The following is a 60,948-nucleotide window of genomic DNA, read 5'->3' as shown; positions in this document are numbered from 1 at the left end:
ATGTAAAAGGCAAATTCTGAAATGATTACTTTGACATTAATTAATGTAGCACATTTTCTGGAAGAAACTACATGTTAAAGGTGTTATGGCCAAATTGATACAAATGTCATTTTTCCAACAAATTCAAAATAATATTTTTTGTAAATTTCCCATTTTTAATAAAGTTGTCTTAGAAAGGGAGTATTTGTGATGCAAACAATCAGGATAAGTCATTTGTCATGATGATTGATTTTGACATATGATCCAAAGAAGTGTTTAATTCAAATTCTTTTATTTCATTGTTATCTGAATTGCTACTATTGCAATAGATGTTATCTCAGAAAGACTTGGATACTCACACTGAAAGTCAAATTTGGAGTTTCCAGATTGTATTGCCTGTTAAATCGGCAAGAATATTAAAATGGGTTAAAAAGAAAGGATAATATCATTGATATGTCATGGCAAATGACTCATTAGTTTTAGCTTGATTGCATTGCATTTTAAGTTACGTGTCAGCAAGAGATGTGGTGATATTATTATGTACTATATTTGTGACATTTAGGTCTACATGCATGTGACATTTTTTACAATACAATCCCATGGATATAAAGATTTGTGGAATTTGATTCAGCCAATTGTTTTCAGGATTATCTACATGGGGAAGTTACTTAAAAGGAGGACAAAAGCTGGATATTTCATTTGTAGGAATAAGGATGGCTTACAAAAAATAGTGTAGGTATAACACTAAATGCTTCCCAGTTTGAGCTCTAGTCTTGCCTCATTGTTTTGGGAGTTCCACCTTGGCCTGAGACTAGTATTCAGGTATACAGTGCCGTATACTACTAGTCTCAGACTTGGGCAAAATCAGTGTATTACCTTCATAATCATGTAAGTCTACTTAAGAGTTAGTCTAATATCAAGACAGGGGTTGTGCAGCTTACAGAATTAAGCTACATGTAAATGTATAATATAATCATTCAATGACGTTTTAGCAATAGGCTAATTTTGTGTAGGCTTACACCAAGGATAGACCAAGTTCAGTATCCATCCCATGGAGAAGGGGGAACATCTGAACTGTCTCCATTGGCAAATTGTTAATGACTGCCATTTGACTGAACATGTGGGGTCATTAGGAGGGGCCAAGGAGGACCTATGACTGGTTACACCACTACTCCATGTATATTGTCCAAACAGATTCGCCAACACCTTGTCAACAAGGAATAGTGCAATGGTATTATAATGATGAATTAAAGCATTTTCATAGTTAAATGTATTGATGATATAAACCATTCCAGCATCTGGGAATATAAAATTGTTGTTTGTAAAAGAAGTTTCCCTATATACGTATGTATAACCTAACATAATGTACTATGCAAAAAATGTCATTTTCAAATACTTTGCAAAATCTGCTTCTTATTTTTGCACTACACATGCATGAATAAGGTAGTGTGGCTCATGGTCGATGCATATTTATTAAGTTTTAGACATTTGCTGACATATAACAGATCTGGTGCAACATGCACTGAAAAAGACTGACAAACAATTCCACATACAATACATATGTATGCTTCATCACAGAACATGTCAGCTGAATTATTCACTGCCACCTTAAAATGTTTGTAGCCTTGGAACCTATCATGTACAAAAGAATAGGCTAAATACATTATTTATGTAGCTATCAAAGCTTGAAGATGTGTTAGCTAGGGCCTGCAATTTCTTGAAATCTCAATTTGTGGGAAGTAATTTAACTTTAATATTGGAAATGTTTGAAAATGTATTACCAATATCTGAAATGGTCACTTGAACATTGTACACAACATGTAATTTATTTAAAATATTAGAACTGTTCACTATTCTGAAGGTCATGTTTCTTTCATTTCTGTATTTAAATGTAGACGGTTATGTGTTCTTAAATTTATATTGGATGATGGTGTTGGCTCATTTTCATCATTGCCTGTCATAAAGACGATGGACAGCAGGGACTGCCGTTTGAGAGGAGTGAGAGCAATCACTCCTCTACAGCTCTTCTTGAAGAGATCAGAAGAGCATTCTACAGCTCTTTTCTAATTTTCAAAAGGCAGTCCCTGGGACAGGTTGTTCTCTACTAATGCCTTGTTTCTATCTTTTTAAGTGTTACTCTTCAAGCTCATTGGATTTTTGTTTAGTGATTAACAGACCTTAAGAATAGGGAGCTATGGATGTTGTGCTGATCATATTTTTGTAATGATACATGTGGTAGCCTGTACTTAGAATTATGTTGAAATTTTGTATTATTCTATTTACAAATATAACATACTTGAAGTTGATATGCATGTATTCAATGTTGTTAATAGGGAATTTTAAATGTGTTACAGACATGGGTAGTGATTTGTAACCCCGTATCCATTCAGCCCTTTTGTGTAACACTATGGCAAATCAGCTGTATTACTATTAGAGTGTCATGTATGGGAACCAAAGTAGTGCATCTAATCATGCAGATGTCAAACAAGGATGCACTTTGTATACAACTTTCCAGCCAAATGTTGAAATAATCCAGATGTGCACTAATCTAGTTTCTCCTCCATGAGTGACACTAAAACATGAAAGAATCCAGACATTCCTTGTCTAAATTCTTAAACTTATAGTTGCAATGCAGGTTTGAACAGTAATGTAAACCCAAGTATTTGTAGATTTGAGTTGGTGTGATGAATGAAAGTACAAGTACTTAGCAAGAGTAGCATGAATTCACAAGTCAATTTAGGCCCATGCTATAAAAGGAAAGTAATTAATTTAGGCACGAATTGAGCCAATCCTCACATTATCAAAAACTAAAAAGCTTTAGGCCATGGCAATCGATAAATTTCTGTATATACTATTTAAAACATTAAACAATTGTATTATGGTCCCATGGCAGGGGCGGATTTAGAGGGGGCACACCCGGCACGCGCCCCCTCTATTTTTGCAGAACGGCGTCTGACATTATGTATTTTTGCAGAGCGGCGTCTGACTTGTGTGGGCGGTGGCTCAGCGCCCCTCTATTGAAAATTCCTGGATCCGCCCCTGCATAGCTGAATCAAAGCCAAATTTCTAATAAAATGTACCCTTTGTACAAAGTGCTATTGTATTGTCTTTCATATTAAATATTAGATGGGTTGAATTCTTAAAACCTAGCTATAGAAATCCACTTAACAGTTGTGATGCAGAACAGTTTATTAGTTTTGTAAGAGATTTTGTGAGAATCAGAAGTATTTTGTAAGTGAAATAATGTAATTATCAATCATACTAGTGGAGTGCTCACATTCACATTAAATTAATTGAAAATTTATAATACAGATTTTGACAGATTTTAATTTGTCAAAAGTATTACTTAGAAGTAAAGGATCGTGTTCATCATGTTCATTTGGGCCAGTTTCTTGAAGCATGGCTAGTAGTCAGGCTTCTTAAGCCATTAGTCCTATATAGGCCATACCAGTCAGTGCTTACAATTTCACATCATACATAATACGTAGAATTATAAATCAATAAAATGGATCCACATTGGTAGCCTGCTGGCTTAGGAAGTCTGATCACTAGCCAAGCTTCGAGAATTTGGACATTAGTGACTGGACTACCAGTGCCATATGAAAGGTCATTGAGTGTAAAACAAGCAAATACAAAAACAAATGAAAAAATTGTGTATAAGAATCTGTTTAATTTAAGATTTTTATACATATTTTACAATCATGTAACATACACAATTTCTGAGTTAATTGGGTAACAGATCTTGCGAAGTGTACATGTAAGATTTCTAAATATGTGACACAATCAGACCAAACTTGGCAATAATGAAAATCAGATAGCTCAGCAAAAATAAGGAGCAAAACAATAAACAACATAAAAAAATGACAAATAAAATTTTCTATTAAACCAATAATGCCACAGACATATGGATTTTTACACCAGTAAGCTTAGATTCTGAACAAGTTAGTAATGGTACTAATAACTCTATTCAAAATTTCAGATTTTTTTCGAGTGGATCAGATTGTGTCACATACAAATGTAGGGGTTTCTAAGAGGGGTTGACTAGACAATGGTTATTATTGAGTGGTAAAGTGCAGTGTAAATGATTGAAACAATGAGTATTGTTGAATAGACTTGTGGCAGTGATGTGCTAGGGGCATGTTGGGGGGAGTTCCAACCCTCCCTCAAATTAGTTTCACCCCCCCCCTTTCCTCACAGTAGTGAATTGGTCATTGTTAATACCTTACATGTATGTACATGAGATTTTTTACCAGTGTATTGCTTGACATTTAAAATAAGCATGATATGGTACAAAAATGACAATAAATGTTTTTGTATCTACATGTAATTGTAGTTTAAAAGTGACCACACCGTGTCTCTTGTTATGAATTTTGTTTGAATATATGTGACGTGTCATGTCAAAAGCAGACACTTTTGGGCAGGATCGTAAATGGAGAAATAGCCAAAAATCTGCCCGGGGTGATTTTTCACAATTTGGGTTTGTTGCGAATTTGTAATGTTACTAATGTTTAAAATATTGTCTGATAGTTTCAGACCGGAATATAATTGGAATCTTGTATTTTTTGAGACATTTGTCAAGGTACATGTAATTCCTACTCTCAACATTGTCAATAATGTTTTTAAAGGCCGATATCTCAATTTCCAATTTTATAATACCATAACTTATGAACTCAATATCTTCGCTTAGGAATGTCCGATTTCATTGGGGAAAACTGCGTTGTGGAGCAAAATATCTCTATATTTAAGATATGTAAAAACCTCAAAATTGATAACCTGCCCAAAAGTGGCTGCTTTTGACATGACACGTCACATATTTAGAATCTAGATATTAGTAAGGTGTTGGTTAGGGAACAGCCTAATGAATGATAACATCCTATAAACATAACTAGTATATTAGTACTCGAGAATCCTTGGTTTTGTTTAATAGCTGACATCCTCTCTCCCTGTCAGTAACAAAACCCGGAAGGGGTCAAAATAATGCCAAATGTTGTTTTTGGAGAAATGTAATTGACATTTTTAACCCCTCCCCAACGCAACTTTATTCATTATATAATAGGTCATAGATCTTTTGGGTTGTTCCCTTACACATAGGTGTAGTGGCGAAGCATGGGTCATTCGATTGGGGCATCAAGTCTGACTGGAGGCACCGGCCACTTATCAATAGAATTTAATTTTTGAAAATATCTCACTAAAATATGTGTGATTCTAGCATTTCATTGTGTCAGATGCTCTATACAGAGTATTCAAATGACAATACGTTACCCAGCAAAATCAAAATCAGTACAAATGGCCTCAATGCTGTGCAATATTTAAATGTGTACCCACAGGATGGTGAATCCTCAAAATGGTCTGCCAAAATGTGCTTGCCCGCCCCCCCCTTTTTTTTTTTTCACATGCCAAAATAATCTTTGTTTCCCTTCTCCCACTCAAATTTTCACCTCTGTACAAAAGTATAAGATATCATTTATTTTTCCTCCTTTTTGGACCATTTCCTCCTTTTTGGCAAAACTAACTCGCTCCTGTATCATGATTCATGACTGCTCAATTGAAAACCCGAAATGTGATGTGAGTGCAGCGAGCAGAAAACTTTATTGCTTAAACTTCCTAACATGTTAATTGTTTCTACACCATTTTAGGGTGTAATGGTCAAATGGTGCCCAAATATTTGTGCCACAAATTGTTTGTCCCCCCCCCCTAATTCACCACCCTGGGGTACACCATCCCCGACTTCAGCATCAATCCATGGCATAACCTGTAGATTTGAAGGTGTCACATATGTGTGGACCAATGTGACAGTAAAACTTTACACTTTGAATGGCCCTTGAAGATTTCAACTTTTCAAACACTGTTTAGATGTTGCTCAGTTCCTTCAAAAATCTAATTCTACACCTGGTGGGAAAACCAGCAAAGCATACCTTTTATCTTAAAAAGCCCCAAACAGGTTGACATAATAAAAATGCAGGAATTCTGACTTGCCAAAAAAACTCTGAATCAATCTACTTTTTTGTTTCCTTACTAGGGAGTGGAATAATTATGTGTTCCCACAATGTGGTGAATTTTCAAAATGGTCTGCCAAACTTTTGTTGCCCCCTACCTTTTTTTTTTTTTTGACATGCCAACAAATATTGATCAGAATAGGCATGTGTTGTACTTGTAAGATCAGATTTGGGTACTTAATTCGCACAGATAGCACCAGCATATGAAAATTGGCTCTTTTTAGGGACTGGTGAAAAATTAGACCTTTGCACCCGGGATATATTAGGCCTTTATACCATTCACTGGTTCACCTAAAATCCACTTTTTATGCCCTAATATAATACTAAACTTGTTTGGTTCTTTTTACATCTTATTGTGTCAGAGAACTACCAAGTTTGATGATGTCCTATAAACAAAAATGCCTTGCAGTCAATCTAAACATGCATTTTAGAGATGTCCTCTGAATATACCAAAAGTACAAATCTATGTAAATATACTTAGCGGAAAGGTAGTTTTTGGCGGGGAAAAGTCATACATGGGTCAAATTTCAAAATTGCTAGAACAATCTTTTTAAAAACTACCAAAGTATTCTTCTAGTCATAAGGATTCACAAGTTATTAGCAAAAAGGTCAAAGGTCATATTTTGGGCTTCACATGGGTCCTAAACAGTGCAAACTAATATTAATTAATTTCTTTGCAAGATGACCAATTTGAGTCCATTTTTGTTAAAATCAGACTACATGTAGTGTTGGTTTGTTCTAATATTACTAGCCTAGGGTCCCTGGATGGGTGGGGTCAATCAATTAATATTGATCAGGATATACCAAAGCATACATATCAAACTAATCAAAGAAACAAAAACAAAATTAGCTCATTTGGGGGCACCACCACTGGACTTACAATCCTCTAACAACAGGCCATACAATGTAGTAATTTGAAAACAATCACACAGCAATATTCAAAATACAGATCATATAATTTATTGATCAAAATGTTTAAAGATTCAAAACATGAAAGTACATTAAACATTAGTACCATAAATTTGAGGTAACATATTATAATTCAATTAAACATCAGCACACTTCAGCTCACAGAAAGAAGTTCAAGTCAAGGAGTAAATTCCTTTTGTTTTTGTACATGGATATTAAATAGAAAGGAAGCTGCATTTAAGTTCACATTTACATAAATAGTATACAGGATCATAAGGATGTACTGTTTTGTTGTACATTTAAGGGAATGTAGTTTTTAAACTTATTTTGAAATACCATACAGTAGCAGTACTACTGGGAACAATATAATAATTAGAATCTCTCATAAATTATTGCTATTTCAGTGTACAAACATTTGGTGTAATAATTGAATAATTGTTGAATATATAGTTGAACAACTTTAGTTGTGACTTCAAAAAAATCAATTCAAAATTTAATCCTAATTCAGACCATTTCCCTGTTCAGACTAACATTGTAAGCTCATTTTAACATTTCTCAGTTTCTAGGGTTTATTTTAATTATATTCAAACTTACATACATGCACGTTATGTGCTTTTAAAGTTCCAAGTTTTTATGTTTATACACATTTAACCTGATAAAACACACTCCAGATAACACAAGCTCAAACCATCAGCCCAGGAAACTTCGGGTTAAACAAGAGTAGGCCTAGTTTCAACTGTAGATTTTAATAGATTGGTCACTGCCTTTGTAGTGCTGCAGAACGGTGACACCAATTGTTAAAGTTTGGTGAAAAGTGTGAAATTTGGCTCAGATGTAGTATTCAGTCTGGTGAACAATTCTGGGGGGCAAAAATATTTTGTCCAATATGGTCGCTATAGAGGTCATCGAACTATATACAGGGAAAAATTCGAGTTTGAGAACAATTTGAGACCATTTTGGTAACAATCGGAGCAAGTTTTCAAATTTGAGCCCTGTAGAGATCAAACCTTGACTTTTGACCTTTTTGCTCATAACTTAAGAACCGTACATCATGATCACAGATAGGTCAAACTATACTTTTTCTGGATCCTTGTGACCAGGGGAACACGTTGGCATGGTTTATAACTCAATTTGAACAACTTTGAATTTTTTCCCTGTATAAAGTTTGATGACCTCTATGGCGGCCATATTGGACAAAATATTTTTGGCCCTCCCCCTAGAATTGTTCACCTGACTGAATACTACATCTGAGCCAAATTTCCCACTTTTCACAAAAATTTAAAAATTTTGCTATAATTCACCATTATGCAGCACTATTGATAAAAGATCCTGCTATGATTGAAAGCTCAGGCCCCTAAAAAAATGGTTTAAGATTTGTGACACAATCATGAGGAATGACGAGTTTAATCATTTACATATAATTTTCAATTTTGATTTTTGTTCATTATTTATTCACACTTTAAAGTTTGTTAAAAGTATGGTTGACCGGTTTTAACTCCACTAAAATTGGGACTTACGATTATGAAGTTTTAAAGATTGACAATCTAGTGCATCAACTGTTTTAATTCATTACCAAATGTTGTGTGCTTGCAAGGCCTCTCTTGGAAATCAGTGCTTTGACACTGAATGACTGAAAGAGCTACCCTGCCTAAATAAATTTTAAAAGATAATAACAACATTATAAATGAGTCTCATTCCTGTTGATCGTGCCATCATTATGTACAGTACAGCACAACTCATAGCAAAGTGCAAGATTTGGGCTCTCTTGCAGGCTGTTTTAATCTTCTACAATTGTCAATTGACCATTTTTGTTTTGAACTTTGGACTTCAGTCCAGTTTCTGAGGGGTGGAAAAGGGTGTCCGGAAGCTTCTGGAAACTGGTTGCAGCCTGTAGGTTGTACATTGTACATGTAGTACAACACAGTACTAGAACTAGAGTAGCATATTACAGGGCTAAAAATCTGGGCTAAAAATTAAAACACACAGGGGCTAGCCTAAAAGCAATTTGTACAGGCCACAAATTCCATTAAATCTGATATTCAAAATAGCCCACACAAATGTAACTTGTCACCCAGCAAACACAGACAATTTTTTAAAACATTATAAACATGATATAAACACGTTTTGGTTTTGGTCATCCATTTTTTGGGGTTATAATATTAAGGTCATAAAAACCATTTAAAAATATTTCATATGAACAAACACTAGAACATTTTACAATGTGTTGTCAAAATGTTTAATTGCAAAATATTTTTTGGCAAATATTTTGCCAACACTTAACAACATTATGTTGGAATGTTTTGCATTAGTTTCAGGGATTCAAATCCGAGGAGAACCCGAGAACCGGTTCTCCTGAAGGTTCTCGCTGGATTACAACTAGGAGAACCCAAATTGGTTCTCGTAAGCCTCCCAAGTCTCAGATCGCATGTTGTGTAGCCTGGTTTCGATGAGAACCAAAGGTTCTCGCAAAAGCTCTTTACGAGAACCTAAACAGGTTCCCGCAATTGATTGCAAATCTGAACCCCTGAGTTTTCAAAAATATTTTCTAATTCTGAATGTATATTATTTTTATACCTTTTTAAAATATATAACCTGGCATTTTCTGTTAGTGTTTGCTGGGAAGCTACAATGTACTTGAGTCCTGAGCGAATTAATACAACACAGTCATATAATCAAATGCAGCAAACCTTTGACGAGCGCGACTACCGTGATGTTGCAAATTCGGCGCTAACAACGCGTACGGCGCACAGTTCATTCATAAATTTCCACTCAGCAATAACATATCGTCTTAGCAGCCAATCAGAGACAAGTGCGTGCAACGCAGTAAATACGCGATGTATCCTTACAATACGCGCTCATCAAAGGTTTACTGCATTTTAGTATTACATGTAGTCATGGCAGTTAACAGTTAGTACTGTACTACAAATAATAGTAGAGGTCTGTCTGTAGATTTCTTCTCTTTAATACACCATCTGAAATCCCTGGTGATCTGTTTTAGTCACTGTATGATTGACTCCCGGATTGACTGTCTGTATCAACTGAATCCAAAATATTCTGCAAGCAGTTGTCCACAAAATCATGACATACTTTCACATATTCGTCCTCATGCTTCAACAAATGTGCACAATGTTCTGAGTCCTCCCAGCATATTTGCCTCACATCTACCCCAAGTTCTCCTCTTGCTGCAATCACATCTTCAATCATTTTCCACGGACAAAGTTTATCTGCTTTCGAGTAAAAGTACAACTGTGGAAAACGTGCACGATCTTCTTTTAGAGCTTTGATGTATCCTTTCCGAGCTTTACGCGCCTCCCAAGTAGATGGAATGAATACACTGAGTAGATTCAATATAACAAATGCTATAATTCTGGCAAGTTTTGTGAAGAACCCAGCTTTTGGGTCCATAGCAGACAATGCGCGGATACCCGACCTGACTGTAGGTTGTGTTGGGCAACTATCGTACACGCAGCCTGCAATGTTCAAGGCTGCAAATTCAGCTGCGAAAGGTCCATGGACGGTTTCTGTGATATGACGATAAAGAGCACAACCACCATTACTGAAAACATGGAAGAAAATTGGACTTTCCTCTAAACCTAAATCGAAAATCAGTTCCAAAATCTTCACTGATGTTTCTTGCAGTCTTTCTGCCTTGTAAAAGTGCTGTTCAGGTGGTGCGGTATAGCGGATTGTTGCGTGGCCTTTAGATTGGTATATTGCGCTATATTTAGCTAAATGTTTGTCTACACAGCCAACCCATCCTAAAAGAATAACCAAAGGTTCATTTCTGCCACTCCTGGCAGGATATTCTCCACCACCTTCGGTGTCTTCGGTGGAAACATTCGGAGGAAAAGTAGCATGATACTCCAGATCTTCGGCCATTTTCTCTTTCGCCGGTAAGGAATGGTGTTGCCTACTCGTTGTCCTATTGTGTGTTGCCTAACTGAAATACTTTTATACCAAAATGTAGGATTTTCAAGTTAGAGCCCTGGATATTTTTGAGAAAGATGGTGACTGACAAGAATTTTTGTTATAACTTATCAATTCCGATTTATTTTTTGAGATGGAGGGTGACAAAGACCTTAGCGGGTGGGGTGGCCACCGGTGGGAAGCCTCGCTATTTAATATCTTTAACCCATGGCACCTCACTATAATTTGGTTCATCTCAAGTTTGGTAGTGACGTATGCATGCGCGTATTTTTTTTGGGGGGGGGGCTTTGGCGGCGCGAGCCTCCTGGGGTAAAAGCAGGTGGCGGCCAAAACGAAGGGGCGGGCCGGGCGGCGGAAGAAGAAGGGGCGCCAAAAAGAGGGGCGGCGGAAGAAGGGGTGGCAAAAAGAATTAGCAAAAAAAAGGGTGAAAACAATTTTAAAAAGTATAAAAATTTGTGAAAAAATGGTACTATACATCAAAATGTGTCAGGGTCTTAGCTAGAAATTGAGGGTTGCCCGTCATTTGAATAAAATTGCCTGTCCTAATTTGACCTTTAAAACATTTACCAGACATCTATAGCCCATTGGGGGTTCAAAAAGTTCAAATGTGTGCTTATATGGCCTTGTTATACAAATTGGGTCTACTAAAAAGATCAATTAGCTTCTCAAAACATACAATTTATAATATAGCATCTGTCAAAGGCATTAATTTTGCCCGTCCCAGGAGCAAATTCCCCGTCTAAAATGACGGCCAGACGGGTAGCTAGCTAAGACCCTGAAATGTGTTGCTTTAGGGCACTAGCTCTTCACTTTTTCAAACCACCGAAAAAAAATTGGGTTAACCTTTTCGGGCTTTTGAGGAAGGGGCGGCAAAATTTAATTTTCTTCAGCCCCCGGGGTAGGAACGGCCACGGTACGCCACTGGTATGTGCGTATTTCCTGTGCCGCAGTATCAAATCGCGCACGTAAAGTTAAACGCCCGGAGTGTGCACGTACGCGTACATGAGCATTTTGTTGGCATGCTAGTGCAGCGCAACCACGAAGAAGCATTGACGTCACTACCAAACTTGAGGTGAACCAAATTATAATTGGATGTGACAGGTGACCAATGGCGTTCACATGAGTGGGGGGCACATCAAAAATTTTGAGGTGGTGGGTCTTTGGGAGCTGATGGCGTACCGGTAAAAGGGGATCTTTTGGAGTTGTGAACCCGGGTGTGAACCAGGCTGCGAACAAGTAAAATGGGGACTTTTGGAGCTGCGAACAGTCAAAATCAAGGGATAAGTTTATGGTATTGGTACAAGTGTGCGCAAAAATTTGCCATAGTGAAGCTAATCTGATGAAATATGGTGCAAAAATGGATTTGGTTGCTGACCCAGCTGCACAGTATGGCATTTTTGGTCTGGTTGACAGGACATCATAACATCATATGCAAACTTAGTATATAATATTATATATATATATATATTATAGTCTTTTAAGTTTTAATTCGGTCTTCGCAATATTATACTGGGACCGTTCACAAACACTTGTAAGGGGGGGCTGATGCAAAAGGGGGGCCCTGAAATTTTTGACCCTCCTAAGGGGGGAGGCCTGAAAAAAATGACCACAAATTTTCCTGGGAAAATTGAGTTTATATGCTTTTCTAATATGGGGTTGACCCATAATTTTCGCGATGAAATTTTTTTGCATCAGGCCCCCCCTAACAAGTGTTTGTGAACGGTCCCTAAGGTCTACAGAAGTTTAATTAGAAGCTTGAGTGTAGCAAGGAGCGGGCCATCTTCATCATGAACACTTGAGTGCCAGGCCTCCTGGGGGTTAATCCCCGGATTTAAATCCAAGAGCTTCTTCTTGTCAGAGCATTGTTCAAAAATTGAAGCCTACAATGTAACTATGGACAATATTTAGTGAAAACTTTGACTGAAATAAAATGCATGATATAAAAAGTTGAGTAGGCCAAAGCCAGGTTGAGGGCTAAACTGAAGAAGTGAAGCTAAATTTCTTGCATATTTTTATTAATTTTCGTACGAACAGCTCACAATCAGTGTTAACTATACAAATTCAAATGGCAGGAATTTGAACTTGAAGGCATTTTTTCCAAGGGATTTCTATACACTAGAAGTTAGTTTCCGATTAAATGGGATCACCCCTAATTTGAAATGGAATAACCCAACATTTCTGTATTTCATCAATAGAGGGCTCACTCATCTAGCAACATGTAAACAAAATGGGGAAATGCAGCTGATCTTGTGTACAAATTATAACGAATTTTGCTCCATACATTGTATAAGAATCAAGGTAAAGGTAATAATAAACGTGGGCTGGTTTCATTCAGGAATAAACTCAAGTCAAGACACTCAGCTCAGTCAGACTAAAATCTCAACTCCATATTTCAAGTAAGCTTCATTTACTTCAAAAAATTATGATCATGAATAAGCTTAAAAATTATTTTAATTTGTATTGTTTAACGCGGTTGTTTCTTTTGCGAAATTGAGCTTTTTTTGATATGTATGTAATTTGTAATGTTTTTTTATCAATACAAAGAAAGAAAATCCAGATTTGTAAACCCAACTGCACTATTTTATGGATTTAATTTATTTTCACTATTTTGAAATTAGTACAGGGATCTATACGGTGATTTTTTTATTTTGGGTGGATCACCGTATAGGCATTTTACATTGAAAATACATGTCACCCATGCACCACGCAATTGAGGGGGCGCAACACTAAATTAGCGTCCCATAGGATAACGTGTGATTTGGGCCTACTTCTAGTACAAGGAACTTATACGATGTCCTCATTCACAAACTGATACTATCTGTCCATCGTATAAGACTGTTACCGTACGGCAATGTGGTGAAGGAATATTACACAGTCAAGAATAGGCACCATCATTTTTTTATTATGATCCCTCCCATTCTCCCGAAACATCAAAACATCAAAAGCGTTGCACTTATACTTACTTAAGACTGTCCTTTTTCACATAACGCAGACAAAGAAGGGCCAACTTGCCTAGAAATGGTCAAATTTTGGCAAGAAATATCTCTGTGTAATCCTATGTAAGTCCCATATCACATCGTTATCGGCGATCAAGGGTTTTTTTTTTCCTGAAGTTTGGTTGGTACCCACCAGCGTCATGCATGTGACGTGACACAGCTAAAATAATCGACCGGGAATCGGGGATCGTTAAAACGTCAACAAATTTCAAAACACAGAAAGCAGTAAACTTAATGGCGAGCGGTACGAATTTTGAGCCATACAAGTTTATGTGGTGAACTAGCCTACTTCGATCGCCATTCCTGGCGTCCCTGCAATACTTGGAAAAATAAATTTGGTATCAAATTAAAGCTCTGTTTCTGTAGATTCCAAAACATTTGTCGGCATATATCGATGACCGTTGACTTTTTTCGCTATTTCACGGTGCAAAAAATATGGCCTAAAAATATACTAAATTCACCACTCACATTTCAAAATCGGAAGTTATCTTCATCCGCCACAGAGAATTTGCTTTTGAGATAAAATGTCCGGTTTTTTCTGCATGTTATCATTGAAGACACTTGTCGAATTCATATGAGCTGATATTGAGTGATTTGAAGTGAACATGTCGGTGGATATGGTCGCTACAATCTCATACTCACTATGGACTATATTAGCCGAATTTCGTTCTTACATAAAATGCGTAGTGATTTAGTGTTGCGCCCCCTTGAATAGCAGCCTGGTACTGCACAGGTTCGCTGGTTACCAGTTGCTCTCGTCTCGGGTCTGGTCTATGTAATCGGCAATCGCGGAGCCAAAAAAACATGGCGCACATATCATGACATCAGGAATTGATGCAAATTTTACGGTAAAAGCAGTCATACCTAAAAAGGATAAAATTCAAATTGAGAAAATATTCTAGGTATGACTTGTTGTACTAATTTGAAATAGTGAAATATTAAGCGGGGTACACAGGCGCAACAACACATCGCATTGCATAGGATTCGCGCATTTTGTTAACACACAAATTCGCTATGCATACGCATAACACTTATCTGCATGCGCGACGCAACATATGGAAGCACTGATTTTACAAAAACCTACTGGTCAAATGGCTCTGTTTTTGCTGAAAAAACTTTTTTTTTTCAGTTCTTGTCCGATTTAAATATTAAGTTATAAATAGATTTCGCTCAAACTGCTCAAGGTTCTAAAGTTATAACTTAAAAAGTACCGTACTGACGCGAGTATAGTCCCACCTTCGAGTAAAGTCCCACCCCCATATTCTATTAATGATATCAAAATGCATTGAATTTGAATGCATTTTGATATCATTAATAGATTATGACATGAAAACAAAGTATCAATTTTCATATTAAAACACAAAACTTTGTGCAAAATTCAATTTTTTTAATTTTTTTTTTGTTTTGAAATTCGAGTATATAGTCCCACCCCCAATTTTGAAAAATGTTCACCCAAAAACGGGGTGGGACTATACTTGAGTCAGTACGGTATTACTCGGAACAATGATGAAATACAGAAGAAGTTGAATTGGCTATTTATCTCTAAATCAAACGACTCAGTAAGCTTGATCTGATCTCATATTGTTGTGTCGTTTTAAATTGCTAACATATTTACATGTATGTATTTCATTTATTAAAATTCCATCAATAACCACTGCATTTTTGAACAGCACGATGTCCAGTACAGGCCCAGCCATTAGTTCTGTGAATAGTTTACTCAGTGAATGGGATAAAGGCTCCAAGGTAGTCAGGGCAAGAATCCTGGCAGATTTTGTCAACAGAAACCAGGCTAAGACCGGACCAGAATTGGAGTCAGAATTCGCACAAGCAGCTAGTTTATTTCTGACTAGAATAACAGCTTGGCTACGATTATCGTATCCTTTACGATTGACTGTCAATTTCTCTGTTTGTTTTGTTTTGTTTTGATTTGATTTAAAATTGCAAATTTTTTTTAAATTTGCAATTTTAAAAGATATAGCCAGTTTTACAGAATTTTGCGTAAAAGAAAATACACAGGAGTCAATTTTCATTGTTTATTTGTATTTATTCACTTTGTGTGTAGTTTATCTATAGATTCACTTGGTGTGTGTGTCTGTGACTGTGTGTTTGTTTGCATCTGTTGGTCATTCTTATTTCTGAGGGAAAATTCTGCCAAATTTAGATTCAATTATGCATCTGACTGCATACTTATAAATAGAGTTGAATGGACCAAAGTGCAACTTACTTTAAAAATGGCATCTTTTAATGAGTCATTGTGACTGAAAACAACAATATAAATTATGTGACATTATAAGTTTAATACATGTTAAATATGTTTATATGATTGTTATAACCTTAACCATAATCCTAAATAGATACATGGTAGGGACATGTTTAAATCTACAACTCCAAGCTCTGACAATATTTCTCTCAGCTTCCAGTGGGTGAGTATTATAATAAACATATCAAAAAAAGTAACTAACCCCCCTTAAATAATGACCATTATTCAAAAACGGGTGATTGTATTACAGATCTGTAAAATGCGTTGGAAGCAGAATTTATTTCTGCACATTTTGACACCTCATTTGCAGCAATTGACTAAATATTGACGTCACAGCGTACATTTAAATCAATCCCAAGACACCCAGATTTGAAAGTTGCAGTAAATTGTATTGATTTTGTATTCAGTGTAATGGAAGGAAATCTGTGTAATGATATCTGAGTGTTTTTGTTTTGTAAAAATTTGTATGTAAGTGCAACTTTTAAATCTGGACCTCACTACATTAAGTTGACCGGTGTTTTATTGTTTTCTGGGCTATCGTATCCAGGGGTAGCACAAGCACAAAAAATCAAGGGGTCCAATTTAATTTTTCTGGACCCTTTGGTACCTGCAAAACCAGATTTAAGGGGACCAATGAGAATTTATGGAGTCCATCTGTCCGAAATTCTATTCTTATACTGAATTATGCCTCTGTGCATCGTAAAATTAAGGAGTCCATACAGTTTTTATAGGACCCTTTGGTCACTTTCAACTTGTGATCTAAGGAGTCCAAAATGGCCAAAATAAAAAAATAAGGAGTCCCTGGACGAGCAGACTCCTTAAATGCGACCCCTGATCGTATCAAATGAGGTGTCAAAATGGGCAGAAATAAACTCTGATTCCAACGCATTTTACGGATTTGTAATACAATTGCCCCTTTTTTAATAATGGCCATTATTTAAGGGGGGTTAGTTACTTTTTTTGAGATGTTTATTTTTTGTCACTATTCTTTTGGCATACAAAGAAGTGTACATGTATAAACATGTTATTTTGAACTTCTACTTTAGCATGTGAGTTACTTTTTGCAGAAAAGCATCATGTACCAATTTCTGTACATTTTCAAACTGTTTACATTCCTCATGTTCAAGTCAGACCTATAACTTTGGGACCAGAAATCAATTGTCAAGTGTTTGCCAATTGGGCTATTCCATTTGAAATCTATACACCTTCTATGGAAGCCATTACTTTTAAGGTAAAATCTCACACAAGGGGGGCTGTAGCCGGGGGCTGTAGATTTCAAATGGAGTCAACCCACTCTGGTAAACTCATTTGAGATTCACTCTCCCTGTGTGGGAGATAAGGTCATGTTTTCCATAGAGGGTGTACACCACAGAATTAGAGAAGGAGAACCGGGACTCCCTATACCGCCACGTACAATCGCACCGTCAGCTATGGGGAGAAAATTGGGGGTATTCGGGTCCTTACCGACGGTGCGCAGAGACGAACGAAAACAATTCTGCGTCTCATCTGATGCGTCTTGGTACTCGCGTGCATGTCGCATCATGTGCGACTCTCAAATGCGCCCTTCATCCATGTCGCACTTGCATGACAACGAATGCCTCGAGTGCATTCCGAGGAAAACCGAATACCCCCAATTTTTGCTCCATGCCTGTATCAAGATGGCGGTCGAGTCCTGGTTCTCTGGTTTAATTCTGTGGTGTACACAGATTTCAACTGGACTAGACCAATGACACCAAAAAGTTTGAATTTTGGTATAAGACATGAAGATTCACATGAGTGCACATTTTAATGGCTTAGAAAAGCCTCCCAGGAGCATTATGATACTAAAGTGACCTACAATCCTGGAAAGAATGTGTTCGAACACCTACTCGGATTTCCATGTTCGAAGTATTATAGTGCTTATGCTATACGAGTCACTGGAAACTAAAAATTATAATAGTGTTATGTCATTGTTCATCTTATGTGTACCCCCTCCCCTTTCCCCACCAAACAATGTTGGGAGAAGATATGGTGAAGAATTGGAAGATGAGCATATTGGGCATGCCAACATTGTACGGGGGACCATTTCCAATAAGGCCTTTAAAGTGTTCTAACACATATTTCTAAGATTACAGTCATTTAATACTACATAACCAGTCTTTGCAGAACACCCAGGTCTTAAAGTGTCTTCTTTGTACTTTTGTCTAACAGGCACAAATTTCTAGCAGAGTTCTTGGAAGTTGGTGGAGTCCTTACATTACTAGAAATATTGGGGCTGAAACAAGCTAAAGAAGATGATAAAGCACAAGCTCTTAGAGTGTTAATGTGTATTGCTAATTCTGGACGCAAATACAAGGAACTCATCTGTGAAAGCTATGGTAAGTACTGAAGGGACCCAGAACTGATCCCTGTGGATAACCAAAGTAAAAAAGTAACAAGGAAAAGGCAAAACATGTTGTGTCTGAGTTCCTTAGTGTAGGCATTGCTAATAACATATGCAATTAAACAGGAGCCAATAAGATGGCAACCAAAATCAAGTATTTAGATTAGACACATATGCAATTTGCATTCGAATGCATTTGGAGCTCATTTAAATATTTCGTCCATATTGAAAACAACTTTTTTTGGATGCATTCGACAACAAAAGCTAAGCATGGCGACCTTATGGTTGTGGTTATATAGGTTGTGGTTGTTAGGATTCATAATGCATTCTACCACAATGCTGCCGAATGCATTCCGAATGCAACAGGAATGCATTCAAGTTTGGTAAGGGTATACTAAAACCAACTAATCTGTCTATACCAATTGAATACAACTATTTCCAGGTATCCGTGCAATAGCAGAATGTTTAGCTCGTTCCAGATCTGAGGAAACCCAGGAGTGTGCCAGGACTGCATTACAGACACTAGCTCAAGGCAATCCTAAATTTGAAAACCAAGTTTACAAAGGGCTCATTGCACTCTTACCAGCTAGCTCACCTAAAGCACAGCAGATGGCTGCACAGACACTCAGAATAGTACAGGTAATACACCAGTGTACTTTGATTAGTTCTTAATACCATATTTGATCTAATCAACATGGGGGGGCTAGACTGAATCCCTCACCACCTGCAACTGCCCATGTTATTTGCTTTATGCTTGTAGTAACAACTTAAAAATTTATCGTTTGTTTGACTCACAAAAATATTTTGGCACCACTTTCGTTGTACGCCATAGCGCGACTTCTGTCGGCACCTGTGTCCTTCCTGTAGTGACAGGATCACTCTGCTGTTCTAAATATATGTGAAATGATCAAGGGAATAAGTCACATGTCGACCATGGTCGAAAATGAGTTTTACATGTTTCTAAAGAGGACACTTAGAGCTTTCTGAAACTGAAAACCCCATGTTGATACAACTTTGCTTTGCAAAGGTACATCAATTTATCAATCGCTGAAAACAATATAAAACAAAAGAATTTTAACACTTTCTTTGCCAATATCTCAAAATCAATATTAGCGACATCCGACTCATTTCCCTTGATCGTGTCACATATGTGCTGAAAATAAATGCGGTCAAAGGTTTAATTTGGACACAACTGCACATTCTCAGACCACCAGCTAGATTCTGATGGTAAGTTTGTCACTTTTTTAACACATTCGTTTTTCAGTTGTCAACACAGAATGTGACGAATGAGAGCATCATTCTAGGGGGGGGGGGCTTATTAGTAATTTCAAGAGGGTGCATATTACTTTCTTTGATATGAAAGTCAAACTGAACATTTTCAAATTAAAGATGATTTTCACATATAAAAGTGGTGTATCCGTGCCTATTTGAGTATCAATTTTTACTTAGTGACAAATTTCTCAGGAAAAATTGAGGGAAAAGAGGATCATTCAATGAAGTTCTGTAAAAAGATGGAAGCCATTGAGTGACATATACTACAAAAACAAGTACTGTAAGTTGTAGATATAACATGGTAGAATTCCTTGTACAAGCATATAATTGCTAATAAATGCCAATAAGTGAAGTTTTCTTTTTGATGAAAGAGACAAATGGCAGACACCCTCCACAAAACTTTTGTCTCTTTCGTCAAAAAATCTCATTTACAGGCATTAATTTGCTTGTAGATGATGGAATTCTACAGTATTAGAAGATTTGTGGTATCATGTTTACACTACTTCTGTTATTATATTTCTTTGACAGAAAATTGTTGGTCAAGCTAACCCTAGCATTGTAGATCCATTAGTAACCCTATTGAAATCTTATCATCTGGAGGTACAGTTTGAAGGTAAGGAATAGTCAGTACAGTATAATTACATAATATTCTCATTTTTTTTTACTCCAAAAGTGTGTCTGGTTGTTGTTTTGTTCAAGATGAATGCCCCTTGGAAACTTGATTTTATAATTTCAAATACCTGTTACATAAGTGACCTTCCATGAATAATATTGTTGAAATGGTTTATGGGAATGACTTGTAAAAATTAAATCTGTAGAAATAGGCAATTAGAATATCATCTTGAACCCAGCTACAATGATGATTAATTAGATTGCACATCCCAGATGAACAAATAATAAGAAGGGGAAAAAGAAAAGGGAAAAGTAATGCGAGTGTGTGTAAACAAGCTAAATCCTAGCAAAGTTGTATGATTAATCTAAGTGTGTAATTTTATAAAATTGTGATCTACAAGACTAGTGGAGTTCAAGAAAGTAATCTTTCCGTCTGAGTTCCGTTCAATTATTTGTATTTTTATTTTGTTCTTACCAGTTATTGAGTTGATCAAGGACCTGATGGAATATGATGTACAGGATCAACTCCTGCTGAGTTTAGTCAGTGCATTGGTACCTAGGAAAGATGAGCTTCTGAAAAGACCTGAAATACTAGATGGTAAGTTGGCTTATTGAAAGATCGATTGATTTGTTGATTGATTGATCAATCAGTTGGTCGATCATTTTTTTTATTAGTTGATTAGCCAGTCAAAAGCTTGATCAATCCATCATTAAATAAATAGGAATTAATTAGTATGGATTGATTGCTTGATTAGTCAGTCAGATGATCAATATTTTGATTGATTGATTGATTGATTGGATTGGATTGATTTATCAATCAGCATTGGCCAATTCATCATCAATTAACTAATTCCTACAAAACAAAAGATACCCTTTTTTCTTCTTAAATTCTGTAGTTATTTGAATATTTGAATTCTATTCAAACTAGCCTTGTATCACAACTTCTTCCACTCTTTCCGTTTTTTCAGATCACCTACCGTATTTCGTCAAATAGTCGCCCCCCCTCAAATAAACGCCCCCCCACCACTTTTTTCAACCAAGATGTTTCAAAAATTCCGATATTTCCATGCTATCTTGTGTAGTAAGCTTACCAAGTTGCCCACATGGTCAATAATAGTGTCAATAAGTGGCGAAAATCTGCATCGTAAACCCGGAAGTGAACCAAAAGTCAGTGTCAAAAGTTCATATTTCGTCATTTTAGCGTGACTTTTAAGCTTACCTAATGATTTTAACGGGAATTGTCGTGCTAAAATGACCTCTAATAAACGCCCCCCTTGGGAAAATGTAACACCCCGGGCGTTTATTTGACTAAATATGGTATATAAATGTCAATATATTATTTGCAATTATGAAATAATGATAATGATATATTACTTATGATACTCTTGATTTAGATCCAAGTGCACCTGATCTAAAGCGACCATTGCCTGTGTTCATACAACAGGCATCAGCAGCAAAGGTGATAGGGTAAGTTGCTTCTTGCGGGCCTCTTTGAAAGCGTAAAAATTGACAAAGCCAACAAAGCAGTTTGATAAAATGTTTTGTTGTTGTTTTTGTTTTGTTTTGTTAGTTTGGTCGAAAGGGTCTGTTGTGGTAAACATGTTGACAGCAAAGTGTGAAATGTTACTGCTTTGTCATCATAGAGAGAGAGTGATTATTTTTGTCCACAGGGGAATGCCAATGTTTGTAACAGCTAGTATCCAATGTCCTGAAGACATGAACAATTTACTATTTCATGACATTTTCTAATGAAATATCTTGGCTTTTAGTCAACGATAGCCACCTCTTTGAGCATGTGATAAACAAGCACACTCATACTAGGTGTATAAAGCAGAGTTGTAACAAGTCAAGTCATTTCATGGTCGAGTCAAGTTATTTCTTGCAATATCTCGAGTCGAGTCAAATGACTCGAGTCACTGTACAATCTCTATGGGGAAAATCTGTGTCAAGTCATTTCATTTTTGAAAAGTCGAGTCTCGAGTCATGACTCTTTACAAGTCTGTTAAGTGTTTGCAGAAACGTGACCTTAGGAGTAGGAGTTTGATAACCTAATAAGATTCACCAATATTAAACTGCTAATCAGGGTCTTAGCTAGAAATTGAGGGTTGCCCGTCATTTGAATAAAATTGCCTGTCCTAATTTGACCTTTAAAAACATTTACCAGACATCCATAGCCCATTGGGGGTTCAAAGAGTTCAAATATGTGCTGAAATGGCCTTGTTCTACAAATTAGGTCTACTAAAAAGGGCAATTAGCTTCTCAAAACACACAATTTATAATATATCATCTGTCAAATGCATTAATTTTGCCTGTCCCAGGAGCAAACTGGCCGTCTAAAATGACGGCCAGACGGGTAGCTAGCTAAAACCCTGCTGCTAATGTGAGGTGATAGTGATACCACAATGCTTCATAGTTTGATGACTCTCTGTTTATCTTTTACTTGTTCTAGCATCCTAGTAAAAGAATCCCGACCCATTGCTGAGAAGCTTATCCAGCTGAGGTGTGTGCATAATTTGATGGTTGCAATGGGTAATGAAGACCATGCAGACAGCCAGAGACAAGCTAGTATTACATTAGAGGTAAGAAGCTGAATAATATTGTTTTTGAGACCACTGTTATTGGGATAAATGCCTAGTACTGCATTCACATCATTGAATATAAAATCTCTTGAAAGTTTATCTTTTAAGAATGATCTCGTGATTATAATCAAATACTGAAGTATCAACAAATATTTTTTAAATATTTTCCATAAACTTCTAAGTATATTGCATAACTTTTTCCCCCAGTACTTGGCAAGCACATTCACAATAGTTAATGAAAACATTAGAGAAGCAATGGGAGATGTACTCTATCAACTCTTTATGGTAAGTTTTTCCATGTTGTCTTTGTGTCCATCTGTCTTCATTCCATCTTGTCTGTCTGTCTGTCTGTCATACTGTTTGTCTGTATCAAATTGTGAATACTCTCAATCATCTGGTAAACGTAAAATGAGAGATTTAAATTCAATTTAGAAAATCAGATTATTCCAACAATCCAACATACCTTGGAGCAGTACCACTGACCTTCAGCTGGGTTGTGATGATAAACACCTTGATTCCTGATGACGTCAGGCCTTAGTCCACCCCAAGGATAAGCAACCCAAAGGCAGGCAGAGCGGACTGGTATATGGTATACAGTGCGCAGAGAGTTGTACCTGCACAGACGCTTACATAGGAGAAACATCCCAACCACTCAAGAAAAAGCTACAACAAGATCAACAATCCAGTTCGGGTCCTGCAGAATTGGCTGTTTACACAAATCTTAAAGCCAGCAAACACGAGGTGGACTTTAAGGGTGTCAAAGTCCTTGACTGTGAGGCACCGTGGTACGAATGAGGATTAAAAGAAGCCATCTGGGTGCAAGTAATCGGGAATCAAGGTGTTTAACATCACAACCCAGCTGTTGGTCAGTGGTACTGACTGCAACATGGGTTGCTCTAAGGTATGTTGGAATAATCTGGTTGACTAGATTGAATTTAATTTCTTATCTGTCTGTATGTGAGTTTGTTAGAGTGTTAGTCCATCTGTTTGTCTGTATTCACAAAACTGAATGGACAAAAAAGAGTATTCAGCTATCACATGTTTTAATATTTTACTGAATGTGCACAAATACACGGCCACCCCAACATGCCCAGGGGGTACTCAAGTTTGGTTTGGGTAGGGATGTGCCATTGAGAATGGACCCATCCATATACCAATTTTCCAGGAAATGTTGATCCATCGCTGTACCAAAATTCAAACTTTTTGGCAAATTTCAAACATTTGGCTACAAATTTTTTTTCTTCAATTTGGCCTAAAAGCGGGTAATTGATATACAAAATGGCCAAAAATATGACCCATATTTGCGACACATCCCTGTACCTTCAATTGTAATGAGAACCTCCTGGGCCTTCATGTAAACACTGGCAAGCAAGGACATCTACCCTGTTGAGTTTTTATTTAACAAACTATGGATATACACTTCTGAGGTTTTTCACTCTGTCCAAGTACTGCCCCAATACTGGCAGCTATGGTCAATGGCTATAATACATTCTTAATTAATTTGTTTGTTGTTTTTGATCCAGAAACACTGTACAGGACCCATCAGCAGTTCCTCTGCATCTACAGTTACACAGTATTCAAATTTCAATGTATGTTTCCTCCTTTGTCTGTGTTTACAAAAGCACACCCACAAACACTAACACTCACCCCCTCTCACATGTTTCTCTTTCTTTTTAAAATTGACATTCAACTGAATTGTGAATATGATTATCAATTTTGGTTTTGTTTTTCTTATTTACCAGACTAACCCTGAGAGTCTGTACATGAGTATGAATCCAGTCCAAGCCGATGTGTTACGCTCAAACAAAGTCAACATACCTGGAAGTGAGTATGCAATTATATAGAAAACACTGTAAAATGTTTAGTGTAAGAATACTAAGAAAACATGATAAATTAAAGTAGAGCAAGCATGAACATCAGGTACTTGAATAATTTACGCATTTATTGTACAACAGAATAACAGAGAGAGGAAAACAAGTGTAAATATCGTCAGTCACACATCACATACAGAGCTATAAGTTTAATACCATTTTCATTAAAATTGTTTCACATACAGAGCTATAAGTTTATTACCATGTTAAACAATGTTACTCGAAAGATTGACATGTAAATTTCACCACAATTAAATCTTTGAAGTGTCTTCTTCATAAAAAATACCCTGTTGAGAAAAATTAATTGAGCAATAAGCAAGTTTGAAGCACAATTCAACACCAGTATGCTATTAAACTTATAGCTCTGTATGTGAAATGATTACGTTTAGATCAGTATGCGATGTGACCGATGATATGTGATTCGATCTGATCCACTCAGGACAAAGATGACAATTTTGAAAATTTAGTCATTATCATTATCAATGTGCCAAGTAAGAGAACAACCCAAAAGATTGATGACAATTAACATTTTTTTTTTGGGGGGGGGTACAAATGTTGATTTAAGTTTGTAAACAAGAAGGACCCTTGCTGAGAAAGTGGCAAAAACCTGTTTTTGCCCAGTTTTGCCCAGTTTAACTGATTTTTGGGCAAAATAGAGGATGAACTGAAATTTTTGTGGGGTCTGTGAACTAAACTTGAGCCAAATTATAGGCTTTGGAGCTAAAAATTTATTTTTTCCAAACTTGAGCTCAATTTTCAGGCTCAATGAACTTGAGCCTGAATGAACTCATTGAATTGACTCAATGAACTTGAGTCAATTTTCAAACTCAATGAGTTTGAGGCTCAATGAACTTGAGCATGAGGCAAATGTGGGTCTTAAGGAGCTGCCAAAGAGTCTGAAAAAGGGACCCTTGACCACGGCACATACCTGTAACACCTTTATATGTGAGTGACCACCCCCCCGGCCATTGCTTTTTCAATTCTGTTGTTGACACACCCCTACCATCCACCCACACACCTCCCATCCACACACCCCCCCCCACGCCCATGATACTGACAGCTGTGAACTGTATAGTGTAATATGTTCTTGTGTTTGCATGTTTTGCTCTCCATGCACTTTTATATTTGATATGGTAAAGTATGTGATACTAAAATGCTAGTGTGTACTGTCTCTCATTGTTGGTATGTGTCAGCGAGTCTCTTACAAAGAGGACTAAAGAGCGCGTACCACCAGTCAAAGTCTCCGCCTCATCCGATAATGAGGGCCGAGTGTTCCATGAAATGCGACAGGCGAGACTGCTACACAATTTCCGGTATTTTACTGCGTATACGCGAAGGCGCTCTATTGCGATATTTAAAGCACGCAGCGCTGGCGTGATTGTTAGACACGGCACAATTGAACAATCGGCCCTCATGAATATGCGAGAACTGGTAGCATACAATACACAGGGACTTTGACTGGTGGTACTTTCTCTGTTTATCTCTTTCCTCCATGGTCTCTTACCAACTCTGTGTTTTGTTCTTTAATGTTTCAGTTGCGTATGGAATGGAATAACAGTCTGCACTACTACAAGGACAAGATAAATCTACCATTATAGCTGACAAATATCCTGTGCCTGTGATTAGAAAAAACAGTTTAATGAGCTATTCCAATTGAAATCCATACAGTCCCTATGAAAGACATGTCCTTAATCTCCCAAACAGGGAGTGTGAATTTCAAATGGATTCACCTATTCTGGAAACCCCCATTTGAAATTCACACTCAATATGTGGAATATTATGTCTTTCATAGAGGGTGTATGGATTCCAACTGGAATCACCCAATGTGACTGGGGACAATGTTCTCAGTGTTGCCAGTCTTAGGAAATTTCCTGATTTCAGGAAATTTTACTCGGATGATCCTGTACAAATGTATAGGCAAAGTACATTTTTCAGGAAATTTTTTGCCATTTCAGGATATTTTGACAACACAGACTGGCATCTCTGGTTCTTTATTAATATTGTAATTTGTACAAATGTATATATTTACTTGTGTGTGAATAAGCTACCAAAATATAGTATACGATGCATTTTATTCCGTCCATAACTTTAATCCGTCCAGTTAAATAACTTCTTTATGAAATGTGTACTCATCAGCACCCTCTCAGCATGTGATGTGCATGGACCAGGAGGTTTGATGAAGGTAAATAAATAGTAGTAACTTTTATAAAGGATGCTAACCAAAAGCTGTTTGCAATTCTTATCCGTACCCTAAAATTGAACTTTAGTCAGCTAATTTCTTGGATGAAAACCAAAAGGTTTAGATGTTTGACTGAATTGAATTGTAGTTGTACAAGACCCCAAATTCAGCATACTCCTCAGCACCCTCTTAGCATGTGATGTGCATGGACCAGGAGGTTTGATGAAGGTAAATAAATAGTAGTAACTTTTATAAAGGATGCTAACCAAAAGCTGTTTGCAATCCTAATCCGTACCCTAAAATTGAACTTTAGTCAGCTAATCTCTTGGATGAAAACCGAAAGGTTTAGATGTTTGACTGAATTGAATTGTAGTTGTACAAGACCCCAAATTCAGCATACTGCTCAGCACCCTCTTAGCATGTGATGTTCTTGGACCAGGGGTGTGATGAAGGTAAATAAATAGTAGTAACGGATAGACGAATCCAATTTAACGCATTCCTACACCTCAATGGCAGCCATAGCTGGGTCCCCGTCAGCACCATTTCACCTAAAATGTGAAATGATGCAGCCTTGGAGGGTATTTTAAACTGCATTCTATCACCTGTGTTACATGTCAGACAAAAGAAAGATGACAGTTTACAACACAAAAGAATCTAATATTGATTTTTAAGTGGCTTGAATCCACCCAATTTCAAGGATGCTTGTCAAAAGCTGTTTGCAATCCTAATCCGTACTCTAAAATTGAACTTTAGTCAGCTAATCTCTGAAAACCAAAAGGTTTAGATATTTGACAGAATTGAATTTAGTTGTACAGATGCGTTGGAAAGGGGTGCTAATAGTTGTCACTTGACAAATTCTGTAGGGGTGCTTATTAGGGGGGGGGGGGCATTGGTTAGGTCTAATACAGAAATAATATATATGAAGGAATTAGTGCTATAGGCAAAATATCTAATATTCGATCATGAGAGCCAACTTGGGTGCACACAGATATTTGCATTGGGTGTTCTATGTAAAGACCACACGCTTTACGGCGCAAGCACATCTTTGACCAATCGCGCTTTTGGTTCACTTTCGTGTTGTTCCACGAAAAGTCCGCTGATGCAACAGCATTCGGAAGGTATGACCTCTCATGATCGAGAATTAGATATTTTGCATATCTGCAATTATAGCTGCCCTATTGATATTTGACACTTTCTGCATTCTATATTGTATACATCTAAAAATTATGACACCTGGCAGCTATTGCAGATAGGACCTTTGATATTAGATACTGTGTTTTTACCTGGGAGGCAGATATTTGTCAGAAATTGAGGGACATCAATGTTTATAATATTCAACAATAAATAAATATATCTCTGATTGAATAGTATGGCAGTTGTTTGTCATTATTTTGATTTGCATTGTTATTCTTTCTTCTTAATCAAAATGGTGCATTTCAATTAAAGGTCCGTAACCGATCGACAGCATCATCCCCCCCCCCCCCCGATTTTTTCCATTGTTGATGAGGTTTTGGTGCCACATAATAGATACTATTTTTCTCATTACTATCCTGAAATTTGACGCTCCAAGTCGATGTATTTCCGGAGAAATCATGAAACACAGCGGTTTTTACAGGCTACCATTTTGTAAATACTAAATATTACTTCCGATTTCTGGGCAGGGAATTATGAATGAAAATCAGTCTCCTCAACAGCTACTTTGGTTTCGCGTCATACACATTCTGTGAAAAAGCGAACCATACTAACTGCTGAGGAGACGGTACGCCGTATATAGTTATACAATTCCAAGGTGGTCGCAGTGGGCTATTTAGCTCAATCGGTTAGCGCATTTTGTTTTACCCGAGAGATACCCGGTTCAAAACCCGGTATCGGAAGGTTTTTTTTTCCTTTCCATTTTTAACCCAAACTTTTTTATATTCATTTGAAATGTACATATTGCAAGGGGAAATATATTTTGTTTCCTTTTTTTCTGAAACGGAACGGAAAAAAAACCCAAATATTTTCCGTTCAATACGAGCCGGGCATTGTACAGCATTGTCGCCATCTGAACGGGAATTGTTGTTGTTGTTGCTTGCCTGCCCAGAATGCAATTCACGTATACCAAGGTATTGGATTGCAAATTTGGCTATTTATTCACATTTACGCTGAAAATTAATGCTCTCGTTTTCTCACAAAGCAGCATAAAGGGGGCGATATTTGATATTATTATGTAATTTTAAAGACAATCCATATCCAAAACCAATAGGGTTACCCCCCTTTAAGCAATTACTTGTAAAATAAAAGTTTGGAAAGTTTATCTTCCCTCACAAGTAAAAGATTAAAAAAGAAAGGCAGATAATGCTTCTTACGTGGAATGCAGGTGCTTTTAATCTGGCTTTTTCCAAAGTAAAATGCATGCTTCCGACATCCCAAGACCTCCATTTGGATTTTGGAGCATGGCTCAGTTCTAAATTTTTACAAAAAGGGGTTCTAATGGCTGTCCTCTTGACCTCTTCAAAGAACCATTGAAGGTTCTCTAAACGATCTTTAGAACCCATATTGATTCTATTTTGGGGAGTTCCTGAATATATTTATAAAAAAAACTTATTTCCCCGAGGATGCGCCCTATTCAGTGTCTATGTTCCAAGTTGCACCTTTTTTTTTCTAAAAGTGCAAGTTCAATAGAATTTTTCTTCAAAGATTTCAGAAAGTTTTTGAGCCAAACAATTGGGAACATGTTGATCTTTTAAGCTCCAAAACCACCATTCAGTTTGAGCAGACTTTAGTTCCCTGAGACCAAAATATTACAAAATCAGTTCCCAGGACCCCAAATTCTGTTCATATTTGCTTACACCAATAACAGTTTTTAGTTTAATTTAATGTAGTAGTGATAGTATATTTTGCTTGCATCAAAGGATATCACCCTCATTCTATAATCATTGTTTATTCTTTGCTTTTTGTGCCTCGTTCATAGTGCCTTGTTCATAGTGCCTTTAGTGCAATTTTTTTTTTGGTTTTGGCGTTCTATACATGTCCTGTTTGGCACTGCACGTAAACTTGCGAGACAGTCGGAGCTCAGCATCAAATGTGGTAACACACTAATACTCCCAATCTGAAGTAAAGTATTTAGGCCTCAATATTCATCAAACTCTTAGTGGGCAAATTACAGCAGATAAAGTTCTAAAAAAGGCAAACTCCAGACTCAAATTTATTCAAAGAAAAGGAAGGTTTTCTGGTTTTGTAACATTTATTAGGCCCTAAATAGCCCCCCTCATCTGGCACCCTTGGTTGGAAAACTTTGTTCCTTAGCCTAATTTGCATGTCAATGTACTTCTGCTTTGTGTTCGTTCAACCCTGGGCAGTCACCATCTCACCTCAGAGGAGTCAAGAAGTGAAAAAGTTTACCATATAAAGTATCTGGCCAGGGTAAGTTAACATTTCATTTAATTATATTGTTTTTCATTAAGGGGTTTTCCTCCCAGCTACATACACTTTAAGAATATGTCATTAGATTTATAAAATTTACTTCGAGTACTCTTAAATATCAAAAATATCAATTTTTAATCATTTGCCATAAAATGTGTATTACATTGCGAATTTCAAAAAATCAAAATTATTTGATATCAGAAGGACATTCTTCGTATTCAGAATGTTATTCGATATGTCTTGTGCTCTAATGTCCCACAAAAAATACTGTCCAAACGTTCATACCCCACCCCTTTGGAGAAAGCTCGCAAACAATAACTTGGATCCAAATCGATGGGGTTGGAAACTCTCTGACACCGTACTAGCACCGGTCCTTACGGATGTAGATACACCACAAGGCTTGCTTAAGTTTGTATGATACAAATGTAAACTATCCTCCAGGAGTCCTTGTGGAAATAACGAATGTTCCTGTTGCAAAAAGGGATTTAAATGTGTCACAGCTTGTGGAGATTGCAGAGGAGAAAATTGCCAAAACGCTGTAGCGATTATACTTGCAGATGAAGTCGAAGATAGCTACTTTTGCATCAGAAACTGAGATACAGAAAATCATGTGGTGGCAGCTGTTTTGGATTCTGTTGTTACTGAGCGCTTACTTCTGTGTTTTAAGTAATTGCAACATTGAAATCTGCAACCCCTAAAACCTACATTTTCTTAAAAGCCTATTCAAAGATTAAAATCATCATTATATTGGTTTCAGAAGCTGAGATATACAGTTAAGCATGTTTGATTTTGGCCATATTGAGGATCATCTTGGATTACAGTGTGAGTGAAGACTTGACTTAGTACTTTAGATAAATACAAAATTGACTTCTGCGTCACCTAAAACCTATTCAATTAAAAGACACTAAAATCATTATCATATCTGCTTCATAAGCCAAAATATACCTAAACATAACACGTGGTGGTGGCGGCCATTTTGGCGGCCATCTTGAATTCCAGTGTGAATGAAGACTTCAGTGTTTTAGATACGTACAAATTTCAATTCTATGACCTCTGAAATATATTCAAGGACACTAAAATCATCATCATATCTGCTTCAGAAGCGGAGATATATCTAATCATATGTGGTGGCGGCCATTTTGGCAGCCATCTTGGATTTCAGTGTAATTGAAAACATCAGTGTGTTAGATTTGTACAAATTTGAATTCTCTGACCTCTTAAACCTATTCAAAGACACTAAAATCATCATCATATCTGCTTTAGAAGCTAAGATACAGCTAATTATATGTTGTGGCAGCCATTTTGGCGGCCATCTTGGATAAAACAAATTCCCCAAGGAGGATTTCTTCGGATTTTGGATATGATGTTTTATGATGTATTCTGCTTGTCTGGTGCAAAAATCAGCTTTTTGCCAATTTTTTCCGGGTCAAAATGTCCAACGACCATACTATAAAGGGCTGTGCAATAATTATGAGCCCTGGGGAGGGTAAAATTGGGGGGGCAAGAAATTTTTGGCGAGCCGAAGGGGGGGCAATTTTGGCAAGCCGGGGGGGGGCAAGTGATTTTTGGCACACATTCTTGAGCGCCTTTAAACGCTCTAAAAAGGCTCGGCTTAGGAAAACCGTAGCCTACAGAAACGTTTAATGCAAATTTTCCTGCTCGTTGCGCTCGCAGCATGTAGGCCTACCGGTAGGCCTATATAGAGCATCTAAGGTTTGCAAATTGGGATCCCAAAAATGTGGCATGTGCAAGGGGGGGGCGGCCGAGAGGGGGGGCTAGCGATATTTGGCGGGCCGAGAGGGGGCAAGCGATTTTTGGCGAGCCGTTTGAAATTTTACCCCCCCCCGGTAGGCTCATAATTATTGCACAGCCCCTAAATAGTATCATTTTGAAAATAAAGTCACGATATGTAGTGGTCCTTAATCCACCAAAAGCTACCAAAATATTTGTTTAGTGGCAACCGTAACATTTGGAAAGCACTGAAATAGGCTACAAATAATAAGCAGCATGTTAACCTTGGTAAAATCAAGAGCATGCTGTATCGAAGTAGACATCAAAGACCTGTAAAAGCCGATAGGTACGCCTATTGAAGTAGACATAATATGACCCCGCCCCGATAAGACCTGTATTGAGTAGACATAAGACCCCCGTAAGACCTGTATTGAAGTAGACATAGGCCTATATAAGACCCCCGTAAGACCCAGAGACCACTATAAATTTCCAGTATTTCACCCTCTTGTGACCAGATCAGATGTTATACTTTGTTCCAGTCGTAGGCCTATTGTTTGGACTGTTTGTCGGCATATAAAAAATGTCAATCAAATTTGTATCATTTCAGGTTTAAGGATGCCAAAAAAACATTGGTTCCACTAATATAGGAAAATAAAACCATAACACAAAGGGCTTTGGACAATGTGCGTACGTAGCGCGGAAAATTTGGTATTGCACACTATTTTGGCCCATAATCGGCATTAAAAAACGGTCTTTCATGTGTTGTTATAGGCCTACGCGCAAAAATGAGCTAAAATGTTTGAGTTGGTGGCTTTGGCATCTGACACGGCGCACAGGGGGGAATCCGACCCCCTCTCCACCCCGCGGTCTGGAGTGTATAAAAAGTTAAGTAGCACTTCGGCAGCCAAATAGTAGGCTACGTGCATAATGGTCTTGGGTTCACGATAGAGAGGTATTTACACCCACAACCGTAGATTCCGGGGATGGGGACGGGGGTTAATCCCCCAATATTTTGATAAGGGGGATGAGCCATACACTCACCCCCCCCCATGTTGACGCCCAGCCTGTATAGGCCTATGGGTTTCTGACCATATTTCATCAGTTTAGCTCGCGCGCATTACCATTAACTTCGCTACAAAAGCGGCTGCATTCACTATACTCAAGAAATATCTCTAACCCCGTCCCCAATGTCAAAAAGAGTACGCCACTGTACATATCAATTTCTAAGCGTTCTTTAAGCAAAGTCATTGTTCATTGAACTAATATAACCGTATGACAAAACAGGCAAAATAGTAACTTTTTGCACAATATTTGCAATTTAAAGAGAATTGGCCATTGCTCATTGCAATTAATCTAGTATATAGACAATATAAGTTTAATGACTTAAAATTTTGCAATATTGTAGGGATTAACCGGGTTTGACTTTAAAAACCTACATCTCGCGGTCAAAAATTGTACGTGAATAAGCCGTTTTCAACAGATTTACCACATTCGCCTTGCTATAAATACTAAATTGCGCGATCTGTTGATGTAATGAAAAAAATGTGGTTTTAGCGGGAGGAAACTATTGGGGTTTTGACAAAACCGTATTTTTCACCAGCTAGGAGCTCACGCAGCTCTTATGATGCTATGCACTCAAGCGTGTAAGTGCAAACACAGACTGTGTAGAGACAAGACATTGCTAGGCTCACTGTACTTGGACAAATTTGTGCACTCAGGTGTAGGCCTCTCGCGGTGGAAAACTGGCATGACTGGTAGGCCTAATGACTCTACTCAAATAATGTTCAAAATTTAGGCGCAAAACAAAATAAACACACAGTACAAAGTGAATCTGCAGGAAATGAATTATTATTTTATAGTTACGGAATCACTTTCGTTCTAATTTGAACAAATAATTATGTTTCATATTTTACACATATAATTATATTCGTACAAGGTATTATATATAATGCATTCAAGGGAATATTGAAAGACATGAATCGAATGCACGCAAAATCGTAATTAAAGAAGGAAGCTGAACTAGCAGCTGTTTTTACCAAATGCATTCAACAAGTCAAGAAACACATGATGAAATAAATTCGATTTCTTCCTATCAAACTCAGGGCTAATAAGAAAAAAAACAGAATTTTGAAAAATATTGAGGGCGTCCTCCTTAACAAATGGCTTTCACCCTGATGGCTTTGAATGACATAGGTCTACGGTTTTCTTTTTTAACATAAATTATTTAGAAATCTTTCTATTTAATATGATTGTATCAAAATAAAATCGTACAACAAGGAATGCATAGAGATCTGCGTATATAGCAAGACTGCAGGTATAGTAAATTGTTAAATAATACAGTTCTTGAAATGAACAATAGCATGCATGTATACACTAAATCTTTTAGATAACGGTATAGGCCTACATAAGCCTTACATACACTACACATATAGGGTGACCATCCCTTTAAAACCAAAAAGTTCCAAAAATAATTAAGAGAAAGTTAATAGAATAAAATAATCTCATAATAATCTTCATAATAACGCTAAAAACGCGTTGCTCTTGATACAACCAGGGCCGGATTTACCTTTTTGGGCGCCCTGGGCCAGGCCAAAATTTGGAGGCCCCCAAACGCACCGCGAGGAAGGTATGTGCACTCAAGTTTTTAGATTTAGATTCTACAAGGACATTTGCGCGCGAAGCACGTGAAAAGTTTTCAATTTTAGCCGAAATTGAAGCTGAATTTGGCTATATAGTAGTCCAGTGCGCGCGAAGCGCGCAAAATTTGCAATTTTTTGTACCCAAAAAACATGGTGTTTTCAGCTCAAATGGAAGATGCACACTGCACAGGGCAATTTTGGGGGCCCCAAACTTTTTGGGGCCCTGTGCCCGGGCCCATCTGGCCCTATGGTAAATCCGACCCTGGATACAACCTATATAAATTTGTGTACTCGACATTGTACCGAATGCCCAAATATAGGCCTATATATTTCAGATATCAATATAATTTTAGTAAACTCACATCGGTAACTTTTATACACAAAATGACATATTCTATCAGTTTTCCAAATGAAACCTCACATTACTCTATTTTAACTTAGGCCCTACATTTGATATATTTCCATCATGTATAATATAAAATCAACATGTACAATGCATAGATCTTTTAAGATCACGTTTTGAAATGAGCAACTAGCAAGACTGCATATGGTTAAGCATCTTCGAAACTGCAGAACACGTGACTATACAGTCTCAAAAAAAGTTGTGCAAGTAAAAAGCGCCCTCTTGGGCAATTAAATAATACCGTTGTGACATGATGCTTACATCAACGTCAAGGGCGTAGTCTTAGCTCTCAAATGCCGTTTGTTCTGTTCAATTTGCTTGTTTCAATCTCGAGATATGTTTAGTTAACAACGAAAGGGTAAAATCACAATTGTGCCACTTTTACTATAGGGAAGAGGGCTGTACAATGTAAATCAATGATAGCTGATGTTGATGCGTCTAACACACTCCCCCCTCCTTTGAGGCTCGTGCATTAGACGCATCAATATCAGCACGCGTGCATTTTTGTCTAATGTCTCTCCCAACAAGTAACACGCATTCATTAACATATTTAAGTGTGCAATATTTGTTTTTCTTTTAACATGTCTTGAGTGACAAAGAGAACAGTATTTAACATGATAAAATCATTGACATGCACATTTATTTAATTTTACAGCAGAATATGAAATATTTATTTATTATTTGATCTGTTTGAGAATCATTATACCTGTATCATGATTAAACAGTAAAAACAGTTAAAATAATTTTGTATTGTGTAATTGACGCATTCTTTTGGTTTCACGAACTCTTGATAAATTTGATGCAATCATTCATTTACATGTACAGCCATCTTCCATGTCTTCCCTAGCAAAAGTGGCAAACTTAATGTGATTTTAGCCCTTCGTTGTTAACTAAACATATCTCGAGATTAAAATAAACAAATTGAACAAAATAAACGGCATTTAAGAGCTAAGACTACGCCCTTGACGTTGATGTAAGCATCATGTCACAACGGTATTTTCTAACGAGGGCGCTTTTCACTTGCACATTTTTTTTTTTGAGACAGGCTGTATACTATAGTGCATATAAATTTTCATATGTTGTACACAATTTTGAATAATATATTTATGTTTATATACTTATATCATGATATACAGCGGTTTTTGAAATGCATATATTAAAGTGTACATGTACATTAAACATACAGATTTTGACGAATAAACCTACAGTTTACTACACGTATAAGTTCTACATGCTCTTATACAAAATAAATAGTGCACAAAAGTCTTTCATGCAATTATGTAATATATTTCGGGCAGATATTCATTATCAGGCTTGTAGTACCCATACCCGTAGGCCTAGGCCTACTCGAGTCCCAATTTCTGGCGTACCCCCTGGGCGTACCCGTACTCATGGCTCCGGGCCCGTACCCGTAGGCCTATACCGTAGATTGGGACCCGTACCCGTACTCACGGACCTGGGACCCGTACCCGAACTCATGGTCCGGTCACCCGTATACCCGTGGGTACTGGTGATACAGTAGGGGAGAGCGGGGAGTGTTCGCCCTATATTTTTCTGACCAGCCTAGCGATGTCAATTTTAAGGTTAGGGATGACATGATTAGCCCATGTGAAAGCCCTATGTCTTAGCTATATACGACCACAATCCCAGAACTATAGGCCTTACAATAGCAACAGGATAGAGCAAACAAAAAGTTTTGCAAAGTGGCGAACCTGCCCCATATTGGGGCAGGTTCGCCCATATGGTGGGGTGAGTTCACCCTAATCACAAAAAAAGGTTTAAACATTGCATAACAATAACATATTAAATGCAAACATTTAGCAAGAGTAGGCCTATATAGGGATTTCATTCTCTTCTGGGGGAGTCCCTAAATTTGTTGCAGGGGTCGGGTCAGGGTCAAATGGAGGGATCCAAAGTGAGCTTAAACGTATCATGTTTACAACTTCGGGGGGAGTATGGATTAGGACATAAACGATGGTATGAGTAATACTGATACCACATAACTTTAAAAAACATGCTTTTCAGCAGTTTTACCTTGTTTAATGGTATAATTATAAATATTTTGCATAATACGCTGATGGGGCAGGTCCGCCCTCCAGTTTGGGGTAAGTCCGCCCGCGGAAGATACAGGGCGAACATGCCCCATCTTCAAAAGGGCGAACTAGCCCCTTGTGCACATTTTTGTGTTTTCTTCAGGGTATGCAAAATACAAATCGAATAAGGAATTTATAACTGCATTAAATCTTTGACAAATCCCATATGTTCCCAATACAGATTTCCATTAAAACCATCTGTATTTATGTATCAATGATAATACAACATTATTAATGCAAGAACAAATTACGTTTTGGTGTAATTTTTTTGTTTTGGCTGCAGTTCGATGAATACGTCCCTATATGTCGCGTAGCTAATATGAGACGTTTATAATGACCTATGTCACCTAATTTTGCCATCACCAAATTCCCCGATAGCCCGAGTGCTGAGAAACAAGGGGTGGACGAACCTACCCCTAGGGCGAACACTCCCCGCTCTCCCCTACATGTCCTGCCCTCCCCTTCTCAAAGTGTTTTTTTTTTCATGTAAAACACACGATGTGACGCAAGTATGGCAATTCTATTTGAAGTTGAATGAACATGATGCAGTCATGTCTACAGTAGAATTCATCTCGACCTTTGCAGGACTTAACCCCATTAAAAGCTATTAAACCAAGATAACACTCATTGAAACAGCTCAACTGATTAAATCGGATCTTCTCTGGTTGTGCACAAGTGACTGTTTTCATGTGCGATATCGCAATAAAGCTGGTATTCATAGCTTCAGTTGGGTAACCGATTACAAAGGAAACGAAAGGAAACAATGTTATGTGTGGCTTTGTTCACGAAATCAGACAATGTCGTGCTTTTAAGTAAACCAGCATTCTTGAAAATGAGCAACATAATGATTTTTGACTTAACACGGTTTAGAAATAATTTCTTCATATTTTTGGTGTTATCTGTCGTTTACATGTCCTTCCTAAAACACAAAAGTACGACCCTCTCCAAACACCTAAATTAGCTAAAAATTTAGGACATGTTACAAAACTTTATTTTCTAGAACCTATTTAGAATAATTTAAATGTAGCTTTTACCGGTTTTTTGTGGCATCCTTCAGAAGTGAGCGGTCCGATACCAATATTTTCGGTCAAATCTCCATTCAAATAACACGGGGAGTTGGCTAGCTATGCCTTGCCCTCACTCATATTTTACAAAAGTGCGACCATTTCTGAACATCTAACCTAGCTGTAATTTTAGGTCATGTTAGAGAAATATATTTGCTAGAAGTTTTGGAGAATAAATAAAATATTGGCTGGTTATTTTTCACACAGTGATGTTAACTAGGCAAGTGTCCATTCTCCCAACATACATCATTTGTAGGGTCACGCGTCAATGGTGAGAGCACTGTGTATTGTGTATAGGAAAACGGACAGTAACTGCAGTATGACACATTGACTCTAAACATACTAGAAACGCTGGCTATTACGGGCCAAAATCATTCTTTGAAAGGGGGGGGGGGTCAAAAAAGTTTTATGTTTTACTTGAAGAAGGTTTTATACGTGCAAGTCCACCTGCTTCTCAGTAAAATGAGTACCGTATATTCTGACGAGTATATGACCTGATTTTTTCTTAGTTACCAAATATACTCTAACTCTGATCGCTCAAGAAAGACTGGACTTTCGCGATTCGTCTTTCTTGCGCCATGTGAGATAGTGTGTATAGTCTGGTAACTTAGAAAAAAGGTCCTACTCGTCGGACTGTATATTGAGTTTATATAACGCTATTATAGTAAACACGTTATAGTGTTAATAGTAGGCTATATACAAAATATTGGATCATAAGTACAATGGTAAGAATTATATTTCAAGAGGCGACATGTGGACTGTTCCATGAAAACCATTCATAAAAGCTTCGTTGAAAACAGTTCATAAAATTATCAGTCAGCCACCTGGTCAACCGATTCTTTACAAATGCTTAGTCGCGCTAAAAGTCGATCGATACATGTTAAAATCAGCACAATTCAGAGATACACCTTTTTGCTATGAAATTAATTTTCTCGGTCAAATATAAAGCAATTTTTTTTTTTCTTCTGTAATGTCAGTTAAAAACTTGGTGCTTGGATATATATTTTTTTTTAAAATCCTGGTGTTAAAATTAAGCATCAAATTGTGTCTTTTAGTGTGATATTTTTGATTTTTATAGGCCTTGAGTTCGCCCGCGAGCTTTTTACGGAATTGGTTTTTAGCGTCTCAAACTAATATAGTTTGCTAAAGAAAGATATTTCCCACCTCTGTAACGCACATCGTGTGGGTCTATATATTATAGTTTTGTCAGAATTTCCGTTTTATTTTACCCTTTTTCCCTTCATGCTCCGAAAATGTCAAACTCAGTACTTTTATCTCGTGAGCAACCAGCAGAAATAGTCGATATTTTCATTGTTGTCATCCAGGGCAATTTTCCATTGAAAAGCATATTGCCCGACCAGCGATTCAGTAGCCCAAATCCCCAATTGGGTTTTCTGGTAAATGAGGTGAATTTTAAAAATTTGCTCCCGTGATAGCCTGCAATTTCAATTTATATGGATTCCATGATTATGAAAACCATTTTGTCTGTCTGTTTTACCTAGGTTAGTCCGTATTAAAGAGACGCACGCTTGAGGTCCATGGGAAAATCCACGGTCCAAACCTAGAAAAATTAGCGTGTTATTACGGGATTATAATCTTCTGTCCCTCCTATCTCCAGGTGAATTTTGTATGACCTACCCCCCCTGCGCCCCCCCCCCATCGCGGGTTGCCATTTTCATTACACCCTTCAGACTTGTGTTCGGGTTTGTTTTTAATTTGACATGTAGGCGTATACCTAAATGTATAGCTATGCTATATATTATTATGTAATATCATGTGCATGTAGGCCTATGGGGTGGGGTGGGTGCAGAGGTGTGTGAGGTGGGTAGTGGGGGTGTATGTAGGGAAACTTTGGGGTGGTACTCAACACACTTTAACCATGACTTCCAATGCAAGGCTTATTGTAGCCACAAATGTTTTTTTTAATAGGTTTTTATAAACTTCCATGTTTAACCTCAACCTGGTATTGTTTTGGCTGCTTCATTAGGGCCTATGACTTTCGGTGGGTTTCCAAAAGCAGTTTCAAACAAACACAAACAAAAGGCACCATACCCAGTCACCATCGTGACAATTGAAACACTACGTCAAGTATTAACATCCAAGTTATTCTGTTTTTAGGTAAGCAATTTTAAATAATTGCTTGAACAGGTTTTTGTTAAAAAACAAAAACCTGTTTAAGCTAACAATGATAATGAATGGTTCTTATAAGGCACAATCTCTGATGAGGAACTTAAAGCGCGCAAAGCACGAAATTTACAAACAAACATAAAAACAATCAATTTATAAAGATTGGTTTTAAGCTGGCGTTTAAATAATGAAAGTCTGGGGGCGTTACGAAGGTTATTTGGAAGTGTGTTCCAAACAGTTTGCTTGATCATAAAACATACAGCGTAATATTATGTTTTGTAAAAGAAAGTTTTGTTAAAAATATTGCCCAATTGCATGCAAGATTGTCGGGCAAAGTTGTTTTGAGGAGAAGCAAATTTCAACACATTGGTCCGATGATCACGGTGACGATGAAATCAAATAATTAATCACTCACGTGATGAAAGATCCTCGTCATGCTATAAACATGATCAGTTAGTGGCGTAGCTGCCGGGGGCAGGGGGCAATTGCCCCCTGGCAAAATCTGCCTATTTGGGCCCCCGCCCCCTAGTGCAAGGAAAAAAGAGGACAAAGGAGGGAGAAAGAAGAAAAAAAGAGGAGAGAGAGGGGAAGAGAGGGAGAAGAGGGGCAGAGAGATGGAGAATCCATACGATATGCAATACCATACGATTATATTCAATAAGCCTGGCAAAATTGTCTATTTGGGCCCCGCCCTCTCCCCTAAGTGCAGGGAAATTTGGTGGATTTGGGAAAAAAAATCCCAGCTACGCCGCTGTGATCAGTTGGAGCGCTATTAGGCCTGGGAATTTCGTTGCTATATTGAAGTTCTGGCAACACTGTACCCATGCCGGTATTCCTATTAAACCCAGGGATATCGATCCACAATGCTAGTATTAGCCTTAGATTTCACGCGTTGATTTTGAAAATTTTTCAGGCGGGAGTAAAAAATGGTGAAATCAAAACGGAAATTCTGACAAAACTATGATATATCGCTCACGGTGATGTGCGTTAGAAAGTTGGGAAAAATCCTTCATTAGCGAACTATATTACTTTGAAAAGCTAAAAGGTTGATCCAAAAAAAGGCTCGCGGGCAGAGTTTAAGCCTATCAAAATCGAAAATCTTACACGAAATGACTGAATTTCAAGCCTAAGTTTAACACTAGGATTTGAAAAAAAATACAGTATCAAGCACTACAATTTGACCTGACATTTACTGAAAAATGAAAATGATTGCTTTTTATTTGGCCGAGAAAATTAATTTTACATTGAAAAGGTGTAACTCAAAATTTAGCTCATTTCAACACCAAATTCGATCGTTTGTATTGCCTCATTAAATGACTGAGTGAGCCTTGCAGAACAAAAGAATCGGTTGTCCAGGTTGCTAACTGTTATACAAATCAATAAATAGATCTGAAAAATTTAGAGCAGCAAGACTTCGTGTAGGCCCTAATATGTATTTTTGAAATGCACAACAGCACTAAAGGCACATGTAACTTTTAATATGTTGTAAATAATTCTGACTAATATAAATATTATACGTTTTTTTGAAATGCATAATATAAAAGTCTACCTCATGTATTATTAAACATTTCATATTGTTATACAATACATATTTTGGCTAATATACGTACATAAATACAGTTTACTACACTGTAAGTTCTACACTTCATAAAAAACCAAAACAAAAATGCGGTTCCGAAAAGGGGCAGCTATTCATACTTCAAGTTGCAAATTGATCTCTTTGATTTTGTTATGACCTAGCCTTAGGCATGTATGTAATGATATACATGAAATCATAAAATTAATCGTTCCACTGAGACTCGAACCAGCAACCTGGAGCATGTTGTATGGCTGCATAGGCCTATATAGTGCGAGACTAACAGTAATCATCATCTCAAATTTTGGTTTGCTTGACTGATTAAAATACAGAATTCTGTACACTCTTATATAAATAATAAGTTGTACATGTATCTGTGTATATATATATAATGTAGCCTATATAGATTACTAAAATCCTGGGCTAGTATAATCAAGTGTGCGCCATATCTGTGTGCATACATGTAGGGCCTACATATATTTACAAATTTATTGCATTTTCTAAACTTGATACACTCATGAGTCATGTATACCATTGTAACATTTATGTCAACTTAGGGAGTGTTCAGACATATCTTTGGTAGGAGCAGGTAAAGTATATAGGGGGGTCAAACAAGTTGTTGGCCCCTTGAAAGCGGGGGGGGGGGGCAGTTTTCAACTTCTCAAGGTGTTTGTTTCTGTATGCAAAACACACGATGTGTCGTATATACACTGACGCAAGTATGGCAACTCTGTTTCAAGTTGAAATGAACACCTTGACTCTAAACATGCTAGAAACGCTGGCTATTACGGGGCCAAAATTTACATCACTATTTGAAAGGGGTCAAAAAAGTTTTCCATGGCCCCACCCCACCAAGGTATTTCTGAACAACTCCCTTAGTGACCAATTAACAAACCAAATTTGTTGTTCACCTGTTTCTCACTGTAAAAACAAGACAGAGTTAAATAGTTGTTATATTTTAACACTATAATGAGTTTATTGCGAACAACGCTATAATAAACACGTTATAATGTTAATAATATATATACAAAATATTGAATGTTTGATTATAAGTATATATAATGGTAAGAATATATTTCACAAGGAGAAATGTGGACTGTTCGAAATGTACAACAACACTAAAAGGTACATGTAACTTTTAATATGTTGTACATAATTTTGACTAATATAAATATTATAATAGAGTTTTTTGAAATGCATAATATTAAAGTCTACATTGTATATTAAACATTTCATATAGTTGTACAATACGTATTTTGGCTAATATACGTACATAAATACAGTTTACTACACTGTATGTTCTACACTTCATAAAAACAAACAAAAATGTTCCGAAAATATAGTATATTAGGGCAGCTATTCATTATTATACTTCAAGTTGCAAATTGATCTCTTTGATTTTGTTATAACCTAGCCTTAGGCATGAATGTAATCGTATATACATAGAATCATAAAATTAATCGTTCCACTGAGACTCGAACCAGCAACCTGGATCATGCTGTATGGCTGCATGTAATGCGAGACTAACACGTACTCATCATCTCACAATTTGTTTTTTTTGACCGATTAAAATACAGAATTCTGTACACTCTTAATAATTATAGAAGTTGTATCTGTATCTATAAATACTGCAGATTGGGCTATAATGTCAAGTGCACGCCATGTATCTGTGTGCATACATATATTACATGTACATATATTTACAAATTTATTGCATTTTCTAAACTTGATACAGTCATGTTATATATCATTGTAACATTTATGTCAACTTAGGGAGTGTTGCCCTTGAAAGCGGGGGGGGGGGGGCAGATATGCTAGAGATGCTGCATGGCTATTATGGAGCCAAAATTACATCCTTTGAAAGGGCCCCCTGCCCCCTGGCTACGCCACTGCCACCAAGGTATTTCTGAACACTCCCTTAGTGACCACTTAACAAACCAAATTTGTTGCTCACCTGTTTTTCGCTGTAAAAACAAGACAGAGTTAAATAGCTGTTATATTTTAACACTATAATGAGTTTATTGTGAACAACGCTATAATAAACACGTTATAGTGTTAACAGTATACAAAATATTGAATGTTTGATTATAAGTACAATGGTAAGAATATATTTAACGAGGCAAAATGTTGACTGTTCCATGAAAGCCTCGTTGAATGGAACAGTTCATAAAAATTATATAACTCGTGTATAGATTCCTTTTTTCACTTAAATTCGTTGTGTTTGTCACACTTAAAGCCTTAATGTACGATTTCCATCAAATTTTGGCCGTTTTTTGGCTGTTTAACATGGAGATCTATACAAAAGATTCCATTTAAGTACAAGTTATGACTTGCGTAAACATTACAAATGCCAAAAAATCAGGTTTGAAAAAAAAATTCCTATTATAAGATCGTACATTATGGCTTTAATCCTTCATAGTACTTTTAATGTTGTACATAATTTTGACTAATATAAATATTATAATACAGTTTTTTGAAATGCATAATATTAAAGTCTACATTGTATCTTAAACATTTCATATAGTTATACAATACATATTTTGGCTTATATACGTACACAAATACAGCTTACTACACTGTAAGTTCTACACTTCATAATAAACAGTAATGTTCCTAAATTACCGTGTACAAAAGTTTTTTTACTTAATTGATACTTCCAGTTGAAAAGTGATACTTCTCTTTTTTTTTATATGACCTAGCCTTATAGTCATGTATATAATCTTATATACATAAAATCATAAAATAATCGTTCCACTGAGACTCGAACCAGCAACCTGGAGCATGCTGTATGCATGTAATACGAGACTAACAACGCACTCATCATCTAAAAATGTGGTAGCTTGACAGAACAAGACTTGTACAAAATATTCAGTTACACACGCATTGAAAATACGAACAAAATGCTGTACATTATCGGATCATGTGTATTTACAACCTACATACGAACTATACAAACTAAAATAAACGCAAATGTAGCATAATTGTACTTATACGTCTTGTTTCTGCATTATACCATCTATATATAAATTTATATATTGTACATATATTTACAAAATCGAAGTGACTTGATAGGACTTCTTGTTAGAAACATACATTCTACGTTATTGAGGAAACGCATTATATATACTTCATTTAACTATTTATAATAATAATATCGACTTCAGATTAGTAGGCCAATAATAATAGACGTAACAATATCAACCAATTTGGTTACCGACATTCATAAGCCCAATAATTGAGATGAACTTGGTATACGTACTTAATTCTACATGACAATAGGGTTTCAAAATATTTTTTGTGTCTATACCTATATCTAAAAATCTTGTTCTAAAATTAAAAAGTTTTCTCCTGAAATTATACCCCCAAACTAGTCCACTTTCTTGCATTTTTATGTTTATTGCTAAACTGCACTTCATAGTCATGGCAGTCATGTCATGTACAAAAGAACCGCGTAAGCTGCCTGTTCGAATATTTACTTCATGTACAGTTCGTCGCTTTCATCATGTTATGCCCGATGTCAGAAAAAGTACAGAATGTTTTAATAAATCAATGTTATTCTATTTAAAAAAAAAAACACAGGAAAACGGGCCAAACGTTAACCAAAAGCCATTACTTGCAATGTGTTATTGCAATAATTCACAGACTTGGTACAAGCCTAAGCATTCAAAATCACGTGTACAAATATCACTCTTAATTTCACTCTTTTGTCAATACCAACTTTTAGTTAGGTTGAACTAAATATTAGGATAGAGAACTGTTCTGGCAAGACATAATAATTTTGGTTTTGTTAAAAAAAAAATAGTTCTGTATTTTTCTGGAATCGGGAGCAGTTATTAACGTAGACATGGGCATGCATGCATTCTTTACACAATTACCAGTTCAGCGTCACAATCTTGACATTGCTCTATTCTATTTTTCACAATCGATGACAAAACCCGCGCAGGTGCCACTTCGACGAAGCTCTGTACTCCATCCTTGTAAGCTGTAAGTATTGACCTCTTCCATTGGACAGGTTTTACGAGTTGCTCGCGGAGAAGCGTTTTCATTTCTTGTGGATCTTGAACAATGGCCCCGTTTGCGTTCATTATCACTGGCAGAGCTGGACTTTTAAATTCAATACCATTGATTATTGGATCTATTACCTGGGATGCTTCTGCCATATAATTGGAATGAAATGCACCTGCCACACGCAGCTTGCGTACATCGATGACTTCTCCACTGAATTCCTTCTTCAAAGATTCCGTCAACGCGTCACACTCGTTTTCCTTCCCGGCTATAGTGTGCTGATTATCTGCGAGGTATGTCGATATTTGCATCTCTGGAAAGTTCAATTCCAAGTAGTTTTGAAGAACTTCACAACCAATGCCAAAAACGCTTACCATTCCAGTTGGCGATCTTTGGACTTCTAATTCCATTGCTCTTCCTCGTTCTTGAACTAGATACAATGCATCTTCGAATTCAATGACACCAGCAAAAACTAAGGCGGCAAATTCTCCCACACTTAGTCCAGCCACGTGCGTCACTTTTGCTATCAGGTCTGGTCTGTCCTTCGTCAGTTGCTCAACTTTGGCGATACAGCTGACAAGCAATGATACCTGAACAAATTCTGTTGATTTCAGCTTTTGCGCAAGGTTATCATCGTTACTTAAGAAGATGTCAAGTAAGTCATAGCCAAGCACTTTCTTGGCTCTGTAGAAAATCGCCTGCGCTTCTGCACTGCCCTTCATTGACATACACATGCCTCGTTTTTGAGCACCTTGACCAGGAAACATTAGCAAAGTTCCGGTGGCTTTCCCTGTATCGAAAGGTACAATTCTAGTCTTCAAGCATTCAGAAATGCAGCCAGGATTATTGTGGGCATCATGGTCGTCTCCTGATTTCTTCACTGTTTCAGCGCTTTCACTTGAAAGAAGATCAATCTCTGAATCCCCTTGTACCTGATCTGCAATGAACATGGCAAGCGCATTCAGAGTCGGATAACCAAAGGTATCAGCTATTTCAAGTTGGAAGCCGATGCGCTTACGTACAAGGTTCATCATCTGTATTGCTAGAAGGGACTCCCCGCCAAGAGCGTTGAAATCGTCTTCAGGATTGATATCATCAATTCCAAGCAATTCGCCCCAGATATTTCTGAGTTCTTCAAGTATTTTTCTTTCGTTGACTATTGCTATCGACTGAGCATTTTTGTCAGTGTCGTTCTCCTCCAGTTCATCGAGCTTTTTTATTGGTTCAAATCGGTTGGCATCTATTTCCCACCAGCCTAGTTGGGGTTTGTACTCATGAGATACTGAAGCCTTTTGGCTGCAGAGGAAAAGATATTTCTCCACATGCTGTCGTTCTGCATCATCTTGAGGGCAGGAATATAATGTCGAAAAACCTGCACTGTTCAAAACCTGTTCCCATTTGTCTGGTTCTAGCATTGGATCAGCTGATCGAAGCTGGTAATCTTCAAAAAACCACCATCCATCGAGAATGCCCCAGGCTAGTGTTGCCCACGTGTCGTTTCTTGCACTCTCTATAATGAACAATGAGCCGTCCTCACCCAGACATGTTTTGAGGTTGTGGAGAGACTTCTCGATACTCTGTGTAGTATGTATGACATTGTACGATATTACAATGTCAAATGAACCGAAAACACCTTGCTTTGGAGCACTCTTTGTGATGTCGAAAGTGCTGAATTGCATCATGTACAAATATTCGGAAAACATGGTCCTTGCGTGTTCTACGAATGCCTTTCCTAGGTCTGTGAACCAGTACTCTACGTTTGGCGTGTCTTTCAATTTGGGAAGAAGCTGCCTAGTAACATATCCAACTCCAGCGCCAACTTCAAGGATTCGAACTTGTTCTCCACGTCTTGCTAGATTCTGAGCATATTCTGCTATCAATTGGATGTACATATTGTAATACACGTCACCAAGTAAATCACCCAGTTTGTCGAACTGATACATGAAGTTTAGATCTCCTTGTGGGTATATGACAGATAGTGGACTCATCTTACCCCATAGAACTTGCCGAAGGTATTTGGAGCAATACAAAGGAAATCGAAAGCAGTCAGCCCATGCTGGATACTGTTTGATGGCAGTAGTAGCGATAACCTCTGCATCAATGTTCAATGCATCCTTACACTTGAACTTGATGACATCAAGACAGCTGACAGAGTCATCGCAGCCCATTGGTTCTAACAAATCATTATTTGCTAGCTCTCTGATCATGACAAAAAACAGTTTCTTGTATTTCTTGAGCATGCCAGTTACGTTGAACGCTTCGTCGAAGGACGTCTCCTTGTTGGTCTGTAGCATTTCTGCAATTCGGGTCGTCATTAACAAGTTGATTATGATAGCGGCACAGAATTGTCCTTGCATATTTTCCAGATCTTTTGTTGGAGAAAGAGGCAACGTCCTCACCATTTCCCTCACTTTGTTCAGCTTTTCGTGAAATAGATCGAAAAGATATGTGTATGGTGCAACTTCTAATCCCGTTGACGTCTGCTCTTCTAGCCAATGGCGGGATTCTTGGAAAATCGCCACAGTAACTCCGAGCGCCGGTTTAATACGATCTTGTCGTCCGTAAAAGAGGCATTCGATGTCAATGGTACCGTCTTGTAAGAATTGATGTATGTTGTCAGCAACTTCTGAGTGCAACTCACCTATTGAATTTCTAAAATGGATATCAGATCGCATTTTTGACAAGTGAATGACAAAATCTGTATCTACCTTGGCTGTGATCATTTGTAGGAGTTTCAACACCTGTTCAACTGTTTTGGCATTTATCACCATGCGGTAGCAGCTTCTATTTCCTCGAAGGCCTACTTTTTGGTATTCTCCAAGTTGTTTTGCAACAGCTAAACACAAACCGGGAAGTACTTTGCCGCTCAAGTGACATTGGTTTTCTTCAATGTGTATTCTGTACAGGTTTGCTTGTTGCAATATTTGTTTGACTGTTTCTCCGATGAATATCAACGGATAAAAACTTGTTTCGCATGAAGTCTCACATTGAACCAGTGAAGATGTACAGTCAGTTAGGATAGCATGGCAATTTGTTCCAGTCAACCCATACGAACTCACACCAGCAACCCTAATGCCACGGTCATTCGTCTTCCATTCAGTAGGTATGGATGGTACATAGATATTTCCATCTAATAGCTCAGGATGTGGCGACTCGAAGTTTGCCATAGGTGATATAGTTTCAAATGCCATGCATGCTAGTACCTTGAATACTCCTAACAAACCAGCTGCTGAATCGAGATGTCCAAATATACTTTTGACAGCACCAACTGGTACTGGACCGACGCCTCTATCGGTGGCAAACACGCTTGATAGCGCGGAAAGTTCAATTCTGTCGCCAAGCTTGGTTCCTGTGCCATGTCCTTCAACAAATGTAACATCTGATGGATTTAGATGTGCTGTGGCTAGTGCAGCTCTAATTACATTAGCCTGGGATCTGGAGCTTGGAGCAGTTATCCCATTCCCATGACCTACACTGTTTGATGCTATACCTTTTACAACACCATAGACTGTCTTTCCTTCGTGCAATGCCTTTTGTAAAGGCTCTATGTACAGGCACATCACTCCTTCACCTACAGCAGTCCCTGTTGCATTTTCGTCAAAAGCCTTACAATGAAAGTCTGGTGACAAAATGCTACTTTGTCCAAATACGCCAGTTCTTGATGGGTATAATACAATGTTTACTCCTCCAACAAGCGCTCCGGTGCACTCTTTCTTCTTGATTGATTCGTATGCTTGTTTCAGGGCGATCAGTGACGATGAACAGGCTGTATCAATAAGCATTGTGGGACCTTTCAAGTCCCATTGGTATGCTACGCGTGTAGCAATCATTCCGGGCATTAAACCAGACACACAAATCGCAGTATCGGGGTGTTTTAACTTCGCATATCCAACATCAGCACAACCAACAAAGACACCTACGTCAGCTCCTCTCATTGCTGATAGCGAAGCCCCCTCCGCCAATGCTTCTGTAGCTACTTGGAGGAACAGGCGTTGTTCAGGGGACATAAACTTTGCTTCTCCTGGTGCTATTTTGAAGAAACCGTGATCAAACTTGTCGATGTCGGATAAAAATGCCCCTTGGAAGGTTTCATCTTTCTTTAGAGCGCTGCCATTGGCTAGACCTATGCAGTTTATGACATCTTGTCTTCGTTGTTGCGGAAATTCGTTGATCATGTCTGATCCATTCTTTAATACTCTCCAGAATTCAGCAAGCGATGTGATTCCTCCAGGAAGTCTCATACCTATTCCAGTAATCGCTATGTCTGCGTCAACGTTGGTCGTTATTTCATTTGGGATTGAGATTCGTGGATACTCATTTATCCCCAAATCTCCCCTCTCTTTACTCTCAAGATATGCCGCCAGAGAACATATGGTTGGATACGAAAAAAGATCTGTGACTTCTACTGTGATAGATCTTTTCGCCAAGAGAGACCAAAATCGTACCAGTATCAGAGAGTGAGCACCTTGCTCCATGAAAGTCATGTCAGCTTGTACGCAATGTTGGTCCTGCACCCCCAAAGCTTCAGCTAGGCATTCTTTAAGGTTGGTGACAATTGTCGAATCGGGTCCGGATGCACTTCGTTGGCTCTGGTCTGTTAATACCGTCGAACTTGTGTGAAAGTTTGATAGGGCTCTTTTGTTTACCTTTCCATGTGGTGTCAGTGGAACTTCCGATATGATCTGAATTTTGTCTGGTATCATATAGTATGGAATTTCGCTTCTGAGTTTGTTACAAATCTGTTGATATGTGATTGAATCGGATTGATGTGAATTATCGTCCAAAACTAAGTACGCACAAAGGAATTCAGTTCCATCCGTATTCCTGTCTGGCATCGTAGCAACATGGGTTTCTTTTACTCCTGCAATCAAATTCAATATCTTGTTTTCTATTTCTGTTGTACTTATTCTGAAGCCTCGAAGTTTGACCATGTCGTCTAATCTACCCATGAGCTCTATATCTCCTGTTGGTAGCCAACATGCTGAATCCCCAGTCTTAAGAGCCTTGACAGAATTGACTTGAACAACATCAGTATCTCCGGTAGCAATTACATTGCCGCTGATGTACAGTTCGCCTACCGTTCCAATAGGACATGGCTGGAGTGTCGTTGAGTCAATGATATGCATTGTCACCCCTGGTAGAGGTTTTCCAATCGGAATAGTTCCGCCTCTTGTTTTTGGCACTTCGGTGCCTTCAAAACAAGAAGAATCAATAGTGGCTTCGGTCATTCCATAGCTGTTGATTAATCTCTGATCCAACTTGAGCCGACGCCTGATTTGACTGTATAAGTGCTCTTGTAGTACATCTGATCCCAGAATGAAGACTTTGATGGATTGGATGTCACTTTGATGGGCATGCTCAACAATTTGAAAACCAAATTGGGGCGTTGTTTCAATCATGGTCACGTGCTGGTCTCGAATGAGGCTCAAAATATGTGGTATTTCTAGTCTCAGATTGTCTGGACAAATCACTAACTTTCCTTGGACACACACTAGTGCCCTGACAACATCACCAATAAATACATCAAATGACAAAGGTGCCCATTGGAGAACGTGTACCGCATAACTCTGCATGGAGTACTTGATCTTCCAAGCTTCAGCAATAGCTCGTAGACCTCGGTGTGAAATGCGGCATTGCTTTGGTTTTCCAGTAGACCCCGATGTTCTGATGATATAGGCTGTGTCGTCACTTGCCACCACAGTATCGACGTTCTCCTCCTCTATTGGACATTCCTTCTCACACGATTTTAACATATCTTCAAATTTCCACATTGGAATCACTGGAGGAAGGTCTTGTATTGCTGCTGAATGGAAATCAAATATCAAGGCTGCAGGCATCTCTCGCTCAAATATATCCTTTAAACAGGCTTCGTTACTCAATGATACAGGCAAGAAATGTCCTCCTGCTTTCCAGATGCCGAGAATGCAAACAATAGCATACTGGTTCTTTTTCAAAGCCATGACTACTGATCTTCGCCTCAAATCCTCCGTCGACAAGTTACGACGCAAGAAAGTTGCTATCTTTGTGGAAAGCGCATGAAGTTCTCCATAAGATGTATATTGTTCCTCGCAGAAGACTGCTGTTGCGTTTGGATCTTGTAAGGCGTGGTTCTCAAATTCTCTGTGCACTGGCACGAACTGGTGATAAATTGCTGCGCTGTCACTGCTCTTGGAAAGAGATTGAAGTAACTGGAGCTCCATTGGTGAAAGAATTTCTACTTTGGACAGTAGCTCGTTGATCTTGAAGCCTTCACAACATAGTCGTAAAACTGCATCGGAAAGTCTTTCCACTATTCCACCATCTACCAAATTCTCTGCATATTCGGATATAAGGTGGTAGGTGCTTGCTACTTCGTTGAAGATTATGTCTATGCTGAGAGGCATTTTGGCATGTTTTGATCCGATTCGTAATGCATTGTGAGGAGACTGGGTTGTGTAATTAAACAACACAGAACACAGTGAATGCATACTGCGACCATGTGCCTTCCACAGCAATCCAGTTACTTGGTCTAATGGAAATCTCGAATGGCTCTGTGTCTTCAACCACTCATTTCTGATATATCTCACGTAGTCACCCATCGTTTGATTTTTCTTGACTCTTACCCTGAACATGACAGTGTTGATGAACATTCCATCAGTGTCTGCAAACAGGTATGTTCTGGTTGTCACAGGAACAGCAATGAAAAAATCATCAACACCAAGGTATCGTTGCAGTACCAAAGATGTACAAGCAAGAAAGTAGTGGAACTCTGTTGCTTCTATACTGTTGCAGTACTTTTTGATCTCGTCCACTGATTCTGGACATATCTCCCATTTATTCTCTTTTGCTCCATACACCACAGCATGGGCATGGTTATTCTCCGATGTTGGTTGTATTGCAAGATTGTAATCGCCTGGTAATGTTGATATATTTGCATCCCAGAACTCTTTGTCAGCCTCATGATTTGCCGATGCGTTGTAAATGTGCTCATCATGTACATAATCTGAGAAATATAGGGATGGTGATCGGTTGCTTGACTCGCTACCTCGGATTATTTCATGAAGATCGTCTAAAATAATTCGAAGTGTAACATCATCCACAATTACATGATGCACGTGGAGCACAAAGAGATGATCGTCCTTTGCAATAGTGATGTGACGAAACTTGTACAGTGGACATGAGATAACGCCGATGACGGGTATAGACTGCGTTACGTATTCTCCAAGGTTGAGAGATCCTTCCAGTGTTTCTGATTCAATCGTTGATGATGCTGTACTGGTTGTAGTCATAGTGTACGTCTCCTTATCGTTGGACATCTGAATAGTGGATGTAAGTATCGGGTGCTTTTTGATTAATCCTTCCAAAATCGTAGTTGGTTCAAAATGTCCGGAAGCATGACAAGCTAATGTCTCCACATAGGCTGTTGACTCTGGCGATGTTTGCTGCAATAACACCATACGCTTCTGAGCTGATGATAACGAAAATGATGACGGTAACACACTGTGCGACAAGGTAGAAGATGGTATTACAACATCGTTGATACACTGTGATTGTAGGACCACTCGTTTGACTTGTTGATATATAGGGTTGCGAAGGACGTCTGTGATATTTATGTCTTTGTTACATTTGCGTCTTAGTTCGGACACCAGAAAGACTGCTTTGAAGGAGTTCCCGCCACATTCTAAGAAATTTGCACGCTCATCAGGTTCTTTCTCACACCCCAAAACTTCCATCCATATCTCCTTTAATACATCTTCTCTTTGAACCGCTTTACCTGATGTATTTGTATTCTGTCGTATGCGCTGTAGATCGGAACACTGTGGCAGGATTGGGTAAAGATTGTGAAAGGAACTTTGTTGTTTTTGCGACACGCTCCACGTACTTTCAATCCAAGTCACTAAATCGTTGATGGATGATGAAGGTGACTGTGTGTTCCCATCAGATACATTAACACATTTCTCTGCTTCAGGACACCAAGTTGCTCTGAAATCAGATGGGGTCTTGTATTCAACACTATGGAGCGTGCTACTACACTGCTTATTGGAAGGACATCGAATATCTACACGTTGTATCTGCTGCAGAACTTCATTTTCCTTTAACCCTAGTGTTGCCAAAAAACTTAGCAAAGGGATGTTGCGGGTTGTTTTACACACTGCCAAGCGGATTTGACATCCATCACTGTTTTGAGTTGTTTCATGGAACAGTTCCATTAGAATCCTATGCTCCACATACCTGCCAAGAGCTCTACAGCTGATCACCCACTGTGTCAATGAGATTGAATCTTCCAATAAGCAAACACCTATTATGCCGTATGAGCCATGTAAATCTCTCAATGCTATGAGCCAACACTGCGACTCCGAACTCATCTTGTCTAAGTCAGTATACGCATCGTTGAGTTTGAATTGGTTTGTTCTTTGCAGAAGCTCTGCTACTCTATCGTAAAGGACTTTGTTTTGTTTGATGGTAGCAACAGTAGTCTTACAGAACTCAAGTTTCATCTTCCAGTTTTGCAGAAGCTCTGTTAGTTCACCAGTATAAGTTCCGGAATTCTCTGCGGCATTGAGTTCTTCTTGTCTAGTGAATTCATTCCGATACATTACTGTTCTTTCTTTGGCTTCGTTGGTAGCACTGTTGAATTCCAATAACCACAAGTTATTGATGAAAGGTAAAACAAGACCTCTGCTCTTGCAACTTGGCAGCTGAATCGTGAGTACACTAGGACATGCTTTTAACATCGCTTCACATTCAAGTGCATTGTCGTCGATGAATACGAAGGCGTTCAGGTTTATGTTCAACCTCTTGGCAACCCTCTTGATGTTTACAGACTTTGGCTCCCAGTTTGCGACTGTGGCAACGAAATCACTGTACTTCAAAGCCATTTCTTTACTTTGTTTTGTGAATACTCTTTCAACATCACTGGAGTTATTCTTGCTCAGACATACCAGTAACATTCCTTGTTCTTTCTGTTCTTGGAGAAATGTCTGAAGAATCTTGTTGTGAGCCCCTATAGTCACGTCTTCTCGGGCACATTCGCCCTCCCACAGCGTGTAGTCAGCATCAACGGCGATTGCTTTGTATCTTCGTTTGTTCATGAGACGGTTGATGGCTCTTGCGATAGTTAATCCTAAGTATGTGTAGCCAGTAGGTGTAAATGGCATTTGATACTTTTCATCTGCAACACTATCGTAATGGTCAGCAGCCAAGTTGTGAGCTTGTACGCTAGTGTCTGTATCTGTGAGGCGCTGGCTGTCAAGTAGTACTGTGTTTGGTAGTTTCTCTGTGTTTAGCACTACCATTTGTTGGCGATTCTTCTCTTCTCTAGCCCTATGCAGTGTCCCGAGAAAATCTTTTGCTTGTTGCTCTGCTGCGAACCGAGGGATAATGACTGTGATGTCTGAATCACTCCGACATGACTTGTAAAGTGACTGAATGATTTGATCAGGGGGATATACATCTACGTTATGTACCGAGACATCATGATGTACAAGGGCTTCCTTCATCGTTGCAATACACTCTGGTGTAACATTAAAAGCAGGGACTATTGCAACCGATATCTCCGTTGGAATGTGGTAAATTTTCCTGTACATGGCGTTGATCATTCTACTTGCATTTGTCAGCATCATTTCCACTTCTTCCCGGTGTATCTTTTCCTCGTCAAAAAGGCACCCCATTTGCAAATTTCCACCATGTATCCATGTGATGATCTGTAAATGAAATTCAAGCAACTCCTCGGGGTGTCTGTGAAAGCGGTTTTCATTAAGCTCATCGTTCATGATATCTATCCATGGGACTTGTTCAAACTTGAAAGTTCCTCCTTCAAATGTTGTTTTCGAGCTTGCATCTAGAGAACCTTGAAAAACAAACATTATCTTCGGATCTTGAATGTTTAACTTCTCTGCAGATCGGAGGACTCCAAAGCTTAAACCATGAGTTGGTATTTTCTTTATATCGCATTGAACACTCTTTACTTGCTTCATCACATCTGCTGTAGCAGGGGTATTTACCACGAACGGGAACTTACTTGTACACCATCCTACTGTATCAGTCGTGTCAACACTTTGTAGCTGTCTTCCATGGCTTTGCAAGCATATAGCCGTTTTTTCGCGACCATGTATTGTCGAAAGTGCTCCTCCAAATGCAGTTAACAGGACAGCTTCATCTGAACAGGCAAGTTTTGATGATATTGATCGCAGGACATGTGCGTCAAGTGATTTGCTTGCCCATTTGGCTGTTTCAAATGTGCTCTGCCGATCATCAGCCATGTCTAATCTTCCAGCACTTTGGCATTCTTTTCCTACGGTTGTCCAGTAGTGTATGTCATTTGCGAAGTTTTCGTTTGCTTCTTTGTGTAGGAGGTTGCAGTAACTTTGAAATGAAGTCAAACATGGAGCTAGACGTGGCTCTATGGTATCGTTTCCTGAAAGCAATCGCAGTGCTAATGCCAAGTCTTCCAGTATCTGCTGCCAAGACACAATATCTATAGCAGCGTGGTGTACTGCTAGTAAGACAAAAGAATCGGGATAAGGTCGGCCATTTCCGCCACGGAATCGGATGATAGCACTTGCCAATATAGTTCCTTCAGAAAGTGAATGATGTTGCTCAAGTTCGTGGCATACATCGGCAAATTTGGACTCTTTCGTAAGACTATCGCTTTCACTAGTTATGTCAATTTCTAGAACTTCAGGCTCATTTGGTCGCAATGGTAGAACACGCTGCGTAGCCTTTCCATCTGCTAGTTCGAAGCATGATCGAAGGGAACCGTGTTTTCTCATAACACTCCTAACTGCTTTCTTCAAAGTAGCCGTATCCAACGAGGAATTAAATTTCAAAAGAGCAGAAAGTGAAAATAGATCATGGCATGCAAGAGGTCTGTTCAGAAAGTCTTCGATGATTGGAGTGGGTCTGAATCCTGCTTCTTCTTTTGTATCTCCGTGTATGAGAACTGCTTCTTCAGCTTGCGCGGGTATTGAGTTGCGCTTAGTCATGATCGATAACAAGCCTTCGATTGTTGGATTCTGAAATATATCAGTAACTGAGACTTGGAAGCCTTCTGCTCTCATTTTCCTTGTAAGGTGAATTGCTTGAAGTGAGTCCCCTGCCAGGTCGTAGAAAAAATTATCCCGAGATCCTGGTAGGTTATCGATTGGCAAAATACTCTGCCATATATCTTGCATCTTGCATCTAAGAACATGGTCTTGTGGTATTAGCCCTTCCATTTCCTTTTCAGGCGGATGACCCTGCTTCATCGTGGCAGCGAATATCCTCTTCAGTAATCCGTAGTCTTTCTTCCCATTACTGTTTGTCGGTGGATTTGTCACAGGCACGTATACGTGAGGAATTGATCTTGCTGGTATAGTGTGCGATACAGTTGACGTTACTTTGGTCTTCCAGTGGATTTCAGGCTGTTGCGTTAGACTTGAAGATTTGAGTTTCAAAGCTGCCCCGAGGTAAGTCTTTGCTTGATACTCAAAGGTAGCGACCCATGCACTATCGACTATGTCGCTGGTTTCAAAAGCTTGCTCAATCTCGATACAGTCGATTCTTATGCCATTGATTTTGCAGGAGTTAGAATCCTTTCTACCAAAGTACACGACATCTTTGGAAGCTGGCGTTATTTCAACCATATCTTCCGTAACCAGCATGCGATTTCCAGGTCTTCCCCAGCAAGCTGCCTTCAATGCTGAGCAGCCACTTCGTCCAGTATATCCATAGCAAAGACTGCTTCCTCCAATTGCCAGTATTCCTTTTGCACCAAGTGGAACTGGCTTCATGGTGTTTCCCAGTACAGCAATAGTAACATTATCGATAGGTTGCCCGATAGGGACAAGAGCAGACTTTTCAAGTGGAAGCGTGTCGCTTCTAAACTCTTTCACAACGCATCCTACAGTAGCCTCAGTGGGGCCATATTCGTTCCATACTACAAACTCCTCATTTGGTTTGTTCTCCTTCAATTTCAATAGCAAAGTTGTAGTTAACTCCTCCCCACCAAGTATGAATGTTGATGCACTCAGAGGTCGAGTGACGGCTGCGAGGATGGTTTCTAGATGAATCGGTGAAATTTTCACTAACGTTAGGTTCCTGCATGCTGCAATATCTTGGTAGGACTCGCGAAAAGTCTTAAAGATTCGAATCGAGCTGCCAGAAAGCAAGGGCGGAAATATGCTAGTGATAGTAAAGTCAAACGTCAGTGGTGAGAACAGTGGAACACACGCCAACTTGTTGAATTTGTATGTTTTGCAAGCCCACAAGCTATAATTGAGTAACGCTCCATGCCTAATCATGACCCCTTTAGGAAGTCCAGTAGTTCCAGAAGTGTAAAGTACATAGGCTTCGTCAGTAAGATCAATATCGGTGCACCAATTGCTGATCACGGACTGTAATGATACGTTTTCCTCTAGTTTCATATCAGGTGATGCGAATACGTAACAAGAATCCGCTGCTTCCACTATTTCGTCCTGAGATTGTGTAGATTTCCTGAATATTGCGTCGAATCTGAATTCAGTCAGTTCATTGGGCATTTTGTGAATTTTGTTTGAAAAATTCACTTCCATCACCGGAAGTATTGTCCGACAGATGTGCTGGAGAAATTCTCTTGAAAGGAAAAGCTCGTTATGCCATTCAGTTTTGACTCTCATTTGTGGCTGCGATTCTTTGAAAGCTCGTAGTGATTCTTCGAGTTTCTCCTTACAGTCTAAATCCATGATGTCCCCAATGAATATCACTCCTTCATCAGAGATCAACTCCTTGAACAAGGACATTACCTTTCGCATGTAGTTATGACTGGGAAAGCAATGCGAGACACTGTTCATGATGATGGCGTCAAACTTTTCTCCTCCTACTACTTCATTTATCTTGTTGGCAGGTATGCAGTGAAATTTAATGTTGGTGTCTCCGTGATAATTATTTTGGAGTCTATCGATCATCATTTGAGAGAGATCAGTTGCTACGTAATGCTTGACCACAGGATATATCATCTTGGTTGTTAGACCCGACGCACATCCAACTTCTAACACTTTACTGTCTGCTCTCAGATACTTCTTCAGTTTCGTACATACGTTTTCCGAGTATTCTTTCATTTCTTGTTCACTCATATATTCTCCTGTGTAAGAACTCTTCCATCCACCACCTTCTATATCATTTGTAGCTTCAGATGCAACGTAATCCCAAAGTTCTGTATCCATAAGTGCTGCTTGAGACGCATCATCATCATCATCATCATCATCATCATCATCATCATCATCATCATCATCATCATCATTATCATCATCATCAACAACAACGACGCCCTTGGGATCACAATCTATACAAACAATCGTCTTCACTAACTTACAACTCCATTGCAGATGATTGGCTAACGATGAATATGGGTTACTGAAAATGATGGTTGCAACTGCTGCATCTCTACAAATATGTTCTAGTCTAGTCTTGGGAGATGATGAGTCCAATGGTACGTAGACTAATCCAGCAAACATGCACGCCAGTATTGATTCAAGTGCTGGAAGAGAGTTATCAAGCAAAATTCCAATTCTCGTCTGTTTCGGGTTTCGGCACTTATTTCGTAGAAATATTGCTATCTTTCCTGCTTTCCTGAGCAATGTTCCATAGGATGATGCTTTCTCATCACTGTCGTATATCTTCATGTCATCACCGTGGCTTTTCAAACTGTCAAAAAGCCGCTTTGGTAATGCTACCGTTCCATAGTCGACAACTGGTCCTCTAAGAACAGACACAGCATTCTGAGAGTCTTTATTGACCCCAAACTTCATTTCAGACATTGGTAAATTGTCGATGGTTGCAGTTGGTTGGACGCATACAGTGTTTAGTAATGCTACAAAGTTATCGGCGACACTTTCTGCATAAGTATGTGAATAAACGTCACTGTAGTATTCCAACGTAAATCTCATGCCATTTTTTTCGTGCAAGAAGTCAAACTGCATATCCCACTTCGAGGACTGGTTATGGATAAGTCTTCGTTCAACCGATATGTCACTCGGTGGGTCGATATGAGAAGCTTTTGCTTCAGTGTTGTGATAGCACACGTTGATACCGAATATTGGTGTAATACTTGTATCCCTCGGTAGATTAAGTTGACTCACAAGATCATCAAATGGTGTGCTTTGATGCTCGTACCCTTCAAGACAAGTATTAGCCACGGTTTCCAAGATATCTTTGAAGCTTGAATGATCTTGCAGCTTTAGTCGGAGACAAATGGTATTGATGAAGCACCCTATGACACTTTTGAATTGCAGGTAGGATCTTCCAGCGACAGGAGTGCCGATGATAAGATCTTTGTCTCCTGTGTAGCGGTATAGCAGGACATATACGGCAGACACCAACGTCATGAATGTCGTATACTTGTCAGCTGAAAACTGATCAAGTAAGTTTACAATTTCGTTCGGAAGAAAACGGGTGAGTCGATCTCCATAGTATGTAAACACGGGAGGCCTTCGCTTATCACCTGGAAATGTAGTCTGTGGTAAATTTCCTGACAACTTTTCCTTCCAGTAGGCAAGGTGGACGTCATTTGACGCAGACATAGATGAATTTTTCTTTTCCTGCTCTGCGAACTCCACGTAGTGGGGCTGGTCACAGATTGTTTCCGTCCGTTGGCCGTTACATGTGTTTTGGTACGTATCCCACAGTTCGTTGTAAAAGAGAAAGTGTGACCACCCGTCAAAAACGATGTGATGAATGACCATTGTAAAATAGTATACTTCCTGTGGTAGCATGTATAATTTACATCTCACAAGAGGCCCTTTTGTGAGATCAAACGCAGTCTTGTAGTCTTTGTCGTACATTTTCATGACCATCTCCTCAGCAGTTTCATCAGTCGTCTCTAGGGAAATCTCTTCGAGCATAGGACACTGTATGTGTCTTTGCATTATTTCTGACGGTTTCTCGACAAATTCAGTGAAAAAGGCGTCGTGTCTTGAGAGAACCGAATTCACTGAAGTACTGAATGCTGCTCGGTGAAAGTTACCGGC

At 38.3% G+C, this 60,948-nt stretch overlaps 2 protein-coding genes across 2 annotated transcripts; one reads left to right on the top strand and one right to left on the bottom strand.

Annotated features, from left to right (window-relative positions):
• Nucleotides 1-7,879: 7,879 nt before the first annotated feature.
• LOC140168932 (transmembrane protein 53-like) lies at nt 7,880-10,793 on the bottom strand. The gene has a single exon (XM_072192276.1). It carries the CDS (start codon nt 10,761-10,763, stop codon nt 9,879-9,881), a length of 885 nt encoding a protein of 294 aa, XP_072048377.1. The 5' UTR covers nt 10,764-10,793; the 3' UTR covers nt 7,880-9,878.
• A 2,217-nt stretch (nt 10,794-13,010) lies between these two features.
• LOC140168797 (armadillo-like helical domain containing protein 1) lies at nt 13,011-28,380 on the top strand. Its single transcript, XM_072192214.1, has 12 exons — nt 13,011-13,109; nt 15,478-15,681; nt 16,162-16,230; nt 18,258-18,424; nt 18,872-19,068; nt 20,230-20,314; nt 20,792-20,911; nt 21,708-21,780; nt 22,763-22,892; nt 23,100-23,177; nt 24,635-24,716; nt 26,299-28,380. Exons 2-12 carry the CDS (start codon nt 15,482-15,484, stop codon nt 26,316-26,318), a joined length of 1,221 nt encoding a protein of 406 aa, XP_072048315.1. The 5' UTR covers nt 13,011-13,109; nt 15,478-15,481; the 3' UTR covers nt 26,319-28,380.
• Nucleotides 28,381-60,948: the final 32,568 nt, after the last annotated feature.

The sequence above is a fragment of the Amphiura filiformis genome, chromosome 1 (genome assembly GCF_039555335.1).
Source record: "Amphiura filiformis chromosome 1, Afil_fr2py, whole genome shotgun sequence".
NCBI lineage: Eukaryota > Metazoa > Echinodermata > Ophiuroidea > Amphilepidida > Amphiuridae > Amphiura > Amphiura filiformis.
Note: the sequence above shows the minus strand (reverse complement) of the source record. Positions and strands in the feature narration are given on the sequence as shown.

What these genes read in the sequence shown, in the direction of transcription:
- LOC140168932 (XM_072192276.1), bottom strand. Translation starts at nt 10,763, where the DNA reads ATGGCCGAAGATCTGGAGTATCATGCTACTTTTCCTCCGAATGTTTCC.
- LOC140168797 (XM_072192214.1), top strand. Translation starts at nt 15,482, where the DNA reads ATGTCCAGTACAGGCCCAGCCATTAGTTCTGTGAATAGTTTACTCAGT. An exon ending in ACTCATCTGTGAAAGCTATG is followed by an intron (nt 18,425 to 18,871) that starts GTAAGTACTGAA and finishes AACTATTTCCAG; the next exon opens with GTATCCGTGCAATAGCAGAA. An exon ending in AAGCTAGTATTACATTAGAG is followed by an intron (nt 22,893 to 23,099) that starts GTAAGAAGCTGA and finishes TTTTTCCCCCAG; the next exon opens with TACTTGGCAAGCACATTCAC.